The 72,089-nt window shown below is 38.3% G+C and overlaps 1 long non-coding RNA gene across 1 annotated transcript; it reads right to left on the reverse strand.

The window, feature by feature from the left end:
- Nucleotides 1-36,903: 36,903 nt before the first annotated feature.
- LOC128905919 (uncharacterized) lies at nt 36,904-54,639 on the reverse strand. The gene is made up of 3 exons (XR_008465025.1): nt 54,528-54,639; nt 37,788-37,851; nt 36,904-36,993 (listed from the first exon to the last, which is right to left on the reverse strand). It is a non-coding gene; the product is annotated as an uncharacterized LOC128905919 (long non-coding RNA).
- Nucleotides 54,640-72,089: the final 17,450 nt, after the last annotated feature.

A 72,089-nucleotide genomic window follows, 5' to 3' on the forward strand; every position in this document is an offset into this window, starting at 1 on the left:
TTTTCTCCCAGAATATACATCTCAGTTTCTTGGAATGTCTTTTTGGTATGTAGTTATTTACCATTTTAAAGGCTTTGTTTGTTTGTTTGTTTACTTTAATACTTCCAAGACCATTTTTCTCCAAAATTCAATGTTTCTTCTCATAGGTAGGGTTGAACAGATGCATGTCAAGACTTCACTGAAGTACTCTTCACTGAATGAGTACACAGACATTTCTGGTATGCATATTCAAGTATACCAATTTATAAGACAGTTTCTATAAATGCATATGTGGGTAATTTTAAAATCTGCTTCCCAGACAGGAAAACAATCATTTAAGTATGTGCAAAACCCAAATGCAAAAGAGGCAAAAACATGGCTGCGATGACTTGACTTAAGAACTGGAATGCATATTCATCGTCATATTTTACAATATTCAAACATCCTATCATTAGTCGTTATGTTGATGAGCTGTCAGTCCGTCTAAGATCTGTAATCATAAACACACTTATTTAAGTAGATGGTATTTTACGCAGTCTAGGTCTAAGACAGCTCCTGTATTTGCATATTTCCAACTCTGAATTTAACAGTAATACATGGAGCAATATACTCCAATCAACAAGGCTTCAGTTTTCTTTAAACCCATAAAAATTTTTGAATCATTATAGCAGCATAGCTTGACTCTAACAGTGCACATTCAAAAAAAAATCCACAAGTTCACTGGAAGGCAGCTGTCTTCCTTAGACCTTCACATCTGTGATAGCTGTACTACCTGGTTTTAACATCCAGAAAAGGAACAACAGAAAAAAACAACCCTCACACAAAGCAAAGGACAAGACAAACGCATTGGATTACAGGGTAAATATCTGACCTCCAAATCCATTTAGTATGAGATTATGAGAAAGAAATTGAGGTTGCCTATACCCCTTAATGCCCTAAAAGGGCAAGTAATCTCAAAGCCTATTAAGTATCACATAGAGAAGGAAAGCAGCATCACAGAGAAAATATTCAGCAATAAGTGGAGAGCCATTGCCAATAGCTGTAAGGAAAGTAGTTTGATAGTTTAAAATGAGCCTCTGCCTTTCCTGAGCACATATTGCTCACTCCTATATCCTCCTCCTCAAGGTTCATTTTGATTTCTCACTTAAACTGATCCTTAAGATCAGCTCTACAAAGTTAACATGGAACACTTTGTTCACTCAAAGAAACTCAAAGCTAGCTCTCTTAAAAGGCTGCACATCACGTATGACCTGTTTCAGGTGGTTGACTGTAACTGTTTTGTCATTCTTGCCAGCCTGGACTGAGAAGATATCAAAGAATATTTCCAGGAGATAGCAATGGAATTGTAGCATCCCTATTGCTTTCCCCACTATGTGCAGGGACAGTTTCTAGACTTGTGACAGGAAAGCAGTCCCATTCATTCTGCAAAGACACAGCATCCAGTCCCTAACGTCTGTGTCAAGATAGGTAAAAGGAGGAAAATCTAGCAATATCTGTCCAATTAGTGTTGGTACTAATTGAAACAAGATCATAGAATCATAGAATCTTCATGATTGGAAAGGACCTTTGAGATCATCGAGTCCAACCAAACAACCTACAACCTCTGCCACTAGAGCATGCCCTGAAATGCCACATCTAGACGTTTCTTAAATACCTCCAGGGATGGTGACTCAACCACCTCCCTGGGCAGGCTGTTCCAGTGCCTGACCACTCTTTCAGGAAAGTAATTCTTCCTAATATCTAATCTAAACCTCCCCTGCCGCAACTTCAGACCATTTCCTCTGTCCCTGTCATTATTCACCTGGGAGAAGAGGCCAACACCCACCCCTCTACAACCTCCTTTCAGGTAGTTGTAGAGGGCAATGAGGTCTCCCCTCAGCCTCCTCTTCTCCAAGCTAAACATGCCCAGCTCCCTCAGCCTCTCCTCATATGACCTGGTCTCCAGACCCCTCACCAGCCTGGTAGCTCTCCTCTGGACATGCTCCAGCACTTCAACGTCCCTCTTGTACAGAGGGGCCCAGAACTGAACACAGCACTTGAGGTGAGGCCTCACCAGTGCCGAGTACAGAGGCACAATCACTTCCCTGCTCCTGCTGGCCACGCTATTCCTGATACAAGCCAGAATGCTGTTGGCCTTCTTGGCCACCTGGGCACACTGCTGGCTCATGTTAAGCTGGCCGTCCACCAGCACCCCCAGGTCCTTTTCTGCTGGGCAGCTTTCCAGCCACTCTTCCCCAAGCCTGTAGCGTTGCTTGGGGTTGTTGTGACCAAAATGCAGGACCCAGCACTTGGCCTTATTAAACCTCATACAGTTGGCCTTGGCCCATCGATCCAGCCTGTCCAGGTCCCTCTGTAGAGCCTTCCTACCCTCAAGCAGATCAACACTCCCACCTAGTTTGGTGTCAGTACTAGAAAGAGAAAAAAAAAAAACCTTAAAATTAATTTCTGCTTCTGATCTTCAGTAAAAGATCCAGACAGAATTTTATTAGAGTTCCTCCTCTAATTAATAACTTGTCAGATTATTGGCAAATTCAAGCCCAACAGAACTATTTTGCATGAGTGCTTCCTGTGGTAGGGTGTTGATTCTCATTATTAATAGTTATAACTGTGTACATATGACCTGACAAACTCAGCAGATGTCAAAAAATGAATAAATAGCTTCAGTGCGTTTAGTATCACTAAATTTTTGAAAATTAGATAATCAGTGAAAAATGTACCACGGAAAGTAGCTGAATCATCAAAACAGCAATGCTCCAACTTAGCAGAAACAAGATTTAGTATCGAATTTTTGGATGCTGTTGAAGAACACACCCACCCTCCTTTTGCTAAGCTACATTACTCCCAAAGAACAGACGTGGTCATAAATAAAAATATCTAACAATTTTAATGACTTATCAGCTATTCTTGTCACTTGTCCCAATAACTTTTGCAGCAAATATTCTTTAAATCTTATGAGACCTCCTAGGTAAACCACTTCAAGACGTATGCTGTCTGAGCTTGAGGAGAAGAAACCTGTAATCATATTATCTCCTACACTGTCTGAGCTTGAAGAAAAGAAACCTGTGATCACATTATCTCCATCATGACACAAGCCTGAGGCAAGAAAAAAAGGTAGAAAGGAGTACCCTGGGAACTACTGCCCTGTCGGCCTTACCTCTGTGCCTGGGAAGATCATGGAACAGATCCTTCTAGAAGCTATACTAAGGCACATGGAAGACAAGGAGGTGATTTGAGACAGCCAGCATGGCTTCACCAGGGGCAAGTCCTGCCTGACCAACCTAGTGGCTTTCAACAATGGAGTGACTGCATCAGCGGAAAAGGGAAGAGCAATGGATATCATCTATCTGAACTTCTGCAAGGCATTTGACACAGTCCCCCACAACATCCTTCTCTCTAAGTTGGAGAGATACATATTTGATGGGTGGACTGTTCGGTGGATAAGGAACTGGCTGGATGGTGGCATCCAGAGGGTGGTGGTCAATGGCTTGATGTCCAGATGGAGAGGGGTGACAAGTGGTATCCCTCAGGGGATCATCTTCATCAATGACACAGACAGTGGGATCAAGTGCACCCTCAGCAAGTTTGCAGATGACACCAAGCTGAGTGGTGCAGTTGGCAGGCCAGAGGGATGGAATGTCATCCAGAGGGACCTGGCAGAACTAGAGAGGTGGGCCCATGCAAACCTTATGAAGTTAAATAAGGCCAAGTGCAAGGTCCTACACTTGGGTTGGGACAACCCTCATTATCAATACAGGCTGGGGGACGATGTGATAGAGAGCAGCCCTGCGGAAAAGGACTTGGGGGTACTCGTGGATGAAAAACTGGACATGAGCCAACAATGCGTGCTTGCAGCCCAGAAGGCCAGTTGCATCCTGGGCTGCATCAAAAGAATCGTGGCCAGCAGATCCAGAGAGGTGATTCTCCCCCTCTACACTGCTCTCGTGAGACCCCACCTGGAGTACTGTGTCCAGCTCTGAAGCCCTCAGCACATGAAGGACATGGACCTGTTGGAGCGGGTCCAGAGGAGGGCCACGAGGATGATCAAAGGGCTGGAGCACCTGTGCTATGAGGACTGTCTGAGAGAGTTGGGGTTGTTCAGCCTGGAGAAGAGAAGGCTCCAGGGAGACCTTATAGCAGCCTTCCAGTACCTGAAGGGTGCCTACAGGAAAGATGGGGAAGGGCTGTTTGCAAGGGCATGGTAGTGATAGGACGAGGGGCAATGAGCAGGGTAGGTATAGATTAGGATGAAGTTCTTTACAATGAGGGTGGTGAGGCACTGGAACAGGTTGCCCAGAGAGGTGGTGGAGGCCCCATCCCTGGAGACATTCAAGGCCAGGCTTGATGAGGCTCTGTGCAACCCGATCTAGTTAAAGATGTCCCTGCTTACAGCAGGGGGGTTGGAATAGATGACCTTTAAAGGTCCCTTCCAACCCAACACATTCTATCATTCTATGATTCTAAGAATACCGTCTTCTTACTCACTTAGACATAGCAAAGAGCTTGAGAGAGAAGCTGCCAATAAATACAGCCTGGGTTTAGGCCTGCTCACTATTTTGTTCCTCACCTGAGGCTTTTCAACTATGTACTGAAGAAACTGTTCAAAAAGCTTCATCAGCTTGAGCCCTGCTGCCTATTTGTGAAGACCAATATGCATAATCAGGAGTCATTTTTCCGCCAGGTCACCAGTCTTTGTTCTGGAGGAAAGAAGTTCTGGTTTGTGTGGTTTGTTGCATTTGAAACTTGAAAAAAAAGCAACACAAGTTTTGGATAACAGTAAGTTTCAGAAAATTCACAAGGAGTCACAAGGAGGAAGCACAGCAGGATGTGGAATCAATCACTGCACTTACAGTGTTCAAGCTCAACCAAGTCAGATAGTACCAGACGCCTCAGATTGAGGAGAAACACTGAAAACAAATTTTCACTGAATGATAGGGATTCATCTGCCAATACAGAAAGTTCAGTAGCTAAAGTTTAATATTTGAAGAGTCAAGTTCTTTCAAAACGGGTTTTTTTCCAGGCTTGGAACTTCATTAATGGTATTCCAAGTAGTTTCACTGTCTTTCTCCTTTTTATGAAATCCTCCCATCTCCTTGATTTTAATGTGACCTTGTATCCATGAGTACCACAGATTAATTTGTAACAGTCCAGGAAAAACTCCAATGCAGGAAACAGAGAGGTTACTTCTTGAGAACCACCAATGCAAGGTCTAGCTAAGACTGAACCTACCTAAAATGAAAGATTTGTTTACAAGCTTGAGGTTTGAATTTCCTTGAATTTCAAGGACAGCCCAGAAGTAAAAGTACTTTACAGTCAAAACACACCAGAGAAAACTTAAATAATAGTCTGGATTCTTGTTATTGGGAAGGTCACATTTTGATTCAGATTCTTATCATCAAAGATAGTATTAGTTCCAAGCATATTAACAGAAAGCTCATTTTCCCTCTTGTTCCAATGATAGAAATAAATATTAATAAAAAGACTTCCATTAAGTCTGTTACCAAGATTTAACATTATTATGCTTAAATTAAAATATTATTGATTGAAAAGTATATGCTTGCATTTACTAAGAGGAGAAACTATTCCAACCTTTTCATATATAAAGATGATCCTAAACATTGATTCTGCAGCTGAGAAGAAAAGGTGATTACATTCTGAAAACTAATAACGTGTAGCTTCAGGCAACTAAAAAAAATCAATTGATATTTATTATTTGTTTTCCAATGTACTATATGTTCTACAGCCCTTTTTCAAAACTGCAGACTACTTACGCTACCATCTGAAAATACATAAATGTAATTGGAAAGATAAAAGAAAATAGTGACATTTTTCTTTCATGAAGGGTTTTCTCCTGTGAACAATCCTAATTTTCCAATAGCGAATCTTAAGAAAGAAGAAATGCATACACAAAATCCCCACAAAGTTTTTTAATTCGCATGTACACCTGCCTCTCCATTGCACATGTACAACTACTGCAGCTTCAAAAATAAACCTAGGCAGAACACTATTTTAAAGTTCTCAAGTTAAAAAGATACCTGTGAAAATGACTATCCGTGGATGCTGTTTCCTGAGAGTACTTTGCTGTGAGACAAATCCATCCACAGCTCAAGTCAATGGAAATATTATTTTTTACATCAGTGGAGAAACAGACTTGGATTACATAAATGTGTAGGCATTTTTATAGCCCTTTTCAGATTACTACGCACAAAGGACAGGGGAAAATACACTTTTCAGCTAATTAATTTCTGTTATGGGGCTTCTGTCACTGTCTTGATCTGAAAGTGTCAAGAAGTCAATGTTTTAGTACTATGGGCCTGAACTACTAAAAATATTAGAGTAGGTATTCTTGTGCAATTCAGTTTATGTGTCTCCTGATCCTAATACATAAAAGCAATAACACCACCTCTACCACTTTAACTGCAAAGAACTATGTTCTCAGGTCCCAGTGCCTCAAACTCATTGATGTGTGCAATTTTTCCCCACTACCATTTATTTTGAAAAAGGTATGGATGTTTTGATCCACACCCCTGTCCAGGTCTTGCAAAATAACCATTTCAGAGGGATAAAACAGGATAATCTGAGCTGGGCAGCTAACAACACACGGAAAAGAAATAGCTGATGTCCAATGGGTAAAGACTGGGTAAAATATATGTGCGATCTTCATCATTAGATTATTCAGATGTACTTCTAGTTGTACCAATGTAAAGAATATGTCCTGTAACTGAATATTGAATCTGTAATTAAGTATTCAGTCAGATTATCAGATCCTATTATTCCTTATTTGATTATGAGTCTTTTTTCATGTAGCCTACTTACAGGAACAGATTTGAAGATTAGACCAAGCTTGATGCCTTAACAGCTGCATTATTGCAGCCTGCCTTTTCCTAGCCAAATTTTCAATTCACCTCAGGAGAAAGTTGTTTTAAAGAAATATTTGATGAATGATTCTTTCTGTGCTCCTTCAATTGACTTCATACTTTTTCCTGATAATTTTGCTCTTTTCCATTTTGTAAAATTATATCCCTATACAGCATATAAACTGAGCACCCCACTATGCAAAGAGATGAGACCTTATAGAAATCCCTACCAAAATGTCTGCATTCAATGAGTGAACATTAATGTCTTCTTTTAGTGTCAGCATGTATACAAGTGAAGTAGCTAAACGGCATTAATTTTGTTCATGTAGGATATCACATATGCTGACATAAGTGTAACTCATATGTTATTAAACATTTAATCAGAAAAATTAAATAGAGAGTAGGCTTTTTGTTTATTACTCCATAAACTGAAGGAATTTAAAACTTCCTCACAAATATTTAACAAGGCTTTTTCATGCTTGTAGTGTAAGGAAACATTACCAGAAAACAGAGAACATACTGATAGAAGTAAAGGTCAAGGCTTGCTTCCATTCTTCTTGAACACTGTGCCAAATTCTCTCCATATCATAATTTATCAAATAATCTAATTAACTTGTTTAAAATTAAAATTAAGTTAGGCATACTTAAGGTCATGCAATTACAGGTCTGTGAAGAGAGTTTTACACCAACAAAGCAGCTGCAATCCAAATGACAAATCACACATTCTCTAATAACTCTCCATTCCCAGACAGCTATTAATAATGTTTTCTTAAAATCAAATTAAAAGGGGGTTTTGTTGCTTTGCAAGTGCTGACTATTCAGGAACGTACTAAGAATCACTACTGTTACCGACTTGGGATGAGGCTTCTTGATTGGAATCTGGAATCATCATCTCCCAAAAACATAAACACTGTCAGATGTTGGGATTACCATTTCCTGCTTCACTACCGAATACACAGTGATTCCGTAGTTGTTGGGTTTTTTTCTTCTGGTTAGTCTTTTAACTTATCTACAGTTATCCCATGATGTGAGAGTGCATAAATTTGTTATAGTATACTATATACTATATACTATACCATATACTATACTGGTCCTCAAAAGAGGTGAAGGCAAAACCTCCCAACTACTCTAATAAAAAAGTGTAAAAATCTGCCCAGCCACTGAGCTGGATAACTTCACCAATATATGATCCTTTATCCATGGTGAAGATACACTGCAGTTCCTAAATGGGATGGGGATGAGTAGCACAAAACTGTTTTCCCTTATTATTTCTTTCGACAGGCAAAATTCACAGCAGGCTGAGTCAGCTGAGCTGAAGCGTGGCAAGGCCAGAACACGCAGACTGTCTGACAGCTAGAGCACCGATGTCTCAAGAAACCCCTGTCCACACAGGCTGCCTCAGAAATTAACAGAACAGAAAGAATGAGTGGGTTGATTGCATTTTATTTGACAAACTTTACTATGTGTTTGATAAATAACATTACAAAGGTTGGCTGGATGTGGAAAATATTTGTACCTTCAAAATGGTCTTTAAGAAAAAAGAGAGATCTGGAATCTCTCAGTCATTAAGCAAACAACTTGCTAATAAATAATGCTGAGAAGTTAGACACTGAGTGAAGCAGACCCCATTGGCTCTCAAGAACAGGCTGCTACTTTCTAGCATATTAGCAAAGTAGAAACAAGATGGGGTGGGGTTTTTTGCCTTTGCAGAATCATATCAGTAACCTGTCAATCTTTTAGAGTTGGACCAAGAAGAAAAGGGAAGGTTGTTACTCACCCAAGAAAATTAACAGACTGGACACCACAGGTGTTGACCGAAAACCAAAAACCAAACATACAATACACTGACAAGAAGATAAATGCACAAATGAAAACTCAGCCTTAGTGCGTTTCCAAGACTTACACGGCTGGGTTATTTATCCCAGTTTTCTATGGAGCTATACTCGCTATACTTGTTGATTCATGATGTTACCGCTGTAACCAACTGCCTTGTTTCTCATCTAGAAATTTCCAGTCCTGTTCCAGAAACAGCCTGACCAGATATGAATCACTAGTTCACATCAACAAAAAAAAGGCAGTGCTTGCTTGCATTAAGTTCTCTGGCAGTAAGTTGCAATTCAGGAACTATTTCATAAGTCTGAGGATACCTTTGCCATCCCAGTTTAAATCAAAGTGCTCATGAATCTAACCCAAAAACTTCAAGTAATCCCTTCAGATCAATATGCCATCCAGTTACCACAGGCAATGCAAAGTTGTTATGCTCCTTATTTACAAGACATCTTTATCTAGAACTCATACAAAGAGTTTAATAGGTAACGCAAATGACTATTTTGAGGTGTAAAACTTTGAGGGGTAATCACTTTTCCAAGCTAAATGTCTGGATACTAAGTCTTTGAAGGAAAGAGATCCATACCAAGCTGTGTGGGGCAGCTGACACACTGGAGGGAAGAGATGCCATCCAGAGGGACCTTGGCAGGCTGCAGAGGTGGGCCCATGCCAACCTCATGAAGTTCAGCAAGACCAAGTGCAAGGTCCTCCATCTGGGTCAGGGCAATCCCAAGCACCGATATAGGCTGGGCAGTGACTGGCTTGAGAGCAGCCCTGAAGAAAAAGACATGGGGGTGCTGGTGGATGAGAGGCTCAACATGAGCCATCAGTATGCACTAGCAGCCCAGAAAGCCAATCATATGCTGCACTGCATCAGGAGAATCATGACCAGCAGGTCAAGGGAGGTGATTCTCCCCCTCTACTCCACTCTCGTGAGACCCCACCTGGAGTACTGCGTCCAATTCTGGAGCCCCTACTACAAGAGAGATATGGACGTGCTGGAATGTGTCCAGAGAAAGGCCACGAGGATGATCACAGGGCTGGAGCACCTCTCTTATGAGAACAGACTGAGAGAGTTGGGGTTGTTCAGTCTGGAGAAAAGAAGGCTCCGAGGAGACCTTATAGTGGCCTACCAGTGTCTTAAGGGGGCCTACAAGAAAGCTGGTGAGGGGCTTTTTAGGATGTCGGGTAACGGTAGGACTAGAGGGAATGGATTAAAACTAGAGATGGGTCGATTCAGACGGGACGTTAGGAAGAAGTTCTTCACCATGAGGGTGGTGAGGCACTGGAACAGGTTGCTCAGAGAGGTGGTGGAAGCCCCATCCCTGGAAGTTTTTAAGGCCAGGCTGGATGGGGCTCTGAGCAACCTGATCTAGTGGGAGGTGTCCCTGCCCATGGCAGGGTGATTGGAACTATATGATCTTTAAGGTCGCTTCCAACCCTAACAATTCTATGATTCTATGATTCTATGATACTTCATTGAGAAGATGTGCTGTTTCTTAGGACAAAAATCTGTGCTGCTGATTTTCTTCCCCCTACCTACACAAGCCAGGCACAGCATGGTGAAACAGAAGGGGAGCCAGGCAGGACCCTCACCCCCAAATGCCTGCTGGAGCCTACTGATGAGCTCAGTGCTGTGGCACAATTCCAGGTGAAGCCAAGCTGGACCTAATAGAACCTGCTCAATAACAGCCACTGAAGGCATACGAAGAAAGAAAGTATCAGATCTGCCACGTCTCACAGATTTCTGTGCACTGCTTCCTTTCCTTCAGAATTCAAACCCCAGACGTCAGTGGAAGCTCATTCAGACTAACAGCAAGAGAAATGGCTGGAGAGATGGAAATAGGAAGGGAGACCAGGGGCAGACAAAAGAGAGGGCCATCAAAGAAGGAGAAAAACATCAGGACTGTAGTAAAATCTGTGATTTAAATAAAATTTATCATGACAAAGTGCTTCCCTGTAGGTAGCGAGATTCAAATTCTCTGATGATATTATTGATTAGCAAGTATAATGTATAGCAGCAGCAAGACTGTTAAGCTCTATTTTGCCTGTATATGATTTCCAGCAAAATCAGATTTTGCCTGCTTACTTCTGTTTGACATCAAAAGATTATTTTTTTGCTCTTCTAAAGTGTATCTGTCCCGTGCTTTGCCATAATGTCAGAAGAAACATAGGGGCATACTTATTCTGGAGGAAAGGGAAAGCCTAGATTCTTCCATGTAGGAAGTTTCTAGTGAGGGTGAGGAGTGTGGGGACTGTCGATTTACCTTTGCACACATTTTGCAGAAGGTTATTATTAAATCCACCATAAAATGATTTTATGAAACACTTAAAGGAATCATCAACATTACCATATACCACAAGTAATTTGAAATTTTCCTTTTTGTAGAATAAAATGATTTTTCATGTTCCTTTTTTTTTCAAAGATAAGTTGGTCTTGCATTTTTATAAGTGAGAAATAAAATGAATTTGACTTATTTTTCTAATAATGACACCATGAAGAGTTAACATGTTTTTATAATGAATTCAAACGCTGACACTAATAAGTTAACCTGAATACAACCTACTGGTTAGCAAACATAACAGATTCAGTTTTTGCTTCATCTGCTGAGAATACTTTCACATCCACAGGGTACCTCCCTTAACTCATGCTTTTATTGTGCTCTCTCTTGTAACAGCTAAGGTCCAGATTTCCAATAAAGGAAAAAATGCCACATATTAACACTGTGTGTAGCACAGCTCATGACACCATTATGTTCATCCATAACTCTATCCAGATTGCATTTTGCTAATATTTCATTGACTTTCCTAGGTCTCTGAGAAGCTCGTAATGCAAATCAGGGTCACTGGAATTGGTCCTTTGCCAATGCATTCTGAAATGGCTTTTGTCAGTGGAAAACATTGTCAACTCATTCACACATGAATCAAGTCCAGGAAGCAGCAAACAACTGTGTATTAAGGAAATGGATAAATTCTGTCCTTCTTGTCACTGGGACACCACAATCTCTGCATGCGTACCTAAACGAGAAGAAATACCGGCATAATTGAGCTCTAAACTTCAGCAAGAGTATCACGGAATCACGGAATCTTCAGAGTTGGAAGGGACCTCTAGAGATCATCTAGTCCAACTCCCCGAGTTGGACTAGATGACTAATATTTCTTTCAATATTATTTTAACGTTTTGCGGTTTCCCCAAACTTCTCACAAAAGCGTAACATGTAACGTGGAGATGGTTCAAGCACAGATCACATGAGACACGTTAAACATGAGCAGCACGTCAGGTGGTACTTACAAAGGTAATGCCAAGCAAAGCGAGATTGCTGCATCAAGGAATTGCAGGAAGAGAGAGGAATAACACCAACCAACCAAAAAAAAAAACCGGAAAACCTACCTTCATCTTGTTTCTACTGCTTTCCACTAACAGTGCAGTGATCCCACCTCTAAAGCAAAGACCCTGCAGCAGATGCTGTTAAAGGCCTGCAGCAGAGTAGCAAGAGAAATCCTCACGAAGAAGTCGGAATCAGCAACAGAAGCAAGTTTAGCAGCCACAGCTCAAAATGGAAACATGGCAATTCTGGCCTGCCTGGTAGATCTTCCAAGGCCATAACCATCTTGAAAAAAAAAATCCCTAAGTCTCTTCAAAAAAAAAGTTCCAAAATGCTAACTTTTTAAACTTGACTCTCATGTATACTTGGGAAATAGAAATTAATATGAACAAATTAAAACAATGAACGACATACTGTTTTCTATCCTATACGTCAGATTTATTTTTCTCTTTCTTTCTTTCATTTTTCATTCCTTGTCTTTCACCTTTCTATTATTTCCTTTATTTTTTCCCTTTACCTGCCATTTGTCTTTTGTCATACTCGCACTTCAATTTCTTCTTTTCAGGTTTGGTCAACAATATTACAATAGGTCCTCATAGCTGAGATTCTCCAAATGCATCAAATAGCTGAAATATAGCTTCAAATTGCTCCAGGAAATTAGAAAAAACAGAATCTTCTGTCTCTTTTTTGAGAACTGAATCTCGGAAGCATACAAGCTATGCATCAGCCAAGGTCAGACAAGAATATCAGAGCAGTCGAGAATGGAAATGACACTCTACCTTATATTTATCATAAGACAGTTCTTTCTGAACTAAAACAAAAAAAAAAAAAATCACTTTGATGTGGAGTTAATAATTACAAGTCTACAATGGATTTTTTCATATCATCTCATTGTATGTTTAATTAACTCTTTTCCACCTTTTATTAAATACAAGTGTTCTGATGAGGCCTTCAAAATTTTATTTATAGATTAGGCACTGGGCATTTCAATACATTTTACTCATTGCTAAGGGACTGCATTTATTCAAAAATAAAGTTTTCTGTTATTATAAAATATATTGTGTTACTAGAAGGTATATATCAAAGTCTAGAAAGGAAGTATTTGTCTTTTTTTTCAACAACTATATTTATATAAAGTTAGTATGTGTGTTTATAAAATGCATATACATATATAGAAGTAAGTAACTATGAGCTTCCATAGTTTTAAGATCAATTCTTTATGCATTTATTCAGCATTCAGTAAAATAAAATAAAGGGAAAAAAATCTAAAAGTCTTGAATTAGTTAAAAAAGGACAGTCCCATTCTCTACGTATTTGTTCTTTCTTTTTAAGACTGCGTATTTCTCTCCAGGATTCCCAATGATAAAACACGTATTCACGCATGGCAAAGTTTACCTAGAAAGATATAGTCCCACAAAACATTGGATAAGCAGTCTAAACGTGAATGGTGTATATATAGACACACCTTTGGGATGCAGAATTCATAATTAAATGGCGTTTATCTCTCACCTCTCAGCTGTTAAGACATCTACCCCTTGCCCTCACATTGCAGGGAGTATTAAAAAAAAAACCAATAAACTTCTAAGGAAAGGTTTATTCAGTATATTTACAGAATGTTAAAGGGAAAATAAGTTTTCACTTAAAAAAACCAAACCACCACATATCTTTTCTTAGTTTGGATTTATGGGGCCTGCATGCTATAGAATTAAAAGCAAAGGATCACATGTCATCCTTAAAAAAATATCCATGAGCCAGCAGCATTGTAATACTTGAATCAAAATGTTTATTCTCACTATTTCTTTTCATGAGCACTAATGCTTTAGGTACTCAGCATCCCCCAGGGATCATTTAACATCAATAAAAACACGTTATCTAAACACAGGAGATAAAAGACAGCCAATTATGTTTAACAGCAAAACTCCAGGCTAATGTTCCCAAATGGATGATTAGTCAAAGCGCAATAGGTTATTTTGTGACATTTTGCAGGAAGAATAACACTACTGTTTGGGGGGGTTTTTGGCTTTTAGATCAATTTTTCCTTCTAGCGTTATCAAATTAATGCATAGTTTTAACTCCATATTTGTTTACTTAAAAAAACAGTAGCAAACATAAAGGCAAATTCCCTTATTTTCTTATTTCTTTTCATTAGTAATATTATAAGCATTACTCATTCAAATTAATTGAATATCCATTTCAGATTATCATTTCTTCTCCTTCCCTGTCCCCTCCACCCAGTCCCGTGGAGTCTCAACTATTAGTTTCATGATCTTCAGCCATCTGACAAAAGAATGCCACCAACGTATTTTGCTGACCAGTTCTGTTCTAGACTTGTAATTGCTTGGAAACACGAACTGCCTTCAGCCCTTTACATCAACGTGATATAAACCAAAATGCCCTTACTGGAATTTACTTCGGCGAATAGGAAGCGCTCAAGGTGAAACACTATGTGCTGCCACTACCCACGTGAGTATCACAAGAAACTTTCTGAAGAACGTATTTCACAGGCACTGCTCTGTCAAAACAACATCAGCTTCCAAAACAGCAGATTAGAGTCCCAGGAAAACACTGTTGCACATCAGAAAGTTAACTCTGGGTTACATTTAGCTGGCAGCACACCCCGCCACACACCCACAAACACGGGTCATATCATTAGACAGATGAGAAGTGGACTAATGTCACAAATCTCAGGTCTCCAAGAATCACACTGGTTACCAAACTGTGCTCAAGATGTAAAGGCAGTTAAACAAGCATTTCATTTTCGAGAACCTTTGACCCCAAGGAGGCACCTACAGGTCAGAATGAACGAGCTATTTTTAGGAAGATCTTTCTAACCAATCATGGACTTGACACTCATGTGGGTCACTTGAGTTCTAACTCTTAAATGTATTCCTAACAAATTATTACTTCTTATTTTGTTATAATAACTTCTGAGATGTATGCAAGGCACCTGAAACTAAAGTGCTTATAAAATTGTTCCTCTCATCATTACCTGAGCCAGTGGGAAAAGGAGTGTGAGGAAGAAGCACATCTGATTTATACATCCTATGCTTTTTTGCTCCAGCAAGACCTTTCCTGGTAGTTATGGCACAGAAACATGTCTCCCCTGAGCTTTTATACCTGCGAGCAGTACCAAAACACATGCACTTTTGCTGGATCTCCAGCACTCTAATCCAAAGACGGGGCCTCTGAGGGACCTTTACCAGAACTAGTAAGTGACTCTCAGAATTAAGTGCTGGCACTAGACAGACCAGGATCCAGATGGTTTGATCTCATTCCTGGACATACTGCCACCTGTTATCTACATTTCTCATCAGAACATGTACATCCCATATTCACAAATACATGCTGACATATTTAAATGAGGCTGGTTTTCTGTCTAGATATTTGGCAGTGGGTCCTCCTGTTTTTTGTCATCATATGTCAGATAAAGCCATCCTCACGTGTGGGGATTCCTGAGGTCTTTCTTGAGCCTCTCGGCATTTATGTATGCAATAAGATTGTTCCCATATAATTTCCTATTCCTATTTGCCCTTTACCGGTTTAGAAAGTCTCTTGAACCTGCACTCTCTTCTCCTTACCCAGGGAAGCACTGCCCTCGCTATGATGTTGCTCAACCACAAACCCTTACCCAGCATGTAATTGCAACCACACAGGTGTCCAGATCGCCCTGTGCACAAATCAGTGATCTGCAACCAGTTCTCTGACCCTGAGGTAAAGCTGAAGGTATGGGGTGGCCCCAATGCACCCTGGGGCATGTGGGACCCTGCACCAGAGGGTTTTCTCGGCCAGGCTCCTCCTTGCCCACTCAAAGTAAAAAGGGGTCTTGGTCCTTGGTCGTGGGGTTGAAAACAGGCTCTTCCTCCAAATGCATAGTCTCACACATTTCTAAGCTTTTACTGAGATTCTCTTCATGTTTAGTGAAGCTAAAAATAACTTCTAGGGTAAAATACATAAACGTCTCAGCTGTATATCAAACAGTACCTAGCTTAGTAGCTATAGAAATAAAATTGGATACATGAACTCCAGTTGCTCAAAACCCAGACACATTAACTTAACATTACTTGAAAATTCATGTTGACTGAGTAAATGTCCTGACTAGGAGCCTTCTTGGTTTTGCTTTTCTTCGTGGCTTGGGATAGAGGGCTGAAGGAGGACTGACTGCTAGTTTCTCTGAATATTTTGAATTGTATATAAATAACACATACAATCACATGCAAGCAACATATAGAAATCTCCAGCTTCACTCTTACATCGCTGAAAATGCCTTTTTTTTTCTTCCCTTGCATGTCCCGCTATGTAACGTCAATTAAATAATCAGACTCTTCTGGCCAGAAAAGCATGTGAGCCTACAGTACCAATCAAAACCTTATTGTGTTTTAAGCAGCACAGGCTAGGAGACTTTCACATTTTCTAACCATTGTGCCTCTTCTTTTAAAATATACTTTCATTATAGTAAAAATATATTATCCTTATACCATTCTCTTCTGTCATCTCTATATCACAAGTTGCTAACTCCACTGTATTAAATTTTTTTGAAGAGGTTATAAGATAATGAGTAGGATAAGATAAGATAATGAAGAGGTATAAAAGATAATGCAAGTATAAAAATTGTATTTTATTTTCCTCAGTGCGGGTTTTAAAGCAATCAGCCTTGCAATAAACAAGAGACTCTCTTGATAGGAACAGTCAGTATTTGTCAGGCATATTTCCTTAAAAAGAGTTGACTTGATATTAATAGCAATCTGTCGTTTTCCCTATCAATCAGGAATTGCAATCAGCCACAAACACACCCTCTAGTTCTCCTTCAATCAGGGAAATAGTGCAGAAACTCAATTGCAAGTATTTAATAAATTCATAAAAGGGAAAATCCGTCAGAAACTGTTGGGACCACATTGTGATACCTTTATTTAAACTAGGATTTTTCTTTCTCTGTGAGCAGCTTTATAAATTTTCTGTGGGTCTTCATATGCAGCAGAGTACTAAGAGCCTAAAAATGTAGGGTTGTGTGTTTTGGAAAGTTTTTAGTTCACAGTTGTTAAGAAAAAAAAAAATCAGCGTTGAAATTATTACTATTTAAGCACTAATGAAAATGTATGTCTCTTTTTTCAAGCGCTTTCTGGTAATGGAAAAATAGGTTACCTGTCAGCTCTTCCCAAACAACCTCTGCATCAAAGCACCAGAGCAGACTCCCCATTTCCCAACAGTGAGGTATCATTAAAAAAACACCCTGAATTTAAAACCAGGAAGATTCTTTTTTGAAGAGCTTAAGATATTAGCGAAACAGATTGTTTCTCCCAATGCTATGTTTAAACAAGCAAGGTACTTTCAAAGTGTTACAGTATGGAACAGAATTTCACTTATGCATGTGTTTGTGATGCCAAATACAAGCTCCTGAAATGCCTTGCAGATTATCGTTCATTATCAAGGAGAGACTTTGTTAGGTATTACTAAGCCTCCAGTCTTGGTACCATATGCTTTAATTCCCCTATGGGAAATGTCATCCAGGGACAGAAAACTCACAGCAGGTAGCACATTATACAAAACTTTTGTCAGTTCTTTAGAAACAACAGTTCGGGGGTTGGGATTTTTTTTCTTTTTTTTTTCCCTGGGAAGATTATCTTAGAGCACTGTAATAAATTCACACTTGATACAACACATTCAAGAATCTGCAGAGATCTTTATTCAATTTGGCTGAAATATAAAGTAACTATAACTTTGACTTAAAGTCATCTGAGATCCTTGGGAATATTTCTATTGGCTCAAACTAGGTAAATCCATATTAATACTGATTGCATTGCAATATTCTTGTAACAATCAGGAATACGTACATACTACTTACAAGAAAGAAAAGCACATAACTGACAAATTTTAGATTGAGTTCTTGAAAACTGCCAGCTAGAAATGTTAGCTTTAAAATATGGCTACCTGTAACACATTTTTTGTCCTCTAATTGTTGCCTAGTGAATCCACTGTTCTGGAAAAAAGCATCCAATAATTCAGGTGTTATAGCTCTGGTGCCATTGGGGGACGTTATTCTTAAATAAATTCATTTTATTAGTGACATCACATCAGGAAGGCTATTATTCAGGCTAAAGGAGATGTTCTTCGGCAGCCTTGGAAGCAAGAGCAGAAGGAATATTAAAGTCTGAAACTGTCAAAAATTGAGTTTGGATAAACCATAGAAGACTAGCTCTCCAAAGGAAATGTGGAAGATGGGTTACAAAATGTGTGTGTGTATATATGTGTGTGTGTGTCTGCATCTAAATAGAAGACTTTGAGACTAAATATTTATACTACTATGAACACTGTCATGTAAAGTTTTTCCTGTTTAATGCAAAATAAACATCTCTTCCTGACAGAAGATGTGTGCTAAGTATACATTGTTCCTATACTTGATACATCTAGAAAGCTAGCAATGATCTTCCTACATGTCATAATGTCTCTTTCAAGTACTAGTTAAATAAATATTCCGGAAAAGGTTTGGTTTTTTTTAGTACTTTTGAGTGAAAATATACAAATGCACCATAGAATTGCCATTGAAATACAAGAGCAAGAAGTAAAAGCTAGGAAAGGAATTTTCATCTGAACCATTAGACCCAAGTAAAGTAGATTACATTCACCTTTTAACATTAAATACTAAACCTTAAAATTATCAGATGAATACTGCTTTGATACCATATTAACTAACTGACTTCCTAAAGGATTATTAAATTTAGCAAGAAATGTAAGTCTCACTCTTCAGGTATCGATACAAGATTATTCCAGCCTATCTTTTGGTCGGAAGACATAGCATGCCCTTTATCATACAGATTCTTCTACATTGCATACAAATAATAGTATACTGGAAACTTAAGTCAGCAATGAAGCTGCTCTGGTAGGTGATGATGGTCATATTAATTTGAAAACACTTCTAAAAATGCAATAATTTAAAATATTCGTTTACAGGAGTCATACAGGATGACTTATTCTACTTAACAAGTCAAGTGTTTTAGGAAGGCATTAAGCTATTCTGCACTGTAATATGTCTTCCATGTATATTTGTCATCTGCTTGGCAGCTAAGAAGAAAACGTGTCTTTCTCTCTCTCTCTCTTTGCTCTCCTTGGCTCAGTGTATTGCAGCAATCATATGTACTAACAATCATATATATTTAAATATTCAAAATGTTTTTACTTCATTTTGAGACACAGCATCTGAAGTGCTGGATATAGGGTCACCATTAGGACATGTACCCTAGGCCTAAACTGAGAAAGTACCTGTAACCTGCCCCATTGTCACCAAAATGCTCGATCTTGATGACCGACATAGCCAACAATGACACTTGATAAGCTTTGTAATACTCCACTGCAAGGAATTTTTATTCTTAGGTTGTTACTCTTGTTCTGAGGCAGGTAATGCCAGCTTCTGCAATCAAGTACTAAAGACAAGCCACGGGCATATCAAGGGGATTGCCCCATATTCAGCAACACCTGCACTCAGAGGAATTTTTTTTATTCCTTTTATCTCTATTTTCCTGAGCATAATTTTGAAAATTGTCATACTTCACTAGTTTATTTATTAAAAAAAAAAGATCATCATTTTCTGTAAGTGCTTCCTATAACAAATGTGGTGCTCTTGAAGGACAACATTTTCAAAAGACACAAGATGCAAAATAAAACATGGTGATTGAAGTAAGTATCAAAGCCAGTGAAGTACAGTAAAATAGGATCTACATTTAATTAAATTGGATTTCTCATTCTGGAAGGGAATGATAAATAGCATTATTTTATTTTACAATGCTTTAAATCATGACATATTCACATATTTATGTTGTTATCAAACATGTCTAGACATGGCTGCAATGAAGCTCTCTGTTTTACCCTTTTAATTAGGGCTTTCTGCTCTGCTTTTTCTAACAGCTCTGGCAAGAGTAATTTGTTATAATGAAAACCAAATGTATGCATAAAAATGCAATTAGAAATTCACTGTCTTTGTAGGAATACAGTCTTCCCATTTAATAATAATGGAACTGAATTTGACTTATTGTTTGTAATTTCTGTTAGAGGGATCAAATCAGTAATCTACTAGAAAAGTTACCAAACAGACAAACCAAGAAATTAATGACTCCTCTTCTGTGGAGTTAGCACAAAACAGCCTGTATTTTTAACATTGGACAAGCATCTAGGCATGCATCAAAAGTAAAAAGAAACTAAAAACAACACAAATGAAATATTAAGTTTCTATCAAATCTATACCTTTCATCACTTTACAAAATCATGTATTTTGTTTTATACGCAACTTCTTCATACTGGAGATTTACAAGTGCCCATTGCTTTTTTTCCCTCCTTTTTTTCCGTGTATGCATGTTTTTTTAAAATCTTTTTTTTCCTTCCAAACCCCAGAGCAATCTTGGAATGGCCTAAATAAGTCTCCATCACCCTCATGCTCCAACCTCATTGACTCAGACTGATGATCCCAAGCTGAACCTTTAGACTTACAAAACAGAATCACACCTTTCAGGTGCGGACTGACCATCTCTCACACTAAACCCAGCATCAGGCAACACCTTCCAGACTGTGAACACCAGGAATACTTATAAGAAAAGGACTCCAAGAAAGGAAAAAAACCCTTTGATTCCTCCTGGAAAGGAAACAAACTTTGATTCCTTGCCTTTAAAGCCTGAGTCTTTTCAGATGAAGTTACTATAGAGGAACGTTCTAAAAAAAAACACGTTTCATAAGAGAACTCGAAGAATTCAAATCTCTCAGGTAAAAAGAAATCAGATTTTAAGGTAACAGAGGTTTTTTCTTCACAGGCTGGAAGAGTTGGTGTTGTTCATACTGGAGAAGAGAAAGCTCCAGGGGGACCTTACTGCAGCCTTGCAGTACTTAATGGGGGCCTACAGGAAAGATGGGGACAAAGTTTAGCAGGACCTGTTGCGATAAGACAAGGGGTAATGACTTTAAACTAAAAGAGGGTAGATTCAGACTACATATAAGGAAGAAATTTTTTACAATGAGGCTGGGGAAACACTGGGACAGGTTGCTCAGAGAGATGGTAAATGCCCCATCACCGGAAACATTCAAGGTCAGGTTGGACAGGGCTCTGAGCAACCTGATCTAGTTGAAGATGTCCCTGCTCATTGCAGGGACTACATGACCTTTAACATCCCTACCAGCCCAAGATATTCTATATTTCTCTGATTGTATGATTTTTCCTGTGGTGCGAGGAAAACTGGAGGTTAAAATAGGGTTGGGTTACCAAAACTGTGCAGGGAAGTTGTGTGTAGGTTTGTTGGGCTTTGCTGTACCGTGGGTGTGTAGCCCTGTGTACTTACTTACCCCTGTGTTTACTTCAGTAAATGACAAGACACAGATCACTTCAGGCTGATTCTTGAAAAAAGACCCCATGAGAAGGACTCAACTATGGAATATTATTCTCCAAGGCCACCTCAGCCAGTTTGCCACAATTTCTCCATTAAAAGAAGAAACTGCAAAAGCACATATATCAGCCATTTTCTACCGGATATTTTAAGCCTTTAACAAACAGGATGAACACCCATATGGTGGCCAACAATTTAAAAAGTGACTGACAGTCCAGAGTGGAACAGAGCGGACCCAGTTTAAGCATCTGAAAATAGTGTGTGTATATATATTCACAGCAGAAAGTGGTGGGGGCAAAAATGAGAAGGGTGATCTTCCCTTTGAAACAGGGAGCAGCTGACTGTAATGAAGTAATTTGGAATGGAATTATATGGACTCTAATGGAAGTTCAAATGTCTCCACCATCTAGAAAAACCTGTATTTTGATGTCAACATGTCAGCACCTCAGATGGAATCATGCGTTCACCACCTGTTCCTCTGCTAATCTGTCATTGATAAAATATAAAATACACTTACAAACAAAAACATTTGGAAAATTTTCCAATATTTTAACTTTGATGGGGGGAGTGTCTGTGTGTGCATATGCATATGCCTCTATAAAGTGATCTTAAAGGAAAGAATGCGTTTGGCTAAATTTATTTCATAAATAGTGTACAACCTTCATTGTTATTTCCTTGTCTTTTTCTGTATGGGAAATGTTGCACTTTCAACGATAACTAGAACATAATGAATGTATTGCATTTATAAAGGCATGTGTCCTCATTTAGCTCGGTTTCAAGCTACAAAACCTTCATTTTTTACTCTAGGGCAGCTGTCTATAAAGGATACCAGTATGTTTCTGCCAAAAAGCTAAAATTTCCTAGCCAAATTTCTTCTGCCTGTGGAAGATAGGAGTAGAAACTCTGTTCTAGCAGCTTAAACGACCCACCTTTTTTGATGAGCAGAGCTTGGTGGTAATAACTTTAAGCTCTCTACAAATTTGTTAGATGCAGAAAATCGTTCATTTTCCTAACAGACAGACAGCCATGTTGTTGCTATTTATGGTTTTACATCATCCAAATCTTTATATTTCTGTATGACTATTGAGACCATACATGGAACTGATCAAAATATGAAAAAGGTTCATAAAAAATTTCAGGGCCTTTCGGTTCGGGGGTTGGGGAGTTTTTAAGTCAAGAAAAAAAAGACAGCAGCAGAACAGTGTCATGGGATGAAGCCTACACAAAAGCAGTGCTAGGATAAGTAAAACCTTGACTGTATCTGCCTAGGTCTAACTCATTTGGTGATTCTGGTATGTGCTGGTAAAACACAGCAACATTCAGGCAATTGTTACAAGGAAGGCTTTCACAAAAGCTCTTACTGAATCTGCCATTTTTTAATGGTTTAACTATGCACAGCAAAGAAATAAAGACATGTAGATGAACAATTTTATATGCTAATAGCATGTTCAGTGATCGTAACAGCTAATTGGTTTCAGTTATGGCAAAACACAAGAAAATTTGCTTGAGGTAACAAACAAGGCTTATGCCAACAACCTAGGTTGGAAAGCAATAATTGGTGAAAACAATAGTCCCTGGGGAATGCAGATGTCCAACAGCAAGCAGAAGGCCAAGCCCAATCCACTGTACACAAAGGCCTGGCCACCAGCCAGGAGTCAGAGTCATCAATCAGCTGGAGCAAGTGTCCTTTCCCCAAGGCCGTGGTGCTGGTCATTGCTATTGCTGTGCCGGAGGCATTTGTGGGTGTGTATTGGGGTGTGTGTCTGTGTGTGTAGAACAGAAATCATTATCCACATGGTATACCCACCCCACTTTGTAAATTACTAATAGATTTTAGGCTACTGAGTGGTGTGGTTCTGTTCTTTTGGCTACCTCAGCCCTAAACTCCTCCATGGCTGAATGAGACCTTCATGTCTGACTCTCCCTCTCTTTATAGCATTGGAACATTTACATCTTGATTCAGCATAAATTATTAATACTCATAATATTGACAGTAATTAAATATTTCATGTCTGTGCTCTATTAAGATATTGCTGTGGCACCAGACCTCTATGTTCAAAACCCAAGCTTCACCCCCTTCCTTAGTCCAAATTATAATATTCATAGCATGATACAAGACTGGAGATAAGATAAATTTGCAAGGAGAGAATATGCATTGTATAATTATAAGGTGAAATGGATTCAAAGGTGTGTAAAATACAGTGCGAAAAATCAGTTTTAATAATACATATACTTTTCTTATTAGTTTGTTATTTATAATTCAGCAGGGTTAATTATTCTTTTGCCTCTTATAAGGCTAAATAAAGACTCTGAAATACAAGAGTAAAAGGTGAAAACAAACTTCTGTATAAAGCTATTTGACTTTTACAAACTTTACAGGTTGTATATCTGCAGACCAATTGCATGGCAGTTTTATTTGCTCATTTGTTTAGTTTTCTGTAAAAAAAAAAAAAGAAAGGCAAAAGACAGTCAAATTATATTCAAACATGGCAAAGCCCCTACAGGACAGATATTTTGTTCAATGCAAGACACTGGAGACGCAACAGTGACTTAAGAAACTATTAACGAAGCACTTCTTTTTCAGTATCACTTTGGAGAAAAATGGAGGTAGAATAAAATTAATCGATAAACCCAGATAATGTCACGAAATTATTTCTTCCTGCTACTGGAGACAACACTGACTTTACGGATCTCTGGCTAGTCTGCAGTCCACAGTCCTTCATGATCCATTCAGAATTATGCTTTGCAGTATATGTTATCAAATAAAAAAATATTAACTAAGCAATTTATGATGTGCAAAGTTTTCAAGCTAAAGTGTATCAATATAAATGAATAGGTCAGAGCTGATGAAGTCTAAATATTCCAAAATAAAACAAAATACATATTTTCCATGAGTTTTTCATGAACATGTGGAATTGGGAGGCCAATTTTATTGCTAACTTCTTTTGAATAAAGTACTCCAGAGTATTAGACAATTGGGCTTTTTAAGTATGTTTCACTAAACAAATGGTTTGGTTGAGTAATCTCAGCCTTTATACTGTCCCCCTTGAAATCTTATTTCAGAAAAATTAAAAAAAGATTTTTCAAGAACCAGAGAATTTCATAGATTCATAGAGTGGTTTGGGTTGGAAGGAGCCTTCTGTTTTGTAAAGCAAAATCTGTAAAGCAGATTCACTCTGTGATCTGGGGTGGAAGTTGTCATGCATCGTCCCTGTCTGTACAGTACTTTCTGTCCAACCACAGTAAAAGGAACAAACTGTAGTCAGCTCTTTATAAGGATCTGAAGATCTACCAACTTGAGAACTGAAGGAAGTCATTACACAGCGATGAGTAAAGGAATAAACTTTTGTTCCTGATAGAAGAAACATGACAGCCAAGGCAAGGCATGGATGTGGAAGCTTAGCAACCCAATAGGGAGCAGTAAGGCAGACACATAGACAACTGCAGCTGGGATAGATGTATTTTAAGTTGGTTCATTTGCATAAGCCCTATTTCCTTCTGTTGCTTCAGACCCTTTGAACTGGTTCAAGACTTGAAATAAGTATTTAACTAGGCTGAAAGAAACATATCTTGGTGGTGCACCTTTATGCCGCAACTTCTCAGAAGCAGACACCAATAACCATTCACACTTCTTTTAACAATAGTAACGCCAGGTTGCAATCAAGCTCAGAGCTGCACTGTGTAAACACATGGTAACAGGTAGTTGACCATACGGAGTAGGGACTGTCAAAGTAAAAGACAGCAGTGTGTGTCTCTGTCTTGCATATGTTCAAGGTTACAATGCAAGTGAGCCAAGAATTTAACCCAGTTCCCAAATTTCTGAATCTCAAGCAAGCTCTTTAAGTATTGCAAAATTAAACTTTCCTGTGCCTATGCAGATATCCGAGCAGATAATTAGAAAGAGGAAGAACAGAACATAACAGCTTCTTCCGATGTTTTTAAAATTCACCTTCTTTATTCTAGACAATTAAGAAAATTAGTAACTCAATTCATAATTGGTAGGTTGTACCATTCAAATCACATCTACATTAAATTTTACAGCAAGTAGGGTTTTGTTGTTTTGTTTTGTTATTCTAAAAAAAACCCCAAAACCCTAAAATATCTTAAGTACTGCTTCCAATATGTTCTACAGGGAGGTGTAGTCCATCCTGAAAAGATGCATTCAGATTTCCATACAGATGTTTCAACTCCCTTTCCTCCTGGCACCACATGCTGTGTATGTACAATATTGAAATTTAACAGTAATATGCCAAAGCATTACATTCCCTGGTAATTCCTTTGCAACAGTGAGATTTGTCTACTTACTTCAGCATAAATCTCTGGCATTAACGTTTGTTATAACAAGAGAAGTGGCAAGAAAAGAGCCAGCTTGAGCCTCTAAACATCATGAATTTCCAATGCAGAGTGAACTTATTTCTAACTCATTAGAACTGACATGGTGTGCAGGATCTGAAGGATGTGTTGGCAAATGACATTCTCTGAAAGTTGAATTTGTAATAAAAGTTATTTATGAACTTGCCACAGAACAGCTCTTGTAGTAGCATGAACTGTATTCTCAGTCAAAAAATTTCACTGATATAGTTCTCCACAAGAAGCCTCTCTAATGTAAATGTCTTTGCCAGCATGGGGGTGCAGGAAGGAAGGAACGTGACAAACAGGAGCTTTCAGTTATCACAGCCCTCAAGAAACACATGGAAAGCAGAAGGGTTTTTACACAAACAGTCAAGGAGAAACTAAGACTCAAGCATACAAATTCCATGAAGATGTTGCATACCTAACTGCAGTAGAGTAATTCTAAAATATAAGGTAGGTACTATGCTCTAGTACGTATGCTAAAACCTACAGAAACATATAGGTAAGGATTCACTGACAATTTACATCTGGTGTGACAAAGGCATTTGCTCATCCACCCATCCCATTGATTTTCTTTGACTGCTATGCAGTTCAGTTTAGTGGAGACTCCATCCCACTTGTTCATTTCTAAAACCCCAAAGGCATCACTGTTCATCACTGCAAAGATTTTGTAATTTTGCTTCGTTCAGGCAAAGAGAAAAAGGAAAGTTTTCCAAAATGCATCCTAAGTAACGTTTACCTGCAAGAAATTCAGAGGCAACTTTCCTACTGATCTTCACTGGAAAAACTAACACAAGCATTGTACATTAAAACTACATGTAATGGCAACTGTGGGCAGTTACTGCTTATTTTTGTTTATAGGGTAACATCACCAAATCTATCAGAAACCTAATTAATCACAGACACTAATAGGATTAAACCTCTCCTCCTTCTAGCTTCCAGTCTTCACTTCAGTCTCTGCAAGCCAAAACCATTCTATTATTATAGCAACAGCTCTGATTGTTCCGAGCAGCTCCAAGTATTTTTCAGGAGGGAAGAAAGTAACGAGATTCTCTCTCCTGAATTTCAAATAGTTTTCTTTTATTAACATGGTTTGAGTTGTAAACGTTTGTGACTCCCTGGTTCTGACTTTCAGTTTATAAAGCCCAATGATTAAGGAGGATTCGAGTAACCAAAGCACGAAAAGAAGTTGATATACTTGCTAGCAGAGGGGCCTCAGGGAAGTTGTTTACTCAGCTTCAGTAAAAGGAGGAAAGTACTGAGCTCCATTTTCTTTAAATATCCCAGAGATTATCCTAGCATTCAGCTAGAACTAGAAGTGTAGCTCTGTAATACTGGTTAAAGTACAACAAATATGTTTTTGTGTTGTATTATGACAACAGGGAGTTAATTTTTACCTTTTTATGAGTTGGAATATAGTACATAGGCAGACATAATGTTGTATCTGAGATTGTCAGCTAAAACAAACTGAAGACATTAAATAGAGCAGGTGATGTGGGAAACAACTGTGTATAAATATGGACAGGTGAGCGTAACCTAGTTGGCTCTTTTCTATTTGTGACTTTGCAGGAACAATATACAGGCTTAGATAAAACCTTTTTTTTCCATTCTGTGCCTCGTGTGTAAAATTCAGATTGTGATTTCCTAAACTTAGTACAGCATCCCTGTGTGTAGGAAAGGAAAACCAGTAGGTGGAAATTCTTGTTTTTATGTTTAGGTATTTCTTCAGATTAAACTGACCTTCTCACAATGTGAATGTCACAGCTACATTCCTTTTCTAATAATCTCTTGCCAGGAGGTATTCTTATGCACCCTTGTTTACATAAAAAAAAAAAAAATGCCATTTTTTCCTCACAGTGTTCTTTTTCCTCCTCCCCTTCTTGCTATTGTTGTATTGATTTACTGGGAACTTAATGGAATTTCTGTATCTATCTTCTCTTTAGTTAACACATTATTAGCTCCTTCATCACCTTTTTCATTTTCTGTTAGTCCTCAGGTAGTAGATCGCAGGCAGCTCACATTTTTACTTTCATTGAATACCTGCTTGAATGCAACCATAGCTTTTTACAACAAATATTTCCCAGAATCTGTTTGGCCAGATGTCCTTGATTGAAGAAGAGACATTTTCATAATGTGATTTTTATATCCTTTGCAAAAATCCAACACTATAACTAATACAATCCACCTGCCCAAACCAATAACCCTTTTTTAAAGGCTTATTTCTGAATGACAGTTTGTGCGACTACCCACAGTGTGTTCTCTTACCCACTAAAGAATATTCCTCCGGTAACAACATGTGCAGGAATCCTGAAGGAGGGATTCAGCTCGTGGAAGCAGCAGGCTGTATCCTGCTCTCCCAAGGCTATGGATAGGAGGAGACTCTGCCTATAAGGCAGACAATAGCTTCTCTTTGGATTCCACAGCACTCTTACTGGCCAATGTCCCTAGGGAACCATATGACCCACTCAATGGCTTCCAATCCCCTAGAGTCACTTAGAGATAGAAACTGTGCCTTTTTTCCTATCAAAAATATCTTCACATCAGACTTTTTGTTACCGTGATTACTCTATCTTGGTGTATGCTATTCATCAGGAATTAATATAATCTATGAATCAAAAGGTCATGAGAAATCATTTTATTACGAGATACAGTCTATTCCATCCAAAGTCAGCTCTGCATATATCTTGCCTATTATTTCATATTGATGAAGGAAAGATTGTTAAGATTTTGTCATTCTTATGAGCTTTGATTCTTTCAAGATTTCAGTGTTGCTACACCAGAGGGGGAAAAGGGCATTTTTAAACATTACCCTCTGAAAAAACTCTGTAAGACAGGCAAATGAAAACAGGACTTTTCAATGACTTCTACGCAACGTAAGAAATACATATCTGAAAAGACATATGCACAGAGCCCATTCATTGCACAGCTATGCTACATAAAATTCAAATTCAGAGGCAAGACATATTATGACACACATGTTCAGAACGATGTGAACTCACATTGCATGTCAGGTTATTTGGGCACGTACTGGTACAAAAAAGCTGCAGCAAATTTCAGTAACTTTCACCTGCAACAAAATGAGCTTTATTAGCCAATTTAAAATTCTATGCAAATACATTCATCCTCTTTTTACTATCATCGTGAACTGCATATCCATTGAGATAAATGGTCAAAATAATTTTACACAATAAGAATTATTAAAGCTTTTTATGCCTCATTAATTTTTCCCCATCATTAAACATTTTCTACTACTTTTATTGTAACATGGGTACGAAATGTGTGTATGTATAAAATGTTTGATTCAAATATAATGTTTCTGAGAAGTGTCTGCTTTTTGAATAGCAGTTTGCCTTTCTGGTGTTGCTCCAAATAAAACAATAATGGTTCCGAAACACAAATACATTGACTCAGCTCTTGTGCTGATGTGGACTACAGAAAATACCATTTAATTTTACCCCATTCCCTTTCTTCTAGAAGCTAGTGCATCCTTGCCAAAATGCAGCAGTCTGCAGTATCACAGGGAAATTGAGAAGAAAGGCAGTGTGAATCACAGCTCTCAGGAAACTTTATGTCAGCTTTCATAATGAGAGATATATGTGTATTTAGAGACAGAAATTGAATTTTGATGCAATTTTTTTACCTCTTTCATGCTTACTTTATGATTCACTATTTGCCAGTTGTTCTTTGAGCTCCCCAGTATTATCTCTGCTCTTTACCAGCGTTTAAAAGTTATAGGCATAACAATAGGGGCTATGATTAATATCAAATATTTAATTTTAAAAAAAAAATCAAACACCCATTAATAGAAGTACTTTCATTTGTACACTAAACCAATCAATGAATGTGCTGGGGGGGGGGGGGGGGGAATGGTGTAGGATAATTCCTTGACTAATTCTACAGTAAGAATGTGGTTGATAATAAATAATTAGCTACATGTCAATTGGGGAACTGGGTTTTTATTCCACATCATTTCCACCCCCGCTATTCTTGATTGTTACAGAGCACCCCTGCCCTCAGAGCAAGCTGCTCCTCACGCTGCTTGCCCATGAGCGACAAGCACTGATCTGAGCAGCGTTTCCTACTGAGCTGAAGGGACCTGCCTGATTTTAAATTACTTCTATACGAGTAAGGATTATACAACACTGAACATGATTTTTTTCCCTTGTTCCAGGAAGAAAACCCTTACCGATGGGTACTAGCAGTCCTGACCCCCCGCCTCTTTCACCTCCTGCACCCTGCCAGGCCCCCCCCCCCCCCCACCACGGGTAGCCCTCCATGGGCCGCTCCCCTAGGGCCTGCTACACAGAGAGACAACCAAAGCATACTCATTTTGCAATATAAAGCAGTTATTTACAGTTAATCGTTAGTATAAAGGAGTTATGCACCAGTTAATACACACGGAGCAAGCCGGGGGCAGCACGGCCCCAGCCTGCAGCAGACGCCTGCAAGTGGGAAGGGCTGAAGGGCCACCTGCCCGCAGCCCGATTCCTCCTCTGCCGTCGACCCGTGCCCACATCCCGGTCTGTGCCTCTCATCTGCCCAAGCTACTACCAGTCCTCCCTTGGCCATCTCCCCCCTGGCACCTGCGAGGCTACCTTCCTGGTGGCCCGGCCCGGCTCTGCTCTCGCAGGGCTGATGTCCCCCCAGCTCCGCCATGGCCACGTGGGGCTGGGGCTGGGCCCCAGCAAACAGCTGGCAGCTGAGCCCCAGGGGAGCAGGGTACACACAGGCCAAAAACCGTAACACACCAACAACATCTCTTTTTCCATCCCTAATTACTACTATTTTGATCCTCAAATGGCGACGGCAACTGTTCTCCTTTCATATGCAGACGGAATTAGCTGAAGGGCTTTTTTTTTCTCCCCACATGCATGAAGTAGACTTATACAGTGAATTTCAGGCAATTGGGTTTTCAATTAGCACCATATTAAAGTACTAGACTTGTGGGGTGACTGTAATAAATTCCTTTCAGTCTTTTGCTGAGTGCATACAGGAAAAAAACCATTTCTGTATTACAGTCACAGAGAACGTATATTAATTTCCATTTAAAAGCAAACAGCTAAGATCCCTTTCAACCGATCTGAAGCAAATTCTGACTGGCTATGTTCATGTGTCCTTGTCGGAAAACGTTTGAATAGATAGTCAGTTTCAAAGCCACATGATGAAAGATGAACATCCACAGTTGAGTTTCCATGATTATTCCAAGAGAGGCCCATTCTCCAGTCTTCAAAAAGAACCATTTCACTGAACATCATTGTCTAGGCAAGGGCTTCAACTACAGTTTACCACGAACGTATTTATTAATATTACGGTATCTCATAAAATAGAGTTCTCAGCACCTCGTATTGTAACTGCAATAAAAACAACGATGCATGAGAATGCGTGCACACAAACAGCGTGTGTGACTGATTGAGACTTTCAGGGTGCTTTTACATTACACATAAGCACAATTTAAGGAAGATTTGCCAGTTTCCCAGATTTTGTTTTGCCACTAGGCTTTCTTTATTCCTAACAGATTGGTTTTACCTTTCACAACATGAGAGTATTTGAGCATGTCAGCAACATACAAATAAATGTGTTGATAAATTCACCATAAATACCTTTTCTTCTTGGCTTTTCACACAGTAGTGAATTTAAGCAGGTTGCTAGTCTACCTGGATTAGAGGAAGACAGTATAAGAGACATTTATGTTTTCCAATACTTAATCTTTTTACTGATTTCATGATCAATAATGTTATAAAGTTGCTAGATATTGATCCCTGAAGACACTGCACCGCAATGTTGATTAAAAAAAATCTAAAGGGAAAGCCAGTATTTACTACCAACAAGGCCAGGATATATATGAATAACTTCTTTATTTTTGATGTTTAGTAAATCTTATTTCTTAGTTTATTGTCCTAAATTATCTCAATTCAGTCCATTGCAAATATTCTCTATGAAAAATATAGCATTCTCTTTTTAAAACTGCAAGCTTATTGATAGTTTGCTTATTTAGGATCCCAATTATGCCAGATTTGAAGTTCTTGCTTCTACAGTTGTTAAAAAAATAAACTTTTGGCTTCCCCTACCTCTCCAGTCAGGCTTGAGACATTTTTTCCTGCATCATCTTCTCTGGAATCACAGAATTATGAACTATCATTAAAAAAATCATGCTGAGAGAGAGACACTCAGCATGGAAATTTTCAGTCTGAACACTTGAGGCTTGGCAGTGTCACAAGCATTTGAAATCGAAGAAGAAATTAAGCACTTCCTTGATACAGAGAAATTACTTATCTTTTAAACAAAGTCATGCATCTTTTAAATGCTAGCCATATTTAGCCCTGGTCATTTTTCACTATGATAGCCAGGAAAATAAACCTTTCTTCTTGTGATAGTTCAGAAAATAGAAGGAGGATGTAGTTGATCAAGACAAAGTTTAAAGAAATTTACTGCAAAAATATCTGGTGGTCCATGCTAAAAATGCATAATAGTCTCATCACAGCTGAAAAGAACTTTTGCAGTCTTTGCATATAATGTCTCATGTAGACAGTGGTCTTGTCCAAGTCAAACTCTATACAAATGTGGAAGGCAAATGATTCAAGGTCCATACAGTCTGTTCCCACTCACCTCTTTCCAGTCACCTTTGAACTTACTTGCTAATATCAAACACATTTAAAAGAATGGAAGAATAGTAAGAGATTATTATTTTCCATGGGAATTTGCAGCTGGGTAGTGAATAGACATGCAGATTAGGAGAAACAATCATTTTGACAGCTGTAAACCAGTTAATTAGGAAGCGTACAGCACACCAGACAGTCAGTCACCTTCTATGCAGGGATGTCAAGGCCTGTCTTATCTCTTGTGCAACAAAGGAGCAGGAGGTTAGGTTATTCTTTGTGAAGGTTTGAACAAGGGAGACAGGATGCCAAGCTCCACGTGTTTTCCTTCTTACAAAACAACCTAACCGTATGCCACATCACGCAGAAAGTTGAACAGCAGAGAAGCCACTTTCAGTGTATTTTTATCACTTTGTATTTATACCTGTATCACATTCACATCAACAAGATATTGTATCACACTACTCAAAGTCTCCGTGAGACAGTCAGAACTAGCACTTCTTCCCTCCTTTACACGCTTTGTTAAAAGGTAGTTTATCTGAACAGAGTCTTCATAATTTTATATAACTTGATAACTCTCTACAGTCTTGGGAGATGGCATTCCAGAGCTGCCCCTTATTTGAAGTAAGAACGTTTGTGTGGTACTTCAAGTCATGAGAAAATTAGGTTTCTGTCTATAGAGGTTGCCATAAATAATGCTGAATTCACTTGCCATTCTATGTTGCAGAATATGGATTAAAAAGAGCACAAAGACTTTTAGGGGGAGGACATTACTGCAGGATTTATGGGGAGAACAGAATTGCGCAGGAACAAAGCAGCAGGATGGGAGATTCTGAAAGCTGCTGTAAGCACAAAATCATTTAGTGTTGTATTCTGCAGAGTCCACAGCAACTTCAGTGACTGAACAATTCACAGACAGAAGGGCCTCTGGACAGCCATCAAAATAAGTTCACACAACAATACAGGATCACAATCTATATGGTTTGTTAAGTCAGTACAGGATCAGTCTGTAACACATTCTTGTATGTCCAAGCAGCCCTATTGGCCTGTGTTTCCCAGGTGTATTCAAGCATTTCTTGGCTGAGATGTGCATTCTGTAGTCTTACACAGACACGCTCTCTGATCTTAAGGCTGCTCTATTTCAAGTAATTTTTTTATTTTTTTAAAAAATGTCAGATCATCATTCTGTCAGGACTGCAGGGATATCTGCTGTGTTCTGTAAAGAAAAAGCAATCAATGTGTTAAGACCCTTTTATTTTCTTCAGCACAAAACATACCTCTGAAGATGTACACGTTGGAATAAATACCTGAAAAGATAATAAAGCACCTTCTTTGTTTCCAAACAGAATCATCAATGTTCTTTTGAGAGAGATGTCAAAAAATTCACTGCATAGATCAACACTGTTAAGAATTTGCCAAAGAAAATTTATCTGGATAATCTGCAAGAGTAATACAGTAGCAGCCTTTTCAGTTTGAGCCTATGAGTTCCAGTTGCATGGATTTAAAGGTTACTTGCTACAGAAATATAACTACAGATATTGACAGTTATGCAAGTCATAAATTTTAAATAGCTGGCTGCTTGGAAAGAGTTATTTACTAAAAATGAGCAGAGGCCTCATCTATAACTTCCCCTCAGAAAATCAGACCAAATATTATTCGAGATCTTAGATCATACATACCACAACATATAGTTTTTTCATTAATCAGCATCCAACATTAAGGCAAAGCAATGGCTTATGCCACTGTGCCTGCAATTCCCAAAGATAACTAAACAAGATATAGTAGTATATTTGTATTTCACATTAATCCATTGTAATGGTTTTATAATATGCTATAATCTATACAAACACATTTTTATTAATTTGGTTTTAAACGAAGAGTATTGATTTAATATCATCTTTAGAGGAATAGTGAACACACTTTTTTCCTTTCCTCTCTGACCACACTTTACTAACATCTTAGAGTAAAATACACAAAAGTAATAAAGAATACATTATCATTATAATTTCTTCCAGTTAATCATTCCACTATGCTGGACATTCCTATGGCTGCTTTCAGCCACATACCAAACTGAAGTCAGGCATGTCTACTTAAGCTCACAAGGAATAAAGGAAAAATTGAGACAGCTGTAAACAAGAGTTAGCATGCCAGGACCCCACCTGCGCAGAGCTTAGCAAGAGGTGTGGATAGCCATCGCAGGCTCAGAACTACTACCTGTGAATATCAGAAGGAACAAGAACAAAATAACAAGAGCATGAATCAGAGGGCGTTTGAAGATGCTGATACGCTGTTGGGCTAAGTTTCTGTAGTTGCACGTTGGGAGACCTTCTGAACGAGAAAGCTGTCTCTCTCTCTCTATTCAGACAAACAAGAATATGTGCACACATTTTCATAAACAAATAGAATTTCTTTGACAAACTTGGGTTACAGGTTTTTAATCCAAGTAGGCATGAGAAGTCTAGTGCTGTCATTATGTCATTTTACAAAAAAAAATAGAAAGGAAAAGTATTCCTTGCCTAATATGTGCCCTTTTTACTTTAATTCTTGAATGAATTGCATGGCTTTTGAGTATAAACAGATGGCAAAATCAAATTGTACATCAATAACTTGTTAGCTCAAGCTTCCAGCAAACAGCTTATTGCAGAAGTTTGCCAAAAACTAAGAGAATTTGGATGCTGCTTGCTTTATCCTTTATCCTTGCCCTGCTTTAAACTGACAAAAAGTTCTTTGCCATCAAACACCAATAAAATTAGAACCCTGACCCCAAGAATATCCATGAGACTGAATAGATTGTGGATTTGAAAAAAGTATGTGCAAATATTCTGTAACACCAAATTACTTATATAAAGAAAGCCTCATCCTGTTATAAAGACTACTTAAAACTGGCTTTTAACATAATTGTACCTTGTCCTCCTTTTACTTTAGTGTTCACTGGGCTCACACTTTACAGCTAGCATGTAAAAGGTTCTTTTCTAGTATAGTACAATGGAAGAGAAGCTGTTAAATAATATGAAAAAAACACTTTTTGAATGTGTATGTTAATTGTATTATACTTTACCTACATACTATCACATAAATAGAACAGACATTAGCAAGAGCAGTACAGATTTTATTGAAGAAGCAGCCTGTAGTGCTTTAGATTTATAGTTCTGGTTCAAATGACCTTACACTTCACTAGGAAAAAAACAAAACCAACCAACCAAAAAAAACCAAACAAACAAACAAACAAAAAAAAAAACAAAAAACAAAAAATATCAAGCATCTTTTTCTGTGAACTGGTGAAAGTAATCTCATATTTATCTCTTGTGTCTCTTTTGTGTGTGAGAAAAATGTTGAAATAGCTCTTGGCCAGTCCAAAGTATTGTAAAACTTCATGAATTCAAAAACTTCCTAAAAGAAACAAGCAATAATAAAACATTTTCAAAAACATACTATATAACATTGAGAAAAAGTTTTATCTCTATTCAGCTTGAAGGATTTTTTGATTGATTTTAAACATCAGTCAAATGCAGCTGGTCTTGGAAATCAATCAGCTAAATTAATATTTATTTTTATTTCATTTTTAGTGAGACGTAGACACGTCCAAACATGGATTTGGAAGCAGGATGACAAGAAATGCCTTTGGACACACGTTTATTCAAACTAGAGATACATTATTTCGTTCCTCACCTGTAGCCTCACCTGTCCCCATTTGCACTGAAGAAATGCATTTCCTTTGGCTATCTGAGTAAGATAAATATTTGAACAGTGGTGTTTTCAGAAGAGTGAAGACAAGGACGTTACAGGAACAACTATGGAGAATGATGAGGGTTGACAGGGCAGAGGATAGAGTACAGATCTGAGTGTAAAACATGGTGAAAAATAATAATAGTGATAATAACAGTTTTCTTAAATATCCAAGTAATTTGCCAACATTGTTGCTATTAAAAGAACTTTTTCTTGAAACAGCTAAACAGACTCCAGTACCAATGAGCCTTAGCATACCATCTGCCAATCCTGATATTTCAAAATCTTCCTCACATATTTTTCTTATAATTGACAAAATAGGACTTTAGAAACCAAGAGGGACAGAAAAAATAATTTATGACCTAACCGTGCCTGCCCTTGCAATCTACTTGCAATCACTGTCCATGCCCTCCATTTTTGTTCTCCCTTCCTAATGTTATGTGCAGTGATATTCCAAACCGCAAATATTTCCGTAAATCAAATTTCAATGTGTAAATTGTTTTTTCCCTACCTAATCCCACATGATGGGAATGAAAGAGTTGCAAGGATTAGAAGTTAGAGAACCACACAGATAGGTATAAAATCACACTTTAGGACAGTCTTTTCTTTTTTACTTCTTGTTGCTTTGGAAATACTCTTTTTTTTCTTTCTCATACTGATGATAAAAGGTGAAGATAATGTTTAAGACATTAAAGTCACAGGAGTAAGAGCTAATACAGCTGCACTGAATCACTTAACACCTTTGTTCTGTTCACATTTTTGTGTCCAGTAGATGACAATTGACCAGCACACAGAGTCACTGGAGAAACAGTTACGCATTTTAAGAAAACACAGTACTAGCAGGTTAGAAATGTCAACTAAACCTTCCTGAATTATATTTCACAGTAACAGAGCAACCCAAGAGTGCTCTACAGTGTTTATGGGTTACCTCTCACTGCTGGTCTGTTCTCAGTCTCCTGAGGACGTTCATAGTCTGTTGGAACAATGAAAAAGGAAAAGATAGCGCCTTTTTGTTCAATAACTTATTTGGTAGCACAGTTTTGCATTTTTTGTCCCCGTTTAAAATACAGGCAAAACGGTGGCAGATTTCTCTCTGTATAATATAAATCCTTTTTTTAAAAGTATGCTAAAACATACAACATGCTAACTTGTGCATAATAATCAGGTTTCAAGCAGAACGGAATTAAAAAACAAGCAAACCAATAGAAAATTTAAATTTACAATGATGTTTGCAGAAGCAATCAGAAAAGTACAATTAGAAGTTATGAACAACCTACTTAGCATAGTATTTAATTCTATTACAACTTGGGTGCAAATCTGTGTTTGAACAAAAAACCCACAGAGATATCCCCAGATGAGAATCTCCCTCCCATTTATATATATACATAGCATGTACATTCAGTTCAAATTCACGATACAGAGGACTACATGCTATTTAAAAGAGCGGGGAAAAGGAATAGCTAATCTCTGCCCCCAACAATGTCCGTCTGTTACCCACAGTGAATTCTTGAAGGCTTGTAGCCCAACTTGCATTGAACACATCAAATGTACCAGATGCTGACTCCTTCCTGTATCTTTTATTCTCTAAAGATATGAGTGAGCTATGTTATGTCCTTAAACTTTGCCCTATCCTCCCCAGTTGAACATCCCCTAGATTGGGTCACTGAGCATTTTTAAACAAAAATGAAATCTGTCATTCTTCTCCAAAGGAAAAGGTTCATCAGTTTTTAATCAACTCTGATCAAAATAATCAAAAGCAAAACGTACCTCAGCTCCAATAATTTTTCACATTTTCCTGTAGGAAATTACTGATTTGTCATTTTGAAGTGACCTGCCAAACAAAGAACATTTATTTATCTGAGCTTGATTGCTAAGGAAATGATGCCAATGTGATTACACTGAAGCACCGCTGCCTCTCTGCATTCATGAAAATCCTTGAATAACTTTTGAGACAGTTGATGACTGCAAACAGATTTGACAAAAGCAACAAGGAGACCCAATGGCTATCAGGATGTTGCAACTTTATGGAAAAAGCCGCTGCTAAAGTGGGGAACCCTATACAATTCCTGACTGCAGAAAAACATTATTTGCAGCTCCCGTCTTCTTAGACTACAAAGCCAAAGGAGGCCTTGTGCAGCATTAGCTCACTCACTCTTATGTCCCACGGTCTGATTTAGTTTTTAAAATTTAAAAAAAGTTGGGGATGGGGGGTGGGGTGTATGTGTATTTTATTTTCGTATGTAGAAATAAATATCCTGTCTTACTGAGAACCATTTAAAATTTCATTTTCCTATCAATTTCAGTGGTTTGCTTTGTTTAGAAACAGATGAAGAACGTGAAATACCAGAATTTTCTTCAAATAAATGGGGAGAATATCCAGGCCACATTCTGGTCTTTAAATTCAGAGTTGCAGAAAAGCTGACAAGAGGAAACAACTTTAAAGCATCAATAGGCAGTCACAGCTGGGGTAACCCCATTCTTGCATTCATATCAGCTCGTCTGACCCAACTAGGCTCAAAGAACTGAGGGAATACAGAGGTAACACAAAGCCAGATATATCTCAAGACCTCATCCACCAAGCGGTGCCGGCAATATCTATATGATGAATGAGACAGCCGCAGCTCTGTCTGGGATCTACTCTGACATGTTTAAAAGTAGTAATAGCATTAGCAGTGAAGATTAGAAATATTCAGAATCATTAATGCCTGACAAGTTGGATTATAAATTGCTCCCACATCCTAAGGCGCTATAACAACTATGTCAATCCAAGAGTGAATATTTAATACATCAGATAAGAACTGATGTGTCAGACATTTGTTTTAATTTGAAAGCAAGCTCTCAGTGTTCAAAGCTTTCAAGGCACTGTGTTAAGAAAACTTCTATTTCCAACCTTTTGCAATGCTAGAAAAAATTACAAAAAGAAATCATACTCTGATTGATACTGTCCGATAGAAGTAGATGATAGATGACATACTACTAAAGGGAATCTCAGGAATGCAAGATTGATCCTACAAAGCTATTAAAATAAAAAGTTAATTTATTCAGAATATTTGGCCATGTTCCTTACCTACTTATAGCTCTTTTGCTTCCGAAGAGTCAAATGCTGTTGTGTTGTTTTGGTTTTTTTTAAAAGCAACTACTGTACATACAAATTATACAAACTGGCAATTATTTTCTATTCTGGGATATGACTTTTTCATCTAGCCTTTTTGGTTTATGCTCTAGATAGTATGTAGCAAATGGAACTTTTTCCCAAGTAGTAAAATAGATTTACCATAGATTTTACATAGATTAAAAACATCTAACTGCTAACTGGTTTAGTTTTAAATTCTGTCTCGAATTGGACAGGACACGTTTGGGACTCAGAAGGGCTACCTGCCAGGAAAGAAAAGATCATGAGTGCCAGAAAAATACCTGTTGATTAGGCAGCTGAACGGTGAGGAACCTTCCATCCAGAAAGGCACAGAGCCCATTAGCAACACTTCTTGTGTGTTGCCTTTGCTGATAAAACTTCAAGGCAACAAAACAGGAAACTGTGGTTAAGTACCAACAAGAAGTATCAACACACTCACTGAAATTCAGCCAACCTCCAGGCTATTATAAAATATTGCATAATCTTGATATTATACTTGTCATTAAAGAGCAGTTGTACTGTCATAATTGTGACAGTCTAAGGAAATGAGCAACGCAAAATCTAGAGGAAGAAGGAATCCTATCATCAGCTGATATGATTAAAAAAAAAAGACAAGCTTTTAAACACAGAAGTTTATCTTTGGATCCCTTGCGATGAAGACAAAAATATATTATGACAGCTACTGGCAAGCGAAACAATGGAAACACAGAATAATTCGTTAACATCAAGACTTGTGCTCTTGATCTGAGCATACTACTTTTTCCCTAACTTGACATAGAACTCTAAAGGATTAGCAAGATACTAACGTTCCTAAGATCTCTCGTATGATAGAACAAAAATGTTATGAAGGGGATAGGAAGTAATCTTGAAGAAAGAGCTCAAGCATATTCCAAAACAATATTAGTAGCTCAATGTCTCCACTTTCAAATCGCAGAATTGTTGAGGCTGGAACGGACCTCTAGAGATCTTCCTGCCCAAACACCCTGCTCAAGCAGGGTAACATACAGCAGGTTGCCCAGGACCATGTGCAGTCAGGTTTTGAAAATCTTCATATACAGAGAAGTCACAAACTCTCTGGGCAACTTGTTCTAGCATTAGACCACCTCACAGTAAAAAAAAAAAAATTAAAAAAAAAAAAAGTGGTTTCTTGTTTCGCCTTTTTCATATGGAATTTCATGGTTTTTACTTTGTGCCTGTTGTCTCTTGTCCTGTCATAGAGCACCACTGAGGAGAACCTGGCTCACTCTTCGTTCCTTCCCATCAGGTATTTATACACATTAATAACATCCCCCACCAGAGCCTTCTTTTTTCCAGCCCCAACTCTCTCATTCTCTCCAGAAAGACACTCCAGTCTCTGAATCATCTTTACGGCCCCGCACGGGAGTTGCTCCAGTCGGACCATTTGTTTTTTGTGCTGAGGAGCCCAGAACCAGACCAAACATTCCAGATGTGGCCGCCCCAGTGCTGAGCAGAGAGGAAGGTTCCCTTCCCTCAACCTGCTGGCAACACTCCTCCTCACACAGCCTGGGATGCTGTAATCATTTTTCAAAGTTCATTGTAGGTCAGTTCTTTTCTGGTGCTTGTTCAAGAATCTAGAATGGAAAATAAAACTGTTCCTTCAATAAAAATAAAATCACACTCTACATATTCAGACACAGTCACCATTTGTTTACTAGAATACATTTTGTGCACCACATACTGAAGGTTAGCTGCTGTAGAACTCGGCATGTGGGGTCCCGTGTCCTATTTTGAAAAGTAACAAGTTCACTTTGTTCTAGCAGCAAACATACCACATCCAGAAAGCAGCCGCCACACTACATCCAGATAGCTGCAGCCACCATGGAGTTCCTTACAAAGCAAGAAAAACTACAGAAAAATTATAGACCAACAAATACTTCTATGTTATCAAAAGACACTTGGGTGGGGATTTTTTGGGGGTGGTGCAATTATGTCTATACTTCAGGGCTTTTAATGTCTATAACTGATACAACTTAATGATATGAATGAATAATTTTAGGCTAATTATTACAGAAACATTTTGTAACACCAGGTATATTTTTAGCACCGAGCTCCATCCCATTGCAATGCTAATAAGAGAAATTCTTCTTCCTAGATTTGGCACACAATGTGTATATATATGTGAGGGATAAAGCTGTGTGAGGAACAGGAAAGACTGGATTGATTGGCCTGCTGGAAATTCTGCTTTCATTTACAAGGCTTCTCATGAAGGTAAATCGTGAGTGATCCCATGATTCTGAGTTGAAAAGCTCAGAACTGCTCATCTGAATGAAAATTAAAACCTCCCTTTTTATTTTTTTTTTCTAGACACTAGATGCCACTAGTAAAGTATCTGCTTCAGTGCTGTCCTTCCCAATGAATGTATCAGAGCAGCAGAAGAGTAAGATTTTTTTTATTAGAGTAAGACTTCTTTCACTCACAGCTAAATTAAGAATAGAATAACTTCTGTAAATTCTTAAAATTATTTCATAAGGATTTGACCTACATAAGGGAAGGCAGACACCAATCAACTTTATATTTTTTTTAAATTTAATCTTGCCCATAATTATTTGGGACAGCTTTGTTGTTTGTTTGTTTTTCAATTTGAGAGACAAGATACTTCTAGAATAGTTCATACATTCGTGACTGGAGAGAGATGTGGAAATTTCAGGTGACAGATCACATAGCCAATAAACAGTTACGGAATTGCTAACTAAAATGGAGATTTCTCAAGTGTGTTGTGAGTAATGTAATGCCTGCATCAATATTCCATGTAAAAAAATCACCAGAATTACATTATTGATTTGACTAAATTTATTACTATTCTGATGATTCCGATCCATTGCTTTTGAAAACAATTTTAAATTAATAGCAAAAATATATTCTAGGTAATATGCTTCTGGGAGATTACTGTGCTTCTCAGCTGGTTAAATCCACTCAACCTTCAGTGTAGGGCTGCAAACGCTTCTAAATTGTGTAGCAGTCTCCCACAGAAATCATCAAGAGTCATGTCTTATTGCTTTCATAAAATGTGCTTTACACCTCTCTTGAGTAATTGAATTTTGCTAGGGTTATGGGCAGGCTGCATATTTCTGTGCACCAAAATACTATGCAGCCCTTGGGAAAAAGCAGTTCTTTCTATTGTATGAAGTCTAATCAGAGATTACTTTGTGAAATTTATGCTGGACATTTTTCACTCTAAAATGTTAATTAACAAGGAGATGAGTTTGTCTGGGAGAAAGAAAAGTCCCATAAAGTTATAACTGCTCTTAGAGAGGTTCAGAAAGGTTTATTTCATATTATATAAATATTAAGCCTCCAATATATTCCCTTACTGGTATAAGTATAAAACAACTCTCTCTACTGAAAAAAAAAAAAAATTCCTACAGTCAGGTCAAAATCTGACACCTGATGGAGATCACAAATGAAGTGCCAAGTGCATTAGCAGGGTTTTCCCAAATGTGGATAAATACTAAGAACTAAAGGAACCATCAAATTATTCACAGAGATGCACAAACATATTTGGAAGCAGACCAAAAGATAGATAGGTAGGTAGGTAGATATCCGTAGATGCAAGTATCAGAATGAATTAACAGGCAAACAAACAGGAAAGCTTGATCACACATGGCAAGGAGAACAGGCAGAGGACTGAAATTATAGACAACTTGTGACACTCAGTAGTCCATACCTATCAATGAACTTTTGCCACTGACTTTAATGAGTTACGGAGAAAACCTCAGTTCACTATTTTTTCTCCCCGGATTGTGGAAATAACAACACAGAACAATTTTTGCTTGGTGCTTAATATATTGAGCACAAGAGGGAGAGAACTGAGTTCTATCCAAACAACTGAAACAGCAGGAACAAAGTTGTATAAAACAAGTCGGCATCATATCTTCCCTTGTGAATGCAGTGCATGTTTAAACTCACAATGTCTCCGAGTTGTTTAATCCTCTGCCTCATTTTCATTAGTTCTATTTTGCTTCTGTAAGAGTCCTGGCAGGTTATTAAACAAAGTACTATTCAGCAAATAAATAGCGTAAAAAGCTACAATGTAATTACTTAAGTCTTAAGTGCAATCAAGACTGGCATGCTTTAAAATGTTTATATTGCTACGCACATACCAGGAAAATCTTACAATTTCATATATCTTAACATCATTGATCTTAACAACATCTTGAACACTGCATGTCCTCACTAGTGAAGCCAAGGCTGCTTGGAAGGCTGAGGCTGCTGTTTAACATCTGTTGACCAGACACCAGTTTAGTAAATCTTGCCACAGCACAGCTCAGCCACATCGCTAGCAAAGATCCAGCAAACCATGTTATACACCAGATGTTTTGTAACACAAGAGCAGTATTGTCAGGCTGACCCTCCCTCCTCACCGTCTTCAGGACGGTGGTATTGAAGACAGCTCTCTGAGAGCTCCCATTCCCACCAGGTATTCCCAAGCCAGCTAGATATAAGCAAGCAGCACTCCTACTTGTCACAAGGCATGATCCCACTTCCTGGAGAGTGCAGCACCAGAATCCATTGGAAAACCTAAGGACATGAGTTTGTTTAGTAACAATTTATTAGAGATGATAATTAAACATTTCACATTGCCCTCAAAACCTTAACAAGTATTATACCAAGATAAGTAGACTGTACAACTTGCAGACTGCTGAAGAAATGCACTGTCATCTACTTTGATCACAAAACTTGAATAAAAGCAAAGTTTGTACGTTTTGGAAATTTTCAAAATTTCCACTTTGTTCCAATAGATTTCCTAAAGCATTTGGGAAAGTTTAAAGAAGTATTTCAGCGCAGCACTGAAATTGCAATTGTGGGCAATGATGTTTCCAGGAAGTATCAGACAAGGCTTTTTTTTTTCACCTATGTGAGTCAATTCATGTGAATCAAGGAAACATTTAAGAACATACATGCAAAAAGCCACAAGGAAACAAAATATTCAATATTAATAAGTTTACAGAAGCAGAACGTATCAAATGGACACTCTGTCTTGAGTCCAGGACAGCAGAGAGGAATTGCAGAATACGTTATGCCTGTGCAGAGCCCAGGTATGCACAGCAAAGTCAAATAAAAAGTCTACAAGCCCAGATAACTGCACTATGAGTGTCCATTTGAAGTAGCACCCGAAGAAAAACTAGGTACCCATTTCTACAGCTGAGTATATTGACACATTGGTTCTTAAATTCAGTTTGCTTTCTAACAGTCGCATCTATCGTGACGCCCTAAGGAAATATAAAACTATCTTTTAGTTGCACTGATCTCATGCAGAGAAATCCTGGAAAGCAGCCTCAGGCAGTGACAAAAAATTTATCCTTCACAATAACCTGATCAGTAAGACATATCCAAGGAAAGAGGGCAAACTAATTCTTACAAATTTTCCTTTTTTACAGCCAACACCACGACACAACCCTCGCATAATAGCGCTAATTTCAAAATATGTCAGCTACACCTGTCCTTCCACAAAGCATCTGAAACTCTTAGGTGTGTCATAAAATGAGCAAGTAAAGCAGTCAAAAATGTTACAAAATATCCACAATTCCAGTTGTTGCACAAAAGAATCAGTTCTAAGAATGTGGTTGTTAACACTGCATATCTCTATATATTATCAAACAGAAGGAAGTTTTAATTTGTAAATTTAGATTCCTATCCTCTTTTCAAGGCAATTAACATTACAGAAGTTATAATGTAGTAGTCATTGTTATTCGTGCATCAGGGCTGGTTAAAAACTCAGTTTATTTTACACCCTGCATAGTCTTCAGTCCAGCTGTTCATTTTTCTATGAATTGTAACTCAATTTCTAAGGATAAAGATTAAGTTCACGGAACCCTATCTACTCCTCTGAAGTCTGTATTTGAAATTCAACCTTAAAAAAGTCCACACTTTCTGAAAGCGTGATCGCATCTATTCATTCTACTGCTGAGTCTTGCCATTCTTAGTCGATATGGTTTGTCACAATTTGCGGGTCATGTTCTGCTTGTGTTTACACCAAGGTACATCTGGAACAACTTGGAACTGCAGAATAAACACAGTGTAGATGATAAAGGAAGTTTTCTATTAGAAAAATGAAAGAATTGCTTTTAGAATAAATCTGTAGAGAGAATAAAAACATGATGCTGAGTTGGAGATCATTTTCATTGCTTTGGGTTGAAACCACAGAAGTCTAACTAAGTATATGGCACACCCACATGCTGACCTGCATTAAGCCCTATTTGTTATTTGATTAGAGCTCCAGAGCCAGATTCTGATCTCTGTTCCAGACTGTGTAAATCCTGCCTGTGAAAAGACACACACCTTCCCACCATGTGGGACAGGGAGAAGGAGGAGAACACCCCCCATCCTCCCCAAAACCATGCAAGAGGTCTCCAGTTTGAAATTACTTATCCTCACCAGACAACTACATAGATTGACCGTTTGTCCTTGCCAGCTTTGCCAATTTACCCAAAATTTTTGTGTCCCAGCTTAACTTTTAAAGTTGTCTCAGCACTGATTTTTCGCTCCGGCAGTGGCAGTGCCTCATTTTTCTCTTAGAACTGTGGTGCATATTTTTGCTTTCACAGAAATCAATCATTTTAGACTTAGCCTGGACAGAATAGGCTTACATGATGAAGTCGCCCTCAGGCACCCAAGGATGCAGTCTCTTTGTAGAAGATAAGGTACTCACCCAGCAAAACACGTGTTTCCAGCAAAAGAGGGTGTTATTACTAACATTTCCTCTCCAATGGGCTTGCCAGAGCTCTCTGTCTCAATCAGTATCTATTCAACTCCTCTCCAGGTACGTCTGGGACCCTGCTGGCTCAGGATGCTCCCTACATCCAAACATACTGCACAAATACATGCTGCAAGAGTGGCGAGGTGTAACAGGCTTGTGGACAGCCCTTTGAAGAGTGCAGAGGGGACAAGTGTGGCCCTGGCAGGGAGTTTTCCTTTATCACTCCTCTAAGAATCAATCACAGTTTGCCCCTTGTAAGGTCAATGTCTCATACTCTTGTGCTCAGGACCATCTAACAAACGTGGCCTTCTGTTCCCAAACATCAGCTGAACTACACACAAAGTTTTGCTTTAAAAAAAGTAGTACCTTTTCTGAATGTACTCAGAAAGAGGTTTCACTTCCATAACTGCTGGACTTAAGACAAAATTTTTATTTCTGTGAAGAAGAAACTTCTCTTCAGTCATCTCCAAGCAGCTCTATGGCAAGAAGCTAGGAGAGCAAGAGGAGCACAGAAACATGTGAGAAGATATGAACATTTTGTGGATTAGTTTCAATAGGCACAGAAGTTGATGAGCATTTATAACAAACATAAGTGAATCCCCCTGGATACCTATTGCTCGGTATCCATAAATAAAAAACCTAAGATGGCTTTCTGCAGTTGCATCTCCTTACATTTTGTCACTATGAATTGCAAACATGATCCAGCAACGGGGTCCAATTTTCAGATAGATAGAACCCAATAAGTGCAAAAAAAGTTGCAATTAAAAAAAAAATAATCTTTCCACAATTTATTTTTCAAAGCACTTTCCTGGAAAGATGAATATCTCAGTGTGGAAATAGTATGTCACAACACTTTCATAAATTAAATTTACTATTCAAGAAAAACTAATCTTCCAATAACAAAATTGGCAAATCAAAGGTCCTTATAAATATATTTACATTGGAACTGCTTGTCAGTGATTCATTTCTTTTTAGGAGCCATAATTCCTTCCCAAATGAAATACCGCCTCTATTATAAAAAGTGTAGTTTTGTGTAGTATCATAGACATTCATCCAAGTATGTCTGCATATATGAACTTCAACTTCCTCTCCAGAGTAGTTCAACCAAATTCCATGCTGTCAAGGACAAACCCTGTAACCTTTCATAGTTTTTATCTGCTATTTAAAGTCTCTGCATATCACAGGGTTGTCCTTGTCCTCATGTCACTTTTCTCTCAGTGCCTAAAGAGAGACCTGTTTTCTCTCAGTGTCACTTCTCTTCTCTGTAATGCCATTTTCCATAGATAAAACACTGGCTAAGCATAAGAGAGTCCCTAGAAAGTAGAAGCAATGGCACCTTTCCAAAGACTCAACCGTACATCATTCAATGCAGTTCTGGGTACAAGTCTATTGCTCCACATCAATCCCAAGAGCAGAATAGTAGCAGTAGTAACAATGACATTATGAAATACTTTACAGAGCCTTCCCTGGTCTTCCTGAAAAAGGCAGACACGCTACTGTTTTGACTGATCTCTGGTATTGCTTCACTTCCCTCCTTACATCTAGGTGGCCTAAGTGTCCAGAAATAAACTGTAAACGGAAAGACATAGGATGGGATTGCTGATTTTGTTCTACATGCCCAAAATCTTAACCCCCAAGAAACTGACTCTATTTCCATCCTCTCCTTCCACTTAACTAACTCAGCGTCATGATCACTAGATGTTGGAAGGCTGTCCCTTAGCACTGAAAGTGATTTCACACAAGTAAAATGGAAACTTACAATCTGGGCATTCATTTTCGATCATCACTTTTACTGGATTCTGCACCTTTCTTCCAGAGATACTGATACACATTAGAAATATTTCCTCTGTATTTTTTGTTATTTTATTAATATTAATATGGAAGATAATGTAAAAAGAATAATAATGTTCTGCAGTGAAATGGAGCAATCAGGAAGATACTTTTTTTATCATGGTTTTATTTGGAACATGATAGGGAAGTTTATGGACTAAAGGTAAAGAAAATGTTTTGAAGGATTGTCAGGAGCAACTGAAATATGCTTGGCTAATATCATATTTCCATCTCATATGATGGAAATCTGTCTCTCCTTTGGATAAATGCCCTATTCCTAGTGTAAAGGAAGCACTCTGCATAGGAAAAGGTATAGTACAACAAGTGAGAAGAAAAAAGTGTTCCATAGAAATTGTCAAAGATGACTTACAGATCACATGTAAGTCAGCATTAACCCAAAATTTACATCTTCTCTGATAGCCTGTCAGTATTTGACTGTCCAGATTGATGTTTAACTGTTCATACTGATGCTTTTCTTGCAAGGCAAAAAAAAAAAAAAAAAAATGTTTTTTCACTGTTTCACTTTCCTGACAGCTTCTGCAACACGCTCTGATTTTACTGGGCCCAAGTAGATATAGGTTCAACAAATTCCTCACAAAACAGTTGTGTTGTTATCAAAAATGTCAGATTACATCCACCTCACAGTGAAACACAATAACCTTAGAAAACGCTAAAAAAAAATATTTCTCTGCTAAGGAACTAATTCTACTCTCTCCCTTCTGACTACCCAAATCAAGGCATCCAGTGTCTAGAGTAACCTTTGTAGGAAGAACTGGAAAGCAGAACTGAAAAACTGAACTGGAAAAGATTCAAAGAGGAATAAGAAAGGCCCTCAAAACACTATAGAAAACAAGCAGGAACATTGCAAGAAATAGGAAAGAAGCCAAGCAAACTGATCAGAACCAAAAATCTCCACAGAAGAGCAGCCTGTGGAAGAAAAAAGAAAAAAAAAAAAAGGGAGAATGTAATATTTCAGCAAGAGCAAAAATCAATTTTATATTCCACTGATATACCAGCATTTAGGGAAAAAAAGTAGAAGCTTTAAGAGTTGGAGCAGACATTTTTATTAAGAAGAGGTAGAAAGGAAGGCATAATTGAATAGAAAGTCCAAAGAGTGAGAAAACTCTGACAAGCCTGAGACTTCAAAGTGAAAGCTGCTGGAAACAGGCAGTCAGAACTGTAAGATACCCAGACTTCGCATATAACATCTGCACAGCTTTATCCACAAATACAGAGCAGAGCTAGCAAGATACGCATCTACAGTAGCACAGCAATTTCAAAAGCTTTCTGCACCCAGTGGTACTTGCTGGATTACTCTGCTTGCTCTATGTGTGACTATTCAGAAGAAGCTCTCATGATATCACTGAATTTACAGCAAAGTCAGTAATCCTCATTAAGGACAACGACTTTCCATGGGATTTATCAATATTTATGGCAATTCACAGACACGAGTTGGCCAGGCTCCACTTTTAAACAAGGAAAGAGAAAACAAAAAGTTTTGGTTTTCTTTTATCTGAAGAGACAAAGAATATGAAAAAGCTGGCGTATTCAGTATTAGTTTTCTGTCAAACTGGCAGGAGAACAAGCTACAGTTCTCCATCTGGGTGAGGAATTCCATTTACTGGATAAAAAAGAAAGTAATTTTGAAAAGCTGTGGATTTCTCTACTGAACGCTTCTGTTTCACAGGAGGAAAGAAACGGTTTGTAAAGTTAAAAAGCCACAAACCACTGCTTTGTGTTATGAGAAAATATGCAGATTAGTAAATTAGTTGTTAAAAACAAATTGAAAGGCTTTTATATACATCATTGCTCACTACTTAACGCATAGTTCTCCTGCAAAAAGTAGAGCTGCAGTTGAACTTCCCTAGTGCTACCAGTTTTCTGGGTTTGACAGGTTTCCTTCATCCTAGTTGGCAGGAGTTTAAACAAGAGAGCAACCCTGTTCAAGTAAAAATACAATTGGGTAACAGATCAGTACCCTATAAAAAAAAAATCAATTACAAATAACTATTAATAGCCCTTTCCCAACCTCAGCCTATTACAAAGAAAAAACAAATTACAAAAAACACCAAAAAAACCCCACAACAACCCAGCACAACAGTTTTGAGTAACAACTGTTTGAAATGTATAGTTTAAATTAGGATTACAGAAACATACCTCAGTTTAATCAACCAAAGCATTAAGCATATAAATAGCTTACATATCATTATGACAAGTATGTTTTGACATAAATTCTTGAAGGAAGGTTTAACAGTTCAGATCATGGAAATCTTATCAGAAGTCAGTCTATAATCAAATTTCCAGAGCTTCAATTTTCTTTTAGTACAGCATGCAAGGGAAGTTACTGGAGGGGAAAAATTGATCAAGAAATAGAACTTGTTTCCCAAACAAACAACAGCTTGTAATTTTGCTCATGACAGTAAAAGTGGTGGTAGGTTAGAAATTCTTGCACTGGTCACTGCAAGTCTCCTTTGTAGGAACAGGATAAATAATTAATTTGGTTGGCAAGGACCTTTGGAAAGGATCTGTGGAAGTCCTCTCATCCAACCCCCAAGTCAAGTTAGCACAGGATCCTCAGGACCTTGTCCAATCAAGTTCTGAGGATCTCTAAGGATGGAGTTTCCAAGGCAGGAGTTTCCACACCCTCTCTGGGCAATTTTTTCTAGCTTTTGACCATACTCACGGTTAAAAAAAATAATTCCTACTATTTCATTGAAGTTTTGCAAATTCCAACTTGTGTCCATTGCCTCCTGTCCTACCACAATGCACCTGAGAAGCGTCTGGCTCCATCTTCTCTACACTGACTAAGCAGACAGAAATCAGTAAGATTCCCCTTTAGTCTTCTTTCCTCAAGGCTCAACAAATTCAGTTCCCTCAGCCTCTCTTCCCATGTCCTGTGCTAAAGCCCCCTGATCATATGGTGGCCTTCTGCCAGGCTTGCTCCAGGTTGTCAGTGTTTTCCTTGTACCGTTTTCCTTATTCTTTTCATTGCTGTCATTAAAAATAAAAGAGCTTCTTGCACCAAATTGTCTATTAGCTTTACCGTAGGAGTATTTCAACAATAAATTACAAAGAACTCTAGCTTTATTAATAACCAAATAGCTTGACATGATAAATGAATCACTAAGGGAAGAAGAGAAGGAAAGAAAATCCTCAGTTAGTGGATTTCCAATTTCAGTTTTAGTTCTAATATTATCTGAGGCTGTAACAAAGCTCTGACATTTATATTGACTGAGGACTTAACCCCAAGACAGATCTAATGTGAGTCAGAAGACTGCTTTTCAAAGCCAGAAAAGGATCTGATAGCCAAGCAACCAGTTCATTTTATATTACAGAAGAGATTTGTGGTCTTTTGCTGGATGCTTCCATCATAGCACTGTTACATTTCCTTAAGTTCCTACTGAATACAGTGTATTTTTTTCCAGAAACTAGACTAGTACAATAAATTGAAAAATACAGTTTTTCTTGTATCTTGTTACAGAGATTCCAGTCTGAATTGAAGCTCAAATACTTCTTGAACAGAAATTGTAAATGAACCTAACAAAAAACAGAAAAGTTACTGCTCAAAGATTTTAGTGAAACAAATATGATTTGATGATGTTATTTTAAAATCGTCAATAAGTAACAAAAAAGAAAATGAAATTTTGACAAAGTAAAAATTAAATTATATAGGTTGTAATTTGTTTCCTTTAGAAAAAAATACAGCCATTCACTGCAGTAGAGCATGTTACTGCCACTTCTTGATGTACAAAATATTCTGAATTTCTCCCTGTAAGGGGCTTAAGGCAGCCTCGTCAAATTGTAGGTTTGGGATACAGAATAACGGCAGAGTAACACATACAAACAAGTAGTACAATTATCTGGGCTGAGAAGAGAGTAAGTCCAGTAGATTCAGCAGTATTGGGCTGAAATTAATATCTGGGCACAGAAAGACTTACGCAGCCATGGTTACCAGGCAGGCTGGCAGGAAACAGGCAGGGCTGCTTCTCTGGACCAGAGACTCAGACCAGCAGGTGCAACCGGGGAATCCCAAGTTCCCCAAGCAGACTGTCCTCTGTTATGGTTGAGTCGCAGAAGCATGATCTGGGCTTATCAACTAGTCATCCCATCCCACCTCTGCTCCCACGCTGGCTTCACTCCTTTGTACACGGTGGTTGGACGCTACCTTTAGTGGTGTGCCATCACCATATGGGGCTATAAGCGTGCGCTCCATCACATATGGAGCATGCGCTCACCAAGTGGAGCTATAGATGTGAAAGGTATGGAGTCACAATGTGGAGAACTGTGAAGCAATACTAGCCCCACACTCCATGTGGAGAAAAAAAAAATGTTTCTGAAGATGACAAAATGTGCAGCTGCCAAAAATTGTCTTTATTTTCAACAGCTTAAAATGAATTTATGAGAATTTAATAGTTTATCATTTTCATTTTTTAAAGCATTTTCTATTGGACATGATGGAAGATTTTTGTAACGTGCCTTCTTACTTTCAGTGGCCAGCTTGAAGAAGGAACTGATCAATTTTTCTGGAGAAAAATAAAAGACTTGTAACAGTCTTGAGGCAGAGCCTGAAATTTCACACTTCCGTTTGAAGTTTTACATAAACCAACAGTTTAAAACCACTGTTTAAATGCAACTTCAGAAGACAGGCACCTGAATGTAGACATTTCTCCAAGGCTGGCCAAAGGCCTAGTTTCATAGCTCATGCACAGAGAAGTCCATTTATTCCCATCAACAGTGGTTACGGTTACATGTGCTCAGGAACAATGATACACATCCCTTCTCCTCTTCAGAGCATTCACACACAAACTTCCCGTTCTGCCTGTGTCTCAAAGGAGAAAAATAGTACACAGTTTCCTTTTAAAATTGTAACTATCACAAGAAGATTATGGGGTCTTCACAGCAGGAGGACTCTAGACCAGAGAGGTAGATCTGCTGATTGATCCTGGGTCTGGCCCTTTCTCAGCCCTTCAGCAGAAGACTACTTATTTTTTCCCATCTGGTCTTTTTAAGACAGAGGACCAGCATATAATGTGTCTCCAAATGCCAGACTGATAACTCCAACCAAAAGGATACTGCAGAGAGATGAGTTGACCTAATCCCCAGATCACTTTTCAGTGTATATGAAACCATCAGCTTCATGTGGTGAGGAGTCTATTCCCATTTGCACATGAAATGACTGAAGAATACCTATGTGCTCCAGCTGGATAAGGATCCTCATTCTTTTGGACCCTGAACTACCCATGCGAGGGTTATGAGCTAGGCTGCTCAATTCTTTTTTGACCAGTGTGTTTCTAAGCAAGCACAGAGGCACAGCTATAAACACCTAGCAGACTTACAAATTACTATATACATACCACTTGAGTGAATCTCCAGCACTAACCATCATAGAAGGCTTCAGGCCAAGACAGAACAGATGCCTTGATATGTGATTTTCAGGCTATTTAAAATGTGTTCATTTTATATGACAGAAGCCCAGATTATTTAAAGAAGCTTTTAAAGTGTCAAAATAGTTTTGAATTCTACATTTAAATGCATATAACTTTTGAAAAAAGAATACCTAGCTTACTAATTCATAGGAATACAGGGCAAACTAGAAAGAACCTCTAACATCTAGTCCATAGCTATTAGAACAATTACTGGGGGTGGTGGAATAGTACAGAAAATGGACCACAAAGTGATGAGGTTCACTTGTTTTCCCTGAATATTGCTTCCTATCAGAGACAAAATAGCAGGCACAGTGGACCACTGCTGACAAAATTTTCAAAATGTGAAGTGACTCATTTCATTTTCTTGTTCTTAGCTCTCCTGAAAAGTTATCTAAAAAGTCCCATCGATGTTTTTGTGACATTTAAGTAGTTCTTCATGCTAGGTACCATTCACTTTCCATTATTTGGAAACCGTATCTTGATACCTACATTTCAGCAACTTAAGCACAACATTTTCCTTTCATAACAGGCTCTCTATTCCTCAGATCAGCCCAGAAGTCCTTTCCAGCTCCAATTGAGCAACGTGTGACAGAAACACACCCAAAATTCCTGATGGAGCCTCACCAGTTTCTTTACTACAGCCTTAAGAGTTCCCAGCCTTCACTAGAAGCTCCTCACCTGATACACACTAAAACTACACTTGCCTTTTTCTTTACCATATCATTTGGTTTCTCATTCATTCTATCATTGCCTCATACTTCTTAAGTCCTTCTCCTCCCGCAGATATTTTTGTCCTTAAAGACTAATAACAGGAACAACACAACCTTGGGACCTTGCCCTAGTGAATATCATTATACTTCTATTACTGTCTCCTCTAGGTGACCCTATTCTGCTATATGTTATTCTGATCCTCCTCTCTACTGAGGAGCACTCAAAGCTTTGTGTTATAAATAATGCTCTCTTACTTTGTGCTCCAAGGTCCTTAATGAAATTAAATATTAAATTAAAACTCTCTTCAGATTCATCTCTTCCTTTTCAAATAATTGCCAAGATGCTTTTGAAGATTTCATCCAAGGATGTAAACAAGTATTGATTTGGCACACATTCATTTTAAGAAGAACTACAAAAGATTGTGCCATTTTAGAGTAGCACCATAAATGCTGTAGAAAAAAAATTACATTACTGGAAAGGCACTTTTAAAAGACGCAATTAAATTCCTTATCCAGTCTATCACTATCACAGTCACTTTTAAGTACAGGAATTAGGGGACTAGGGCTAGGTGTGAGTCAAAATCCCTTGGAATTTGATGACCAGACCTTCACATACACAAAAGGTGGAGCAATGCTGAGGTGTCATCCAAATAATACCATGAGAAAAAGAAAACAATTGCAAGTTCTTACCTTTGTAGGACTGGAAGGAACCACTAGGCTTTATTTCTGGCAGAGGTCACATATTAGGAGACATGGAAACTTATTCAAGCCCCAAATATTTCCCTCTGCATGAGCATTAACTTGAAGAGAGTTTGTCTATGACATCAGATTCACCTCTAATGTCACTCTTAGAGATGCTGAAATATGAGAGCAATCACTCCCCAGTCGCTTCACTACCGCAAGATACTGACCCCAGTAATAGAGCGCGAGGGATTTCCAGCTTCCCTGATTAGCACAAGCAGAGCATTGCTCCCCTTTCTCTCTGTCAGCACCATGTCCTCCCACGTCCTTGCGCTCCTCACAGCCACATAATTATTGTGCTAACAAGCAATATAATCACTTGCATGTCCCAGGGTTGTAGGGACTGCTTGCATGCCCTACATAGACTTCTTTCCCATGCCATACAACAGGCAAGTTTGTCAACTGAAATCAGAGGCAAGCAAAGAAACAGGAAAGAACCCTGCACTAGGATTCTCTTTTCTATTAATGCTTGCAAGAGAATCAGCCACCCACTTCCATGCAGTCTCCAGGGCTGTATGAGCTCTCTCCAGTGAGGCCAGTCACAGGCAGACAGAGACAATCAGGCAAGGAGCACCAGGGGGGAGCCAAAGGATTCCCCCCACCTCCCCTTGGAGGTTGACATGGTTTAGACATTATCTTTAATGTAAAAATCTCAGTTCTTCACTTCCCAAGGATGACTTACCCCTAGTTACCAATGAAAGGAAGAGAACAAAAAAAAAAAAATACCAACCCCGCCCTTACCCCCACCAAAAGGAACAGGGCAATTAGATGGTTGCTTGGATACACCAATTAAGGGATGAAATACAGATTTTCTCTCAAGATGGCAAACAGACATGGTTGTTTCTCCACAGAGAGATCACGATATATCTGACCAACTTTAATCTTCAGTCATGATTTCATTCCATGTGCTCTGCAGAGCAGCTTGTTAAAAGAAAAGTTAAAAATAACTGAACTCTGCATTATGTCCTTATCATCTATTAATACCGACTCTCTCATGAAAACGTTTCTTCCCATTGCAATCAGACTAAAAGAGAGATTGACGTGTCTTGCATTCCATTTAGTGTGCATAATCAGTATGGTATTAAATTGATAAATCATTCTATTAGGCACAGAAAAATTCTAATGTAGATTTTTGAAATATAAATACCTAGAATGAGGAAGAACACTTTTCAAGGAGTTTCAATCCATACAAGCTTACATGCCTGCAAAATGTAATAAAAAAATATGTTCGCAAGTGAAAAAAACTGCTGGATCATCCTCTGTCTCCCATAACACAACAGACAGAAAAATGGACGTATGATTCAGGAACAGTGATTTTCCCCCTCTCCCTCTTTTTTCCTGATCTTAAATAAACCATATGAAGGGACTCTAATACTGATGACCATAGAAATACACAATTATAATTATGCAAGGACCATAGATCAAGTAAATAACCAGTTGTTTAAAGAGAAATAAAGGTGAGCACAAAAGCCATAGCAATAACAAGGTAAGCGGAGGCAAGGGAGCTGGTAAGAGGATGGCAATTCTGAAGACAAATATGCCTGACGCTCACTGGCTGCCTACCACCACAAAAAACAAGTGGTAAAACAAGGATGAGGTAAGCAGGAAGTGGGGAAATTCATAGCTAGCTACAAGGATTTAATCACAGATATAGAGCTTTAGAGGAAAAAATAAATGAATAAAACGCAAGTTAAATTAACAAGTTTATTTGAAATTCACAGTAACAGAAAGAATCCTTAGGAAAAGGAAGAATTCAGACATAGATACTGTGCAAACAACAACCATTACAGTTCTGAAAAAATTCTTGTTTCTACCATCATTTCATAAGTGTCCATTACCCTTATATTTAAGCCACAAGATAAGACACAAATTACGGAGCAAAACAGGAGGTAGGAATGAAAGCAAAGAATATTGCCCTGCCCTAAAAGATTAAATAATTCTGACAGAAAACACCATTTCAATATATTATCTCTCACAGTGCAAGATTCAGAAAACTACCAGGAAGACATTTTCTAGCTTTCATCCCTGACAAGTCAGAAAGAAATAAAACAGAAAAAAATACCACCCACTTTAACACACATTTCAACTGAGTAAATTAAACTGCATTACACGTGACGGGAGGGTGTCCCCCAGCCTCCGTTCTATGTATGCATTTCAAGATAAAAATAGTAGGTTTGCGCTATCATTAATCTGAGAATAAATCAGGCACAGCAGCAGATTAGGCAGCTAAATTGTATTGAAACCAATTACAGATAATGTGGTAGTGTAAATCTGCAACATTAAGAGTACAGATAAGATCTATTCATATCAAAAGAAATCACAGTAGAAATTTTTAAGGAAACTTTTTTCCTTTTTCTTTTCTTTTTTTTCCTTTTTTGTTTTAAAGATGAATTTTAATTTTCTTCTCCAAACTCCTATGCCATGAGAGAACAAGAAATCATGATGCTCAAGACTGAAATAAGAGTGCAGTCTATTTCCAAGGAGCCTGATGCACAAGAGAGACAAGGGTCTGACCCTTCTCTCATTCTTCGTGCCCTGCTGTAAAGCGCTAATGTCAAACGAATGAGGCAAAGCTTTTGGATGCCTAACTAAAAATACATCAATCAGAGACAGGTCAAAGCAGCCATGTGTCAATCTGAATCCAAATTTTCCCATGTTCACCATTTACGTTTTGAGTGCAGGCCTCTGTCAGCTTTACATAACATGGAACTGCTCAGATCCACTGCTGGCTTCTGGGTCCTACTGGGCATCCTTGAAGCACATTGACAGTGCTACTGGTGGGATCTCCTTTGCATAAAAAGTTTAAGTGAAACAAAATAAAGCTGCGGAATCAATTGCACTTCACCAGTGAGTCAGTACAAATTCTCCTGTGATTCCAGCTGGTCATTAAATGAAGGATCAACCAACCAAACATCTACAAAAATTACTGGCACCAACAGGAGTTGCAGCAACTTCACCTCTTAGGAATTGTCCCAGAGAAGATAATTTATGGTCAAGTAGCTAGATTATGAAACCAGGCATCTGGAGACCTATAGCCTCTATTTCTGGGTCTTGCACTGACTCACAGCCTGACAGCCGGTGGGTCACATCGCCTCACTGTGTCCTGAGAACAAAGGAAAACTTATTTCCCCAACTTCCCACCATTTTCTGAAAATGAATGGGCACCACGAATGAAATTTTGAAGTACAAGAGTCCGGATACTTCTGACATAGTCAATTAATACAAAAGAACATTGCTAGAGTAGGTATCCGTCTTATAATCACATAATTAGAAACATTAATGGAAAGAGAGACTGGAGGTGAAATTAAATAGCATTTCTCGGTTAAAATAAATGCATAAAACTACATAACCAGAATTTACATTATCAAGTTTACTAAAAAATCATATCTTTTTTTCTCCCTGACAATATTTGCTTTCCAAACTCCTCTCTCCCCTTTTTCATTCTTGCTGTTGCAAAACAGATTTAGATTCTAGAGCTAGGGTCATTGCGTCATTGCAGTTACTTAAAAGAACTTCCTACCAGGCCAACTTGAGGGACTTTTTTAAAAAATGAATTAACATATGTGCAGTTGCCTGCTGCTCCCAGGCTTTTATTCATGTACTCATACCTCAGGTCTTGTGGGGACAAAATCTGTCACTATGTGCACCTCAAGCGTGCAGATAGTGATAAACACAGAATATGAATCACCAATTAAGTAGAGCTGACATTATTCCCTTGTAAAGCATTGTTAGGCCAAGCAGATGTGAGGACTCACTGGATGATCTTAACCATTTTGGATTATGCTTTTTTTAATTAACGAAACAAGACATAACTGATTTCTTACATTCCACATTAGGTTAAAAATAAAACCATGAAGCAAGAAAACACAATTCAGGGAACTGGAAAAAAAGAAAAAAGTCAAAGTAAATGCTGTTGCCTGTAAACTTACTGCTCTTTTACAGGAATTAATTTTATTCTGGTTTTGAATTTTTTTGTGTGTGCCTGATGTCATTTATAACAGTATTCAAGTTATATGATTTGCAGAGGAAAAGCTTTCTGATTCATGCGTCTGGAAATGATGACTTAAATTGATGTCAGTCAAATATCTGATCTCCAATCACACTCAGATTTCAAAAGTCTAAGTTCAGATTCAGCTCCTACAAGAACTGAAATGATGGATCTCTTTGGCAGCACCTCCAATTCTGTTTCATGAGCCAATGTAAGAAATGAGATAGCTTTGATTATGTGCAAGGGGAAAGGAGTTGGACAAAGACACTTAAAGGAACTAGCCAGATAGAAATGGTCTGGCATAATTACCTAAAAATAAACCTAGTATTAATAAAAGTGAAAATAACCAGAAGATCCACACACATATTTTTAATATTTATTAAAATCCTCTGGCAACACATTAACTCTCTTCTTTAATTTTAGTAATAGCCTGTCTTGACTGGAAGATGAAAGCACTTCTCTAAGAGACTTAGAGGTTTCCCAGTTCTGTTGTAATTCAGAGCGCATCTATCTAACCTCTGCTGAACTCCCGTCTGCCTAACTGACTGGAGATCAAGAGTGAAGCCCTGGTGTTCTGTGCTAAACCTTGAAGTTCAAAAATTTTCTGTGCCATAAAAACAAGAGAGGCTGATGTTTTCTCTCTTGTTGTCTACTCTGATAGGTGTGATCTCACTACTCATTCAACGGGAGCAGAAAGGTAGTGAAGAGAAGTGAGCACCTCTGGGGCTCAGCTTGCATGATCTTTAATTTTTGCTCTCAAAAATCCAAATTTGTCTTTTTCCTGAACTGACAAAGACTGAAATACTCTCTGTAGGCTGTGATGTAAGGTTCTCCCCAAAGACAAACATTAGCCCAGCAAAAATACATTCACTCCCTTTGAAAAGGTCTCCCCTGAAGAGCCTGGTGGTATGTTCCTTGGCTCTAGGAATACAGCATCTTTTTCAACACAAAGGGAAGAATAGCAATAAAGTTTTTTTCAGTTAAATCTTGACTAGCACACTTAAAAGTTAGCTGATGGAGAGCAACATAACTCACTTGTGGTGAGCACAGTCCTATACTATTTGCCCTTCCGGTGAGCCAGTCTCCAGGGTCTCTCTCTACTCTGGATACTTCAGAATCACCACCTACCCAGCTTCTTTTAGTATCTTGCCTCTTACGTTGCTTCTGAGTTGTTTGTGTTTGTGTATGTGTGTTTGTTTTGTTTCAAATGTTCCTCTCTAGATGGGAACATCTTTGATGTCAGACTCTTCAACCTACCAAGTCTTTCCATCTTGAAAATCAATAGCAGTTTGTTAAGCACTGCTTAATGACATCTTTGGACGGAGATCTCAATTCTCTGTAACAAAGTTTCATTACATACTGTTGGGAACCTGGGAGCATTTTCACTACAGCTAAGAAGTCATGACAGTAAATAACATGTTAGACCAAGTTGTGTTGGCTACTATAAATTCAACTCAACTCCCACCTACAAAGCAGAAGCAAAGGGGATAAAAGGATTATCAGCAATTTCTGCTATGAAACACTGTAACTGCTAAGTAAAAGGTCTGCTTAAACTTATTACTTTCTCCTCCTGCCTTTCATTTTTTCCCATCCTATGCCCTCTGTCATCACCTTACTGAAGTTCTGTTTTCAACTTGATTTTAAAAGGCCCCTCAGGAAAGTTCTGCAAAAGTGAGTTTTAGTGGAAATGATAGAGATAGCTGTCATTAGAAGCAATTTTTTTCCGAGAGGTACAACCAGTCTGGTTGGCTGGGCTGGATGAGCACAACTTCACCTCCATGTCAATAACAACAGAAAAGCCCATATGGGAGCAGCGGGCTCCTGCCTTCCAGGGACCCTGTTACCATCCACTGCACCACAATCATCAACCTGACAACAGAAAGCCAAAAGTAAAGAAAGCAAAAGCCCCTATAACAGCAGTCCTTTGGACAGGTGAAGTATTTGCCCACCGGCCTGATGGCAGGGCCCTGCTTTGCTGGGCTGTCAGTCAGCCCAGGGATGCGAGAGCCAGGTCTGCTCCAAGGGTAAAGAGCACCGAGAGGCAGGAGTTAGAGTTGGCTCCAAGACTTCATGGTAATGTGGGACCAAGGAAGCTGCGGAGTCTGGGTTAGACCTACCCTACATGTTACGGACTCCTCGGTACAAGTCAGACTTTCAAGGCAATGGCTCTGTAGCGTTACTGTGCTGCAGAGACTGCCCTGCACTGTTGATTAATGCTCCGCGCGGCTGCGCTGGAAGCCTACAGCTTTGTACCATGCCTCACCAAGCACCTGAGAGGTGATTAAGCAGCGGTGGCACACAGTCTGTCATGTCTTACTGATTAATTACAATAGCGCACCTAAAACTTGATTGTTCCCACACAGTTGCTGTTTCTTTCTTTCCGTACGTTGCTACTTCTGGGGGTGCGATACACAACAACTTGATTTCGTACAGAGGGTGCACTGTTTATCATGAGAACATCATGAACTACATACATCAGCACTGCTCATAAGAGAAAACATAGCAGTGAAATGCTTTTTTAAACAACATCATCATTTCTTGCAGCTTCCCTACCTGACAGCTACTATTATTTTATAAGGGAGGTGGCTGGCAGATAGAAACTTACATTTATATTATTTGCGATGGCAATAGGCTTCAGTCCTTTTCTCATTACTTTGTCATTCTCAATTCACCTTGCCATTTCTCAAACAGCAGATTTTTCATCACACGACGAATCTATCCAAAGACACATAACTAGAGTGCCCGGACAAGTCAATGCTCTGCCCGCTCAATTTCTCAGTGAAAAATTGTGGGTGAGATCGTGAAAAGCACGTCATGATGACAGTGACTGAACAGGTGCCTTTAGAAGTTAAAATAGAAGACAATGCCAAGCATTCACCTTTTGAGAATCCTGTTCTGTTTAGGAGTCTACAAGGCCAGCCTCCCTCGGCACAAGTACTGCTAGCCTAGTTTTGTAACCTCAACAGCTTTGTGTTTCCCCCTACATTGACACAAAAAAAAAAAAAAAAAAAAAAAAAAAAGAAGCGAGGCTGCGTCCAAGTTAGAAGACAACTTTGGCCTGCTTTGTGAAATATCTGACCAGCTGGCTTTATGACCAAGAATCTCTTTCTGTAAGTTTAAATTAGATGCCATGTACATATTTCCATAGGCCTTGGACCTTACCGGGCATTTTGTAAATGTAATTTAAAAATCAATATGGGCTTTGGAATGATAACACAATTAACGTTAAATTGCTGAGTTATCCATGTCTATTTTATACAAGATTGATCATTATAATTTTTTATGCTTAAATTAGTCAGATAGAGCAAATTACTTTTTATTATAATGGGCAATCCATATGCTTCATTCAACTTGCATCTCTAATAGCTGAATAATGCACCTGCTGTTTAGCTAAACCTAAAAATTAATGTATTTTCTGTGTTAATTTCGAGTTTGTGTCTCAAGAAAAATTATTCTTTTTCAAATACTTCAAGATGGAAATATAACTCTATTGATCATAGAGAAGAATATTTTCCTTCTCTATTTTCTTTAAAAAGGGCTATTTTTTAAGAAAAAAAAAATCTTAACAATTAGCCTGACAACCTAACATTGAAAAGAATTTATATTTTTAGTGTCATATTGAATTGCAGTTTTCTTAATAGCTTGAGGGGCAGAGGAGGAGATGGGGAGTAAAAGTTAAAGACAAACTACTTCTTTTCCTTTTTAAAGTTTTTGTAAGTTTTCTTTACATCTTCCTTCATTTGGTGTTCTGTTTTCTAGGTGAAAATTAGAGAACTGATTTACTGAAAAGAACTGAGGTGTTTCAAATTGGGAGTTTCTGTCAAAACTACATATTTTCCATAAAAGCAATACCTGATGTTATTTTTTTTTTTTCGTTTTCTTAATCAAAAATGTATTGAAAGTGATTCTATTGACACTTGTGTTTGACAAAAGTCAAACATCTTCCTGGAGTACAGAATGAAAAGTTTCAACCAAATTTGCTAGTAATACGGTGAAAAATCTGGGGCAAAGGAGTAAAAAAAAAAATATTTATTTTGCATACAGCAGACCAGGGCTTCACAGATACTGAGCCCAAAATGGAAATTTTGGCTGCAGCACGGGTAACTGCATTCACATGATTTTTTTCTTGCTCAGCTTAGGAACAATATCAACGAAGATGTCTCAGAATACCACTAGCCTTGCCCTGCACAGAGCCCAGTGAAACACCTCCTGCCCTATTTCCATGGCTATTCTCCTTGTTCTAGCTACAGCAAATGCTATTCTTGACTAGGCTTACATGTACAGTAACACCATCTTTAATTGAAAGGCTAGTTAAATCATTTCCTATATGAAAGATAGCCCTTTTCCCCCTGTGTATTGAAAAGAGACTGAGTTGAAGACATTTAAAAATATATCCACAAAGAATCCATTCAGAGTTTTTCTGCTCCTAGAGCATACAGCACTGACTGCACACTGAGGGCCTGGCATGGATATTCAAGACTTTCTACCTTCAGCACCCTACCTGACGCAGGATTATCAGCTACAGGATGCAAATTCCTGGTCACCAAGTGGGGACGCTAGTTGGATGGGGAAGGAGGAGCTGGCAGAGTGAATAATCACCCAGAGCTGCAGCTGAGAACATCCTGCAAGGGAGCAGTTCTCAAAGCTCCCTGGAGTGTCCAAGGATCCCCAGGGCAAGTGAGCGCTGCAGTTTAGCTACAGAATTTATCCTCACTCAGGATTAGGTCCCAGGGTAATTCTAAGGATCAGAAAACAAGTAAGGGACTTGCAACAAAAAAAGACGGGGCACATATTCTAACATTTATGAATTATTAGCTGAGCAATGCAACACTGTAAAGAACATAATACTGAATGGTTCTGAAATTATTTTCATTATAGATGTGATGATAATATTCTAGGAACCCTTATTATTTTCTTTAATAGAAGAGATCCAAGCAAAATCCAAGCAACTGCTAATTTTGAATGGTGACCCCAAATTTTAGTGAGACTAAAATACAACACGGAAATGATGTATCCCTGATTTTGAGTTCCATAGAGAGCTGAAGTATCTTCCAATTGCATCTGTAACTAGTAAGAGATGAAATAGGTTTTGTTTTAAATTCATTCAATTTCCTTTCAATACATTCATTTTGCTCTATGGTCCCCAAACATCTCAGTTTCCACAATTACTTCTTTCCACTTGGAAACCTTGTTTTTGGTAAATTTGAGAGCTCTGATGAAGACATCAGGTGTTGCTGTGCAGTTACTGCCAGACAACAGTCTCTGTCCAAGCAGGCTGCCAGATATCCAGAAATCCCAAGAAAATGCCCACTATAAATGTTTAAATAAATGGCAACTGTAAGTGTTTAAATTGTACATTGTTATACAAACGAAACCAGCACTTCTGGTCTAATTTAGCCCATGTACAGCTGATCCATGGATATTCTATATGAATCAATCATTTTTAGTGCACCTGCAGCCACAGGTAATCTCAGTACATTCACATAGCACAGATACATATGTTTGTATCTGAGAAATCTTTCCCACTGCTCCACTTCATTTCATAGCCTACATATCTGCTTTTGCCTTGCCTGGAAAAAATCTGTAAGAGAAACTGAGACAAAACCGAGAAAGAAAGACAGAAAGACAGAAAGACAGACAGAAAGAAAAGAAAGAAAAGAAAGAAAAGAAAGAAAAGAAAGAAAAGAAAGAAAAGAAAGAAAAGAAAGAAAAGAAAGAAAAGAAAGAAAAGAAAGAAAAGAAAGAAAACCTCTAAGCATGACAATGCTTCCTAATATGCAACTCTATTTCCTTAAAACATTAAAAATTAAATACATGCATATTCTGTATTGCTACTGAGACCAGCAACATTGCCAGTTTATACCAAAGATCTGCTGATGCTCTCAAACATAGCCTAGCTGTTTTCATTCCATCTCACCTCATGTTCTTTCAAAGATTGAAGGTAAATAAAAAGGAAAACAGAGGTGCTGACCATTTATTTCAGTTTTCAGGTAGATTTTCCTTCCCGGGGGCAAGGGGGCAGACTTTGAAAACACTACAGTTTTCAACTCTCAGATGCATCCATTTCCAATAATAGCACTTTTCAAGAAGTTCAGCTAAGGAACAGTGTTTATGCCTCATGAAGCATGCATCCTCAGTCTCATAGCAGCTTCAGAAAAAAACCAGCTGCATTGTATTAACCAAAAAGGGAACAGGATGGAGTCTTCTCATACGACTAGGGAGAGTTGCCCAATATTCCTACAAAACAACCCTTTATCAAGCAAATACAGCATGACTAGTCCCACAGTAAGTTTTCTGTCAGGTTTTAAAGTGTTCCATAATAGTGATGAAAGAGAAAGAATTTAGATAAGTCATCCCCCTTTTATTTTTATTAATAAAACCGGGTAACTGCTATCAAAGTAACCATCCAAATTGCATTAAAAAGCTTTCATGTGCAATCATGTTTTGAATGTTAAACATCACAAAGAATTCCAGCAGTGGCAGTAAAGCAGCTATGTACAAAGCTGTCGTGGTTTAGGCTGGGCTGGCCCCTAAAGGAACAACAGATGCTCTCTGTTAACCCCTCTCCCTTCCCAGAAGAGAAGGGAGAGAAAATAAGGGAGAGAGACTTACAGGTTGAAAAGAAACTAAAACTACTCCAATGAAATATGAAATTAAAACTGTTAACAATAAAAAGGAAATACAATATTAATAAGAAAATAACGAAATATATACAATATATGCAAATAGGTACAAAACCAGTATTGAGCTCCCAGGATGACGATCACGTCACCAGCAGGCACTGGGAAAGTCCCAGACTGGACTCAGCAACAGATGGGAACTGGATTAAGGAACACACAGATTGGGATAAAAGGCAGACGAACAGACAGAGTCCTCCTCGGATGCCGGCCATTGAAGAAAGAGGCTGACCCTTTGATCCCTCAGCTTTTATACTGAGCATGGGGCAGATGGGATGGAATACCCTGTTGGTCAGTTTCAGGTCACCTGTCCCGTCCGCTCCTCCCCGCAGGTGGGACCCCTCTACGCTCTTCCACATCTGACCCTTCAACAAAGGTTGCTGACCCAGGTTGCTATAGCAATAAGTATAAGCAAGAGCCTCTCTGCGTACCATTCCTTGGTATTAACTATAAACATCAGGCGTTATCACTGCCAGAAGCACTGCCTTAAAAAACATACCACTGATTTCAGAGAGTACAGTTAGTTAGAAGGGACGTAACTGAAAAGTAAAATTACTGAAAAGAAAATTGGTTTTGTTCTACCTCAAACGAGGACAAAAACATAGAAAAGATCAGCAGCTGCTGAAAGGAAGAATAAGACTGTAGGAATAGACTATCACAACTGGACAAGGTCCTGAACTTAGTGTTTGATGAGATAACATCTTAAATTAGTACTAATTTCAAGGAACAGATTATTCGATGATTTTCTTTTTCGTATTTACCTAGTTTGTAGAAGTGGGGAAGAAAGTTTACAGGTATGCAAAATATTTTAAAACAGTAAAATATTAAATGAATTATTACCTTTATTTGACATTTTGATTTCTTTGCTTCCTTGAGATAAAAGCAGATTTCAAGAGATTATGAGATTTAGATCTAATTTCCATACCAAATAACCCATTATTCTTTTTAGCACAGGTGCATGCTAGAGGTCAGAGTGAAAGATTTCTTTTGGGCCAACATTATTACTATGGACCGCTCACTTCTCACATTGCTTATGGGATTCCAAGTTTGCCGCCAGACCCAAGCTAAAAGAAATTAGATATTAATGTACAAGATACCCAACAACAACCACTAGACAACCAATCCTGCTAATGCCTCTCACAATAATAAATTTCCATTTTTATCAGATTTATTGCCCTGGGAGACTGACACATAAATTGCTACGTCCTCAAAAAAATGTCATCCTCTCCTGCAGAGCACTCATGAAGTCATTTCTCATCCCACCCACACAATCACAACACTGGAAATTTGTCCACAACCATTAGTGTTACCTCCTAACTGCTCTTACTTCTTCCTTGCAATGCTCACAACTCTCTCCAGATGAGAAAACTGCTGACCCCTTTAAGACCAGCTTCCTACCCATAAGCAAACAAATCAAAGCGCTATTGTGTCAGCATTAGGCACGGTCCCCAAACACGGACACACATCGTGCACTTCTGCTTCCTCCAGAGCTTCTTTTTCTGGCAGGCTGAAAGAACAGCTCATTTGCTCAATGACCTCCAGGTTGCATCCCCTGCAAGAGTTATTCAAGCTCACCATACTTTACAAATTCCAAGTGCTTACAACGCACACAGAGTTATCACCCTACTGCACTGGAAAGGGTGTGCAGAGTTTTTATTTCAGTAATAATTGAATAATTTCAAACGGCATGGATTTGCTTCTTGGACCTACCAACCAACAGACTATCTTTATGCTTCAAAGGTCATATTTTCTGTTAGTAAGAACTTCCAATCAGGACTTAGAAATCCTTTCTGAATTGCGAAAGAAAATTCTAGAACATCTTCTGCCGGAGGCTCAAATCAGATTTCTTCTTTATTCAAATAAATCAAATACAACCAATTCTAAAGAAACAGACTTATTTCTAATAGATGTCTAACACCTAAGCAGGCTCAGAAAAAGGCTACAAAAGGTAGCATACAGGATTTGAAACACAGACAGCCTGGATTCAGGCTTCAGAACTCCTCCAATGATCAACAGAAGGCAGAAACTCATCCTTATCTTCCTGGGTCCTGGGGCAGCATCCATAGTGCTGAAAAATAATACATTGCTGTCCCATCTGAGATGGTTCCTCACTCAGAAGGGCAAGCAGGTGGCCAAAGAAAGAAGAGGAAAGTACTGGTATATGTAATGACCTTATTGAGTCCCCAAAGCTATATTTTCTCTCCATGTACACAGCTATTTGCTGAATTAGTCCAATAAGTACCAAACAACAGTAGCATGAGGACAATCATCTTTGCTTTTACTATATAAAATTATGCAGTTCTCATGCTGAATTGCTCAGAATTTGGGCAAAATGTGGTCTTATGAAATGGTTGAAACAACCTAAGGAAAACTCAAATGACACTGGCAAGAGGTGGAAAGTTCAAAATGCACATGAAGAAATTCTGGTGCAGATTCCTTCTCCTGCAAATACATGATGCAAATAGCTAACACAATTAGTAAGCACGGGTCAGTTTTGAATTTCTGATGTGAAGGTGGGATACAGAAGTAACCTTCAGCACTGCATATTCACTCCTGGTCACCAGGAGAATTCTCCCAGTTTGCAAATAATTGCTCAAATATCTACAGTTAAGCTCAACCTCAAGTTGGGCCCTTGCAATATAAAAAAAAAAAAAAATTAAAAAAAAGGGAGTTGTCCAAGCATCCATTCAAATTTTCAGCCATTACAGAATGAAACGTTTGCCTGAAGTACTGAGGCAGGCTCAAACATTCCAGTCCCCAACATCATCTGCACCAATATGCAGAACTTAGGCACTGAGTCACATCCTGTATATAGCAGACAGTCCTTGTTTTTAATTACATATAGGCCTTTTAAGTACAGGCTGTAGTTACTTGGTCAACACTGCCCAGAATTTGTAATAACTACAAAAGCAGTTTCCCAAATTATGAGAGACATGGAATCCCCCTCTTAATTACAGTGCCAGTTGCTGAAGAACTTGCACCCTGAGGAGCATACAGACATCTTAGCGTGCCCACGTTTTGCTCCAGTTTTTTTTAATAAATATTCACACAGTGACTTCCGTATAATTGAGTTTAGATGAATATGATTATGGTATTAATTATGAAAGGCAAGATAACAGGTTAGGAAGCCTAATTAACTCATCAAACTTCAGGTCTAGTCTACAGCAAATTGGCTGCGTCTCTTAAAATTAAACGCTACTGTGGATTGATGCAATAATTGTAAGACTTTATTTACGTGAGGCCTGAAATTAATTGTGCTAAAACTTCCCGGTCACTACAAACAGCAGATCTCCAATGGAACACCTCAAAACTACTGCTGCAATTGGTCTTTCCAACAAGCCATAGACATAAGGCCTTTAAAATGGAAATTAAATGCAAGCAAATTAACACTAAATATAACGTAACAAATCAATTCTGAGGTCACCATGGCAACTTCCATAACATTAAGCATAACTAACGTGACAAAATAATAAAATATTGCTTTCATTGTAGTCATTCAATTTACTTTATGCTGAATTGTGACCATACTCCTTCCCCAGAAAATTTCAATGAAAATTACTTCTAGAATATAATTTTAAAATCTCTAATTTCAGAAAGGCAAATTGAATTAATGGTCAAAAAGAAAAAAACGGATCAGTGTAAAATTATTTTAGGGTGCATACTAACAGCTAGGTAATGTCTAGTTCTGAAAAAAAACCAAAGTAAAAGAGAAACAGAGCCCCTACTCTTCTTTCCCTGTCCTCCTCCAGCAATCTGAACAATAACAATTAAAACCACCAATAACAACACCACATTTATAAGCTAAACTACTTGAATACATCCTATCTGGTTAAAAGACACCTTTTTTGTTCTGATGGACATTTTCCCCTTTGAAGCTCTGCCTGGAGTGGTAGGTAGTGACAGATGCATAGCTGACTGATTTTGCTCCGCACCATTCCTACCTTATCAAAAATGCTTCACACGTTGCTCACACAAGAGGTGAACACAGTGTTTTAGACATTAAAACACCACCAGATATAATCTTACTGCTCTGTCTGAAGTTACCCGATGAGCATCAAATGACCTGATTAGTCCCTTTGATCCCTGCGTCACACTGGGAGCTACTGAGAATTGTGTCTTTTCTAGAGTAACCCTTTCTCTGAGTACAGAATAGGAACTCCTACCCATGGACTAATGTCTATTACTGCATAGCCAACCTCATATTCAGCTGTGGTAGAACATCTTCTGTTTTCCCAAATCCCCAGGTTATCTAGTTCACATTTCTTTTTCACTATTTACCATTCTTCCAATGGCCAAAATTTCTCCATCTGTCATTGGCTTCTCTTTCAGTCACAGGTGAAAGTCTCAGCTTGCTCTCAAAGGTCTTTATAAATTTAGTCCTCAAGTATTTTAATATTCTATATTTTGAATAGAGGCTACATATTTTTACTATTCCTTTTATGTAAAGAGCACAACTGGCAGACCATTAGAAAAAAGACTTCCTAAAAGCAAAGCATAGAAGTGCTTCAATCCATTTCTTTGCTCTTGATAACTTCTCAAGTAGTTACAGATTCCCATTTGGGAAAAGCTGGCAATACAGCTCCTCCAACAGAAGCTGTCTGTCTCTGGGAATGATCTTACAAATGACTAAAAATTCAGAGGAACAGAGAAACCTTCTAGTCATTCAGTGTTTCTTATCCTTAGCACTTTCTTATCAACCACCAAAAGAAAAAAAAAAAAAAAAAAGGCAGTGAAGGAATAAGGTTTTCATCCAAAGAAGAGTTGCTAGTATAAGAGAAAAAACGTTGAAAGCTTTAAGAGAGCTTAAGAGAAATGTCTTATGCGTATGAATTCACAACTTCTGCAGATATTCCCCAGCTCCTCCCATCACACAGTTTGTGACTGGTATTTCCTTCATGTGATTACATAAAACAGAGCAACTTCGACTGTTCCATTATTTTTCTAAGATCTACTTTAGACTAACAGCCCTATCATCTTATTTTTAAGGATTTACATTCATGCCTAATATTTGCTTAGTATTTCACACACTGATGAAAAACCATATTAATCATTTAGAGCTCTGCTATTTTCAACTCTTCTACTACTTCCAGAATGAAATCAAGAAGGGGATTACTGATTAAAGTGAGTCCAACTTAGTTGGTTTTTCCGTCAATTTTTTTTTCATAAGTCCTTAGCTCCTGATTTATAGCTGTCAGCATAAGCACCATGTTTATTTCATTTAATATGCAGTTCTCATATACATCTGGCTACACGACTTCTAACAAGGCTGCACTCTTGCTAGACAGTTAACAGTTTACAATTAAAAAAATACTTACAACTTTTACAACTATTTTGCCCTTTTTGTCAGCTGCAAGACTGGGGCTTTTTGGCTATCTAAAAAGCATTCTTAAATATTTATTTTTAAAGCATTACTCACACTTTTTCCTTATTAAATAGTCTGTCCGAAGTGATTAGCCTCTATTGTTTTCAGATTTAGGTGAGAAGCTCTTTGAAATTCCAAGTACATAAACTGTTTGGATTTTATTCTGCTTACCAAAGCCATCTGAGGTCAAGTCTTGATGATTTCTACTTACTTATCTGTGATTCTCTGTTCTGAAAATCAATTTCTCCTTATCTGCTAAGATCGGGTCTCTGTAGCTTTATGCCATGTTAGATACAAAATGGAAATAGAAAGTGTGCTTCAGAGCACTTAAAAACGTCAAGCACGTTTTGGTATTAGCTGTATGAAGTTTCTAACATTATCACCTGAAGAGAAGCCCTGTAGTTATGTAGCTTTTTTTCCTCTCACCCAATTTTAATCTGTGATTATAAGGCAGACTGGAGGCCTGAAGCAGTCCCTAAATCATAATCCATCTTGCACATTATCTGTTATGACATTTTTCCATAAGCAGTTAAAGATTGTTTATGCTTCTGACTTGTCAGTTCCTTGAATGTGGTAATGTCTTTTTTGGAAGAAAATATGTACTTCCTATAACACAATGCAACACTAACACAGGTTTAGGGGTTTTTGAGGTGTTTCAGTCCGCTAGCCCTCCAACCAGACTAACACCAGAGTGATAACACCAAAGTCAAATTTTTGGTTACAAATGGAAAATTAATATTTCTCTCATTTGTAACACAGACTCCTAGTATTGTTGCACAACTATTAAAAAATATTCTCCTCCTCCTCCTCCTTTTTTTTTTTCCATGTAGCCATTCTTATTCCCCACCTCACAATTTTTTTACACTCCATTACATTCCTGCTACCCCCGTAGATACACATTTTTCATAAAAATATAACGTGCTCTGGCACTCTTAATATGGGAGATGGGAGACCATCCCAAAACAGATGGGAGATGGGAGACCATCCCAAAACAACAGCAATTGCCTCTGAAGAGCGTACAGCACCGTCTTGCAGGGCCGCATGGTCTCATATTACACGAGTTACTCTGCAACTTGCTTCTGAGATAGCCTGCCCTCTGCCTTTCTTTAAACCACACCTTCACAACTTCACAGGTCTTTGGACCTTCCAGGAGCAGTACCAAGTGGACCTCAGGGAACCGACCTGACGTCTCCACCATCTCTAAACCAGTTTCTGATCACTGCGTTACAGCAACAAATTTGGAAAGGCCACATTGCGTCTAACACTGCAGCAGCAACGACACTTGCCTAGCATCCATCGCCTTGACTTCTTCACAAATTTTAGGAAGTTTTCTCCCTTACGCTATCTAGACCTGCTCTGAAATTCTGCATCCTGGAGGCCGCGTGCGTGCCTGGGGTGCCGTGCCTGTAGGAACTCTTGCTTTGACAACATGCCTCTGTGCCAAGCTACAGGCACGTATCAGCCCAGTATGTGTTTACAAGGTG

The sequence above is a fragment of the Rissa tridactyla genome, chromosome 2 (assembly GCF_028500815.1).
Source record: "Rissa tridactyla isolate bRisTri1 chromosome 2, bRisTri1.patW.cur.20221130, whole genome shotgun sequence".
Lineage (NCBI taxonomy): Eukaryota > Metazoa > Chordata > Aves > Charadriiformes > Laridae > Rissa > Rissa tridactyla.